The sequence below is a fragment of the Crocuta crocuta genome, unplaced genomic scaffold (genome assembly GCF_008692635.1).
Source record: "Crocuta crocuta isolate KB4526 unplaced genomic scaffold, BGI_CrCroc_1.0 scaffold348, whole genome shotgun sequence".
NCBI classification, from domain to species: domain Eukaryota; kingdom Metazoa; phylum Chordata; class Mammalia; order Carnivora; family Hyaenidae; genus Crocuta; species Crocuta crocuta.
Window position 1 is genome coordinate 1,504,581 of NW_027529573.1, and position 72,089 is coordinate 1,576,669.

At 42.4% G+C, this 72,089-nt stretch overlaps 1 protein-coding gene, 1 long non-coding RNA gene and 1 other non-coding gene across 5 annotated transcripts; 2 read left to right on the forward strand and 1 right to left on the reverse strand.

Annotated features, from left to right (window-relative positions):
* Window positions 1-773: 773 nt before the first annotated feature.
* On the forward strand, window positions 774-48,679 carry LOC144229520 (uncharacterized). 3 transcript variants are annotated; one of them, XR_013334514.1, is made up of 5 exons: window positions 774-855; window positions 14,229-14,448; window positions 15,080-15,217; window positions 16,768-16,887; window positions 46,684-48,679. It is a non-coding gene; the product is annotated as an uncharacterized LOC144229520 (long non-coding RNA). The 3 variants fall into 3 exon arrangements; XR_013334515.1 differs by lacking the exon at window positions 16,768-16,887 and adding an exon at window positions 17,706-17,773; XR_013334516.1 differs by lacking the exon at window positions 16,768-16,887.
* TRNAE-UUC (transfer RNA glutamic acid (anticodon UUC)) lies at window positions 43,328-43,412 on the forward strand. Its single transcript has one exon. It is a non-coding gene; the product is annotated as a tRNA-Glu (tRNA).
* Window positions 48,680-56,143: 7,464 nt separating the features above from the next.
* On the reverse strand, window positions 56,144-56,660 carry LOC144229473 (sperm protein associated with the nucleus on the X chromosome N5-like). Its single transcript, XM_077761507.1, has one exon. The coding sequence runs from the start codon at window positions 56,552-56,554 to the stop codon at window positions 56,297-56,299; it is 258 nt and encodes an 85-aa protein (XP_077617633.1). The 5' UTR covers window positions 56,555-56,660; the 3' UTR covers window positions 56,144-56,296.
* Window positions 56,661-72,089: the final 15,429 nt, after the last annotated feature.

A 72,089-nucleotide genomic window follows, 5' to 3' on the forward strand; every position in this document is an offset into this window, starting at 1 on the left:
AAAAGCCAAGGCCTGGGATCAGGAAGATAGAGAGGTGATGAGTCTTAGCCCTGACTCTGCCTCAGGCAAAGTTTTGGTCCTCTCAGAGCCTCAATTACCTTATCTGCACAATGTAGGAATTATGGCCTGAATTTCCTAAACTCTCTCCCCCCAGACTAGACAACATAAAATCCCAAGACTTTCAGGGAGACCCCACCTTGGGGTGTCAGTGACACCCCACTTATCAGGGAGATATGTTCACAGGTAACTGAGGCCAGCCAAGGCCAGAACCTTGGGCCTGTGAGGGAGTCCAGAGGCTGTTGGTCATGGGGAAGGATGGAAGGGTAGGTATGGGACAGAGTTGGGCCTGCTGGTGGGGTCTCACAGCCTAGTCAGAGTAGGGGGAGACACGGTATCTGGACCCTAAAAGTTGTACAGAATTAAGCCCTCACTTGCAGTTTGGCATGCTGAAGAGATGGGGGAAGAGCAATCTGGTGAAGGGAACAGCATGAACAAAGGAAGGGAGGTATGACTGGGAGGACTTTGTTGGGGAAAAGTCAAGCAGGTGAAGTTAGAGCATGAGGTCGTTGAGGATAACTGGTCCTTACTGGGGTTGGCAGATCCAAGGGCTGTGACCTTTCTCCTCATGGGCAGAATTGGAGGCTTCCCCATGGTCATGGCTACCAGCTCCAGGAGTAGGACTAGGGACCTGTTTGGCAAACCAGTTTGGCAAGGCTCTCTCCTCTATGATGTCATCCAGCTGCTGTGTTCTCTGAGCAACAGTGCCAGATAAACTTCCGGCCTTGGAGTAGAAGGGGGCCTGGCCTTAAGTGCTGAAGGATGGGAAAGGAGTGACTCTTCCTTGGAAACTTAGAGGCAAGTGGGCTGTGGGAAGGAAAAGGATGCCTGAGATGCCCATTGTGCAGTGATGAGCCCCAGGAACCCAGCCTCATAGAAAAAGGAGAGGATTCTGGATGGGCTGGCCTGGGCATCTTATGATTTCTGGCAGTTTCCTGATGCCTGACATCCATCTAGATTCATGACAGGGGCTCTGTGTCTTGGAGCCTGGATCTAGATCACCCTTATAATACATGAGAGGCTATTTTGTTATTACCAAGACCCTCACAGGGGCGCCCGGGTGGCTTAGTCGGTTAAGCGTCCGACTTTCGCTCAGGTCATGATCTCGCGGTTCGTGGGTTCGAGCCCCGCGTCGGGCTCTGTGCTGACTGCCAGCTCAGAGCCTGGAGCCTGTTTCAGTCTGTGACTCCCTCTCTCTCTGACCCTCCCCTGCTCACGCTGTCTCTCTCTCTCCTAGAAATAAATAAAAAACATTTAAAAAAAAAAAAAAAAAGACCCTCACAGCTTGAGCCCTGTGAGGTAGGACCATCATTATACAGAAGAGGAGACAGGCTCAGTGAGGCCAAGTCCTGCTAGCACCGCATACAGGATTTGAACCCAGACTCTTTATTCTTTTTTTTTTTTAATGTTTTTTATTTATTTCTGAGAGAGAGAGTGAGGCAGTGTGAGCAGGGGAGTGTCAGAGAGAGAGGGAGACAAAGAATCCAAAGCAGGCTCCAGGCTCTGAGCTAGCTGTCAGCACAGAGCCCGACGCAGGGCTCAAACCCACGAACCATGAGATCATGACCTGAGCCGAAGCTGGATGATCAACTGGCTGAGCCACGCAGGTGTCCCTAGACTCTTTATTCTTAACCATAGTTCCCTGTCGTCTGCCATTGGGGATCTGCACCTGCCCACATGGGCCATTGTCCTATTTCTTAACCATTCAGCATAGCAGCTGAATCTTGGCATCAGAGAATCCTAGATGCCCACCTTGTGATCCAAATAGATAATCTGAGTCCCAGAGAGGGCAAGGAACAAGCTTCAGGTCACATAGCAATTTGGATATGGAACCACTCTGCACCCCAGCCTCCCAAATATCTTATTTCCCCCTTGGGCTGGCATTCTCAAGCATGAAATAACAATAACTGACACAGACTGAGTGCCCATTATGTGCTATTCACTCATTTAATCATCATCACCACCCTGTGCAGTAGGTGCTAAGATTATATCCTTTTGATAGATAAAGAAACTGAAGCTCAGAGAGGGAAGGTCACTTATTCAAGTTGACACAGCATGTTGGTGGCAGGGCTGAGATTTGAACCCAGCTGTGTGTCCCTTTCTCCTTGGTGGACCCAATAGGCCTCATTGAAGGCATGAAGACCTTTAGGTTGGAAGATAGATGGCCCCTTTGCAGGCTCCAGATGTGAGCAGTGTCCAGTTCAGAGTTTCCACACAGGCCTGGTCTCTCTGGGGTGGGTAAAGTGCTGAGGCTGTGGAAATGTTCTGAATCTTCCCAGAGGAGGCGGCCACGGTGGGAGGAGTGTTTGGTGCAGACCTCAGAGCCAAGTGTAGACGTGGCGGCTGGACCCGCTGCAGGCAAGGGAGGGCAGGCGGGGTGGGGCCCAAACCCAAACCGGCCTCCGAGCAGCTTTCCCAGCCATCCGCCAGCCGGGCCCAGCCCTGCTCGCCCTTCCAGCTCCCCATCTGGATTTGAGAGGAGAACTCTGGGTGTAATAATAGCTGAGTGGCAGCAAAGGCAATGCCTGGAGCTGCAGCCAGTGGATCACCAGGGTCCCCCATTGTCTTGTGCTGGCCTGGAACGGGTTTCAGGACTTTAAAAATAAAACCAAGTGCTTATGAAGTGCATATATGTGCCAAGCTTTGTGCTAAGGCTTAGCCCACAATAACTCACTTATTCCTCATGGCCACTCCAATAAGATAAGACTATTATTAGTGCTATTTGATGAATAGAGAAACTGAGGCACAAGGAGTTAAGCAACTCTCCTCTGATGATTATGGCAGCCTCCAATTGCTGAGCACATGTATACGTCTGTCCTGGATGCTGCACTGAGCACTTTCTGTGCATTTTCCCATTTGAGGTATTATGGACAGATCATCATTTATTTTGATGAGGAAAAACAGACCCAAAGAGAAAAAAGGGACTTGCCCAAGGTCATGTGGCTGAAGGGGCAGAGTTGAGACTCAAACCCAGGACTCTCAAACTGTAGGGAAGTTAGGATCTTGGCTGCTGGAATCAAATAAACCTGAATATGCTGAGGGCATCACTGCTCCTTAGCTGTGTGGCAGGCTTAGTTCACCTGCCTGAACTTCTGTTTTCTCGTCTGCAAAATGGGGGTTGAGATGATACTAATACCACCTGCCAGATAATAGGCCCACCTTGGGGATAGTTGGTTGTTTACGCTGTGCACTTACATTATACATTCACTCATTCAATTCTTAAAACAACCTCCATGGTGGGGACTCTTCTAGTACCTGTTTTATAGAAGAGAGAGAAATGTGAGACTCAGAAAGGGTAAGGTACTTGTCCAGGACAAACAGCGAGTGAGTCAGGATTGGAGGCCAGTGCTGTGATTCCAGAGGCTGAGCTCTTATCTCTGTATATTTTGCCTCCTGATACTGAGGCACAGAAGGGAATGTGGGCTATGCCTGGGTCACACAGCAAAGTAGGTCTTTAGGGACATCTGATGTATGAAGGCCAAAAGGGGAAGACCTGTCTGCCAGCCCCAATTTACTGCAGTCACAGATGCTTCAGGCTTGGAACTCAAGATGTTCTCTGTAGTCTTGAATTTCTGTAAAGATGCCCAGTTCTTCTAAAAGCCAGAGCAAGTTCCAGATTTGGGGGCCTCTTTCCCCAGGAGGCTAGGGTGCTAGATTCTAGGTTCAGTTAGCAGAAGTGAAAAGGTTCCTTCTGGCCAAAGAGGTCCAGTTCGCAGAGTCACCAGTGAAACTTGGGACATGAAGAGGGCGTCAGGCTTTGCTTAAATCCCAATTTAAGCAAATTTACTATCTACTTCATTTTCCTGGGCCTCAGTTTCTTCATCTTTCAAGTGGGGGCACTAATGTTTCCTGTAGTAGATTGTTTGCAAAAATAACTTCAATGCAGGATGCCTGAGTGGCTCAGTCTGTTAAGTGTCTAACTTTGGCTCAGGTCATGATCTCATAGTTCTTGAGTTCGAGCCCTGCATTGGGGTCTGTGCTGTCAGGGCAGAGCCTGCTTCAGTTCCTCTGTCTCCCTCTCTCTCTGCCTTTCCCGCCCTCTCAAAAATAAACATTAAAAAAAATAACTTCAATGTTTTGCCTCCCTGTAAGCAAGCCCCTTTGCAATGTGACCTTGAAACCCCTCCCATCAGGGGTGCTTGGGTGGCTCAGTCGGTTGAGCATCCGACTTCGGCTCAGGTCGTGATCTCACAGTTCGTGGGTTCGAGCCCCACATCGGGCTCTGTGCTGACAGCCAGCTCAGAGGCTGGAGCCTGCTTCAGATTCTGTGTCTTCCTCTCTCTCTGACCCTCCCCTGCTCACGCTGTCTCTCTCTCTTAAAAATAAATGAAACATTAAAAAAAAAGAAAAGAAACCCCTCCCATCAGGAGATAGAGTCTATGTCTTCACCCCTTGAATCAGGGGTCAGCCATATGACTAATTTTGGCTAATAGAATTCAGGGGAGTTGACACTGCCAGTTCTGAGCCTGGACCTTAAGAGATCCTGTAGCTTATACTTGTTCTTTGGAACCTTCTCAGCTGTCATGTGAACAAACCTGGGCTCTGCTGCATGAGGGAGAAGCCACCGGAACAGGAACAAGTTGTCCTAGCTGAGCTGTGCTAGTCAGTCACCAGCTGATCCAACAGCTGACCACAATGAATGAATAAGCCCAGCTGAGACCAGAAGAACCTTTGGCTGAGCCCAGCCCAAATTGCCAATCCATAAACTCATGAGTTAAAGAAATGGTTATTGTTTTAATGCATGCAGTTTGGAGTGATTTGTTATGCAGCATTGCTATGGCAATTAATAATTGGTATACAGTTTTTATTAAATTTATTTATTTATCTTGAGAGAGAGCACAAGTGAGGGAGGGGCAAAGAGAGAGAAGGAGAGAAAGGGAATCCTAAGCAGGCTCCACACTGCCAGAGCAGAGCCCGACACAGGGCTTGAACCCATGAACTGTGAAATCATGACCTGAGCTGAAGTTGGATGCTTAACCAACTGAGCCACCCAGGGGCCCCGAGTTTTTTTTTTTTTTTAAATGTTTATTTATCTTTGAGAGGTGGGGAGGGGTAGAGAGAGAGGAAGACAGAGGATCTGAAGTGGGCTGTGTGCTGAGAACATTTAGGGCTTGAACTCACTAATTGAAATCATGACCTGAGCTGAAGTCAGACACTCAACCTACTGAGCCACCCCGGTGATCCCCACCCCCAATTTTTTAAAAAGTTATTTATTTAAGTAATGTTTACACCCAACATGGGGCTTGAACTCATGACCTTGAGATCAAGAGTCACGTGCTCTTCCAACTGAGCCAGCCAAGCCCCCCTGGTATACAATTTCATTCAGTGTAATTAGTGCAACAAACCAAAAATCTCAATGGCTTAACCCAATTAGAGTTTATTTCTTACTCACACAAAGTCTGATAAAGAGCAGCCCTCTCCTAACCCATCTCTCTTGGAAGGCACCTCTCTTCCAAGCAATAACTCAGGCCCTCCCTGGAATCCATTTTTGAATCTTCTGCATGTGGAAAGAGAGCCTAAAAATCAAATGAGGCTCAGGGCACCTGGGTGGCTCAGTCAGTTAAGCGTCCAACTTTGGCTCAGGTTATGATCTCACGGTTCATGGGTTCAAGCCCCACACTGGGCTCTGTGCTGACAGCTCAGAGCCTGGAGCCAGATTCAGATTCTGTGTCTCCCTCCCTCTCTGACCCTCCCCTGCTCACGCTCTCTCTCTCTCTCTCATAAATAAATAAAACATTAAAAAAATTTTTTTTAATCAAATGAGGCTCACCCACTCTTAATTGCTTTGCCCAGGGTGATGTATACTTTCATTGGCCAGAATGTAGCCACATGACTCTACTAACTGCAAAGGAAGATGAGGATGTGCCCTTCCTGTGTGCCCAGGAAGAGGGAACATGTTGGAGAACACAAAGCATTGTTCCTGCCACATTCCCTCTCTCACAGGCTGTCATGAAGGGTCAAGCAGAGAACTAACATCTATAAAGAATTAATTCCAGGGGCACCTAGATGGCTAAGTTGGTTGAGTGTTCAACTTCAGCTCAGGTCATGATCTCGCAGTTCATGAGTTTGGGCCCGTGTCAGGCTCTGTGCTGACAGCTCAGAGCCTGGAGCCTGCTTCAGATTCTGTGTCTCCCTCTGTCTCTCTGCCCTTCTCCTGCTCATGCTCTGTCTCTCTCTCTCCCAAAAATAAACATTAAAAAATTAAAAAAAAATTAATTCCAGTACCTAGCATAGGGTGGTTTAAATAAGGGACAACTTATAGGTGAAGAATCTGAGGCTCAGAGAGGTTGAGGAATTTGCCTGAAATCATACAGCGAGCCAGGGGAGTAGCTGTTTAATGGTAGTGAAGCATTCAGGACAGATCTGGAGTTGGACAGGTCTGAGTATAAGTCTCAACTCTGTCACTTCTTCACTGTGTGACATTAGGCAGGTTACTCAGTTTTTCTAAGCTTCAGCTTCCTCATCCACAAAATGGAGAGAGGAAAAGTTCCAACCTCACAGGGTTGGGGTGAACATTCAGGAGCTTATGTGCGTCAAGAGCTTAGCTTAGATCCTGGATTGTGGACACTGCCTAATAAACATGCACCACCTGCACAGATGTGATGTTATTTCTGATCTTACCTTGCCAGGGTCAACACATTTATTATGTTTTGTGCAAATTCTGTCCCTTCCTCCTACCTCTTGGGGTGTGAATGGCTTTATTTACTTGGTGAAGAGAAGAAAAATTTTCCTCAGTTGTATATTAGTCACTCAATAAATCTTTATAAGCACAAAGCCCCCAAGTACCAATGTCTGCTCTGCTGACAGAGGTCTGAAATACCCTTATTATTGCTTCCTTTAGACTAAAGTTTGGCCCTGTAAAATGCATCCTCTTTCTAATCCACTTCTAGGATTGTCCCATCACGGCGAAAGGGGCAGGACAAGAGGGTCTGGAGCTAATGGGCTCCAGCTGGGGAAAGGCCAGAGCCAGAGCATTCCCTGCTGGGTGTGTGGTCTGGGCATTCTGAAAATGTCTGCCCACACAGAAGTCCAAGATGGGAAAGAAGTGGCTTCCCCTCCTTCCCCATTTAACCCATCTCTGAGCCTTCCCTTGCAGCCAGCCAGCCAGAAGTTCATGAGCATATGCTGAGACTTGGCAGGTCTTATGGAGCTCACAGTCCATGACTGGAGTTTGAAGGGTAAGGGAGTGAAGGAGGAGAGTGGGAATTAGAAAGGAGAGGGGAGCAGGAACAAAACCAAAGGGTCCCTATGGACCACCTATGGGTGGCTGGCCATATAGTTTGTGGGGTCTGGTGCAAAATGAAGACATGAAGCCCCTTGTTAAAAAAAACTATTAAGAATTTCAAGATGGTGACAGAGCATTAAACCAAGTACGGGACCCTGTGGAACTGCACAGCTCGTACACCTGTGAAGTTGGTCTTACCCATGGACCACAGTAAGAAGAAAGAACTTCACTGTGAGGGCTATGGGGAGCCACTGAAGGCTTTTGAGCTAGGGATGATAAGATCTGATTTGCATAAGCTTTAGTTGCTGTCTCACACACCACACCTGGATGATATGTGACTCTCTTCTCTGCACTAGCAGCCTGATCCATTTTCTTGAAATACTTTACTCAGAATGTCATTACCCTGCTCAAGAACCTGCAGTGACTTCTACCTCCTAATCAGATCCAGCCCAAACTCCCTACACAGACACTCAAGGTCGTTCATAATCTGTTCTTACACGATTTAGTTAACCTGTTGCCAACATAGGCTGTGTGCTGAATCCCAGAGATGATGAACTAACCTGAGGACACAAAGCTAGAACCCAGGTCTCCGGCCATTTGCCCATGGAATGTGAGACTTCACAGTGTGCTTTGTAACCCCCAGCCTAGCATAGAACCTTGCGTATAGTAGCTGCTCAACATGTGCCTGTGGCAGTGAGTTCCTCCTGGAGCACATCTTTGCCAGTGTAATGGTGTTCCAGAATCCAGGATGTAGTTGTCATCCTTCCTGACTTCTCTCCATCACCCCTACCTCTAGATACTCACCAAGCCTCACTGCACACCCTGGTCCTCACTGGGCCAGGTCCTGCTCATAGACATGTTTGTGGCCGACAGAGCTTTTTTTTTTTTTTTTAATTTTTATTTATTTCTAGGAGAGAGACAGCGTGAGCAGGGGAGGGTCAGAGAGAGAGGGAGATACAGACTCTGAAATAGGCTCCAGGCTCTGAGCTGGCAGTCAGCACAGAGCCCGACGCAGGGCTCGAACCCACAAACTGCGAGATCATGACCTAAGCGAAAGTCGGATGCTCAACCAACTAAGCCACCCAGGCACCCCTCGACGGAGCTTTTAAAAAGCTTTTTGGGGGCACCTGGGCAGCTCAGTCGTTTGAGCATCTGACTCTTGATTTCAGCTCAGGTCATGATTCCAGGGGTGTGGGATTGATTCCACTTGGGCTCCTTTTTGAGAGAGAGAGAGACAGAGTGGGAGCAGAAGAGTGGCAGGGAGAGGGAGACACAGAATCTGAAGCAGGTTCCAGGCTCCGAGCTGTCAGCATAGAGCCCAACGTAGGGCTCAAACTCAAGACTTGTGAGATCATGACCTGAGCTGAAGTCAGACGCTTAACTACCTAAGCCACCCACGTGCCCTTCTTTCTGGAAAAATATTAAGAGAGTACAATAAGGAATCCCCAGGGTAATGTTTGAAAACCCCTTTTATGTTGTTGAAGGAGATTTAAATGTTCAGAAGTCCCCTACAAAGGACTTGGTTCCTTTCAGAAGCAGGTGGGTCTAACCAGGCTGTGGTGGTTTGGGGCTGAAAGATAAGGAGTGGACTAAAGAACAGTAACCCTTTCTTACCTTGGGAGGCAAAATGCTTTTGGGTATTAGGAAAGGTTCTTTGTTTGTAAAAACTAGAAACCTCTCTGGATCATGCTGAGCAAAATGAGACTCTGTTGGAAGGCCATCAGAAGTGGTATCAAGATCATAAAAATTTCTAGGTAGAAACAACAAAGTCGTTGTTTCAGTTCAAATTGTTTTCTGCTTTCCAGACCTCCTTGTGATCAGCCTGTCAGTTAGAAGTACACACTTCTTGCATTCGAAGTGTGGTCTGTGGACGAGCAGCTTTGGCATATGCTGGGCACTATTAGAAACAGTCTTAGGCCTCACCCCAGACATACTGAACCAGAATCTGTATTTCAACAAGATTTTCAGGGAGATTCATGTGCACATTGTAGTTTGGGTTTGTGGCCACAAGAATCAGCTGGGTGATGGGAAGGAGGATGTCTCTTAAACCTGAAGTTTAAGCCTTCAAGAAGAACTATTGCCTTGTTGGTCTACAGGGGATGGTGTTTCCCAGGGTCCACTGGGGAGAGGTCAATTAAACTGGCAAATAGTCTTGAGCTGCTGCTACAAATTCCTACCCGGGTGCTAGTGGGGCAAGAGTCCAACCTACAGCAGCTTGCGCCCCAGATAGGAGATGGGTGGGAGAAACCAGGCCTGTGACTTGTCCAGGAAGACACGGCTCGGGACCCTAGAGGGAATGCCCTATATGCTGCTGGGTCTCAACTTAGGGGGTTCTAATTTGAGGTGCTCATCTACTTGGCTGAAGGAAGGCAGAGGGTGGCTTGTGCTGATGTCAAAGCTGGGGGATTTCAACCTTTCTGCTTTGCTCTGGGCAAGCAGTTCCTAAAAGCTGCCCTTGGGACACAGAATGGAGAAGCAATATTGACTTGGCCCTATAGAAGTTCCAAAGCACCTTCACACTTTATCATATTCGATCTTCATAATGATCTCATACAAAGGACCAGCCGAGCATGGATGGCTCCTGCCTCTAAAAAGGGTTGAATTCAGGGCGCCTGGGTGGCTCTGTTGGTTAAGCATCTGACTTCAGCTCAGGTCATAATCTCGCAGTTCGTGAGTTGAGGCCCCATGCTGGGCTCTGTGCTGACAGCTCAGAGCCTGGAAACTGCTTTGGATTTTGTGTTGCCCTCTCTCTCTGCCCCTCCTCTTCTCTCTCTCTCTCTCTCTCTCTCAAAGAAAAATAAACATTAAAAAAATAAAAAGGGGGCAAATTCAACCCCAGGAGTGACTATAACAGCTAAGTTTAGTGAGATCTGCTACTTAACTTGTATCTCCTTCTTGGTTTGTTAAAGTTTTGTTCTCAAATCAGAAGTTAGGAGGGTTGAATCAGGGGTAAGCTCATTCTTTCACATTATGAAATTGTTAAAGTATGCCTATGTTAGAGGTGCCTGGGTGGCTCAGTCAGTTAAGCATCTGACTCTTGATTTTGGCTCAGGTCATGATCTCTCCATCATGAGATCAAGCCCCATGTCAGGCTCTGCACTGGGCATGGAGCCTGCTTAAGATTTTCCCTCTCCATAAAAAAAAAAATTAAAAAAACAAAAACCAAAAAATGGGGTGCCTGGGTGGCTCAGTTGGTTAGGCATCCAACTTCAGCTTAGGTCTTGATCTCATGGTTCATGAGTTCGAGCCCTGCATCCAGCTCTGTGCTGACAGCTGAGAGCCTGGAGCCTGCTTCATATTCTATGTCTCCCTCTTTCTCTGCCCCTCCCTGCCTTTCTCTCTCTCTTTCTCAAAAATAAACATTTAAAAAATTAAAATAAAGAAGATTCTCTCCCTCTCCTTCTGCTCTCTCTCTCAAATAAATAAATAAATAAATAAATAAATAAATAAATAAAGTATGCCCATGTTAGAGCTCTCTATAAGAGAAAAGTATCCATCCAACCTTGTTCAATACTCTGTTGGGTGTGAGAGTTTCCCTTTCAGGGCCAACATATTATTGGAGGAAAGCAATTTCTACTCCTCCCACTTATTTCTGTCATGGATCTCCCACCTGCCACCCACAGGTCCCAGATGTTTCTCAGCACCTTGAGGCGGCTTCCAAAATTATGGACAGAGGTTCCAGAAGGAAATTTTCAGTCTCTACAGGGCTCACCTTTTATCTCCAAAACTTAATAAATGACATCACAAGTAATGCTTGGCAAATAGGCTGAGGGAATCTGGCCAGTAAGGACAGACAGAAGCCTGCAGGCATGGACGCAGTCAGGATGGAAATAAAGACTGATGATAGGTGGAGGTGACAACAGAACCAAGAATGAACAATCCCAGCTAGCATAACAGAACACTTTCACAAGCATGGTCCTCTTTTATCCTTGGCAGCCCTGAGTGGTAAGACAGAATTATACCCATTTTACAGATAAAGATCCTAAGGTCTAGCAAAGTCACGGAGCTATACATAACCAAGCCATACATCTTACACCAGTGCTTATTGGGTGTACAGATGATGTTTGTGGAATAAAAGTAGAAAGGGTACATTTGGTAGTACTTTTTAAATGATGAGAAATTTATATTTTTGTAATCTTAAGTATCTCCCCCACAAGATGCTTACTAATTACAAAGGGGCCCTTTACAACAGAGAAACATGGCAGATGCCTCCTTAACGAAGTGATTGATGTTAACATCACCAGTAATAAATCATGTTGACAGAATATAGCCCCTGAATGATGCACTAAGAAGGGCACAATATCGCTTCTGTGGTATTCTTGCCAAAAATGCATAATCTTGATCTAATTATGCAAAAACATCAGACATTCAAATTGAGGGTTGTTTTGTAAAATGACTTACCATCACTCTTCAGTCTCAAGGTTAAAAAAGAACAGAGAGATTGGGGAACAGATTGGAGGATCTGCACCTTTATTAGGGTATTTATCGTTTCCACAATGGACACTTTTGGTATTTTCCACCCATCCCTCAGGCCTAACTCTTCTTCCCTCTTCTGACTCCAACCATGAGTTTTTCGTGGAAGCTGCCATGTTTTTACACACCAATCCTAAGCCACAGTTGATTGGTCCAGGGGTGGATATCTGACTCAGTTGGGCCAATCAGATACTTTCCTGGATCTCCTCTCCTACCCCGCCAAAATCTGGAACTGAGAAGTTAATTGGTCTGACTATGGTGGCTGGTGCCATGAGTTATGAAACGTGGAAGCTGTTAGCCATCACTTTCTCTCCTATGTGGGAGAACCCTATCGGCCACTAGAGAGGGAAGACAGGTAACACAGAGAAGCAGAGAGCAAGAGTGAGAGCAAGAGAGACCTAATTCTATTTGTTTCGGAGTTTTCTGTCCTTGCCAGGTATAGGTTGGTCAATTGACCCTACTGTCTACTACATAATCCCTCGAATCCAATCTCCCAATAAAATCTCCTCCCCCAAAATCTGTATTAATGTAGCCAGGTTAGTTTTATGTAGCTCTCAACCCAAAGACACTCAAATAATATAGCTACTCTGAATGATTTCTGTAAATGTTTTATCTCTCCCACTCATCTGGGAATTGCCAAATGCCCACTTAGATACAGTTTTCATTGGCCTGTGGCTAGGGAGAAAACTAGAACAATGTGGTGAGTTATAAACGTAATTTTTTTAATTGCTAGATTCTGAGATTAGTCCTTACTAAATTTTATGGTGAGAGTAGAAAGTAATGCTTTATTTCTCCTTTTTTTGAATGTTCTTTGACAAATAACAAAATGTGGCCGCATTCGGGGAGAAAAACTTTACTGGGATGTAAAATCTCAGAGTCGGGGAAGCACCCAGGTAATGATTCCTCTGGGGCAGAACCCTCGCCTGGCTCTCGGCATAGCACAGCTCCTAACACATGGTAGGGAAGGAGGTACCTTCGAAAGAGTAAGATGAGCTAATGGGTTTAGAGAGCTGTTCTGGTCTCCTGCATGTCACACGGGGATGAGCTGGTTCAGATCTGTTATAGCTTGTTCATTCGCTTCACTCTTATGATTTCCAAATCAGGCCAGATTTCTTTATCTGTCTGCAAAATGCCCTACTATCTGACTGCAAAACGCAGTCAGGATGGAAATAAAGACTGATGATAGGTGGAGGTGACAACAGAACCAATGCTTGCCTTTCAAGTGGACCTCCGATTCATTTTCTCCTTTTTTTTTAATTTTTAAAATTTATTTTATTTTATTTTTACCTTTTTAATGTTTGTTTTTGAGAGAGAGAGAGAGAGAGAGCGTGCATGAGCAAGTGAGGGAGGGGCAGAGAGAGAGAGGGAGACGCAGAATCCGAAGCAGGGCTCCAGGCTCTGAGCTGTCAGCACAGAGCCCATCGCAGGGCTTGAACCCTGAAACCGTGAGATCATGACCTGAGTCAAAGTCAGATGCTTAACTGACTGAGCCACCCGGGGGTCCCTATTTTATTTATTTTAGAGAGAGAGCATAAGTGGGGGAGAAGGGGAGAGGGGGGGAGAGAGACATTGAGAGAGGGAGAGAATCTCAAGCAGGCTCCATGCTCAGCATTGAGCCTGACACGGGCTTGATGCCATAACCCTGGTATCATGACCTGAGCCAGAATCAAGAACCCAATGCCCAGATAGATGACTGAGCCACCCAGGCACCTCCATTTTCTCTTTTCTTCTTACATCCATCTAAAGGTGGCTTGACTGGGAAGAGAGGTGAAAGCTCTCTTCTCAAAACATGGAGGGTCAGTTTATTATGGTGGGGAGAGAGCCCTGGAATGGGAGTCAGATAACATTGCAGCCCAACTCTGGTTGCCCCTCTGGCTGGTTGCTAATTCTCAGGCAATTTGCTTTATTTCTCTGAGCCTCAGTTTTCCCATCTGTAAAATGGGGGTGCTGTCTAGCCTCCCTTTTGCATGGGGCTGTTAGGAGGGCCAGAGTAAGGCTTTGGCAGCAAATTGGAAACTGGAAATGGGGAGAATTGTTTTATAGGGGCAGTTGGAGGTATTTGAGTAGTAAGTGATGATATCATAGAAATGGGAAGGTAGGGAAGTTTCTTAGTACTTCCTAGCTATGTCTCTTACTTACATGTGACCTCGCTTCTCTGTGCCTGAGCTTCCTCGTCTAGGGAGAGCCATGTCCCATAGTCAGGATCCCACTCTGGGCACTGAAGAACACATAGAGCTGATGAGGGAGAGAGAGGCACTTCAGGAGACTGCAGCAAAGGTTTGGGATTAGGAATTACTCCAGCACGAATGAGAAACACTGGTTTTACATGTTGTGTTTCATATGTACAATCAAAATACTTCTCTATTGTGATGAGAATTAAGCAAGATAATGCAGGCATAGCCCTCGGCACAGACTGGCACATAGCAAACTCAGTCATGGTGCGTGTCCTTACTGCTATCATTTTAATTTACAGGTAAAGGAAACAGAGTCTCTGAAGGTGATGTGGCTGGCCTAGTTATACAGTTATGGGAGTCAGGCAGAATTTGAATCCACATCTTCTTGACTCTAGAGGCCAGGATCCGAACAACTGTGTTACAGTTGCCCCTTTGTGGGGCCTCTGCTCCGGACCCCAGCTGCCTGCCTGACTCAGCAACTGTGGGTGGCCTTCCTCCTGTGCGTGGGCAGCAGAGTTGGTAAGAAGCCTCCCGGTTCCTTGAAAACCAAATATGGCCAGACCAGGCCCTCTGAGGCCCGACCCCCAGGCTGGGCTTGCTCCTGCCTGCTTGTCTGGGCGGTTGGGCCTTACTCCCTGTACTAACTCCTGGCTTTGTCCCAAAGGACTCTGGGAGAGCCTCTATTCAGATCCCCTTCCTCATGGGATCTTGTTGAGGAAGTGAAACCAGTGTCTCATCCATGCTGCAATAATTCCTAACTTCAAGGCTTTGCTCATGGAGTGCCTCTCTCTTACCAGCTCTTGTACATTCTTTGGTGCCCAGTGTGAGGTCAGGAATAATTACTTCCAGACTGTGTGACCTGGAGTAAAATACTCATCACATCCATCCATACCTTCGTTCCTTCCTCCCTCCCTCCCCTCTCCTTGCTTCTTTTTCTCTCCCCTTCATACTTTTCCCCCTTCCTTCTTTCCACCCAATGGGCACCTTCCTGTGCCAGACACTTTATATACAGTGTCTCCTTGCAGACTAGAAGCCTCTTGAGGCTTGCAGAGCAGGTGCCAGGGGATAATTATTCAACCAATATCCATGGGCCAAGACTTGTCTTCACTGCAGTCCTGGTGAGACTCTTATTATCACCTCCATTTCACAGTTGGGAAACTGACTGAAGAGAGGGGAAGTCCAAAGGATGCCCAGTGGAGATGGGTGGCACTGAGACTTGAACTCTGATCTGTTGGACTCTAGAGGCAGCACTGCACAACTCCTAATGGATGGACAGACCATGGTGAAGGTCAGGTCCTGGGGGAGGGCTGGAGCCACTTCTCCACTTCTTAGCTTCTGAGTAGTTCCCTTAACCCAGAGCCTTTCTTTTTTCTTTTTTTTTTTAATTTTTTTTTTTTTTTTTTTTTTTTTTTTTTTTATTTTTTTTTTTTTTTTTTTTTTATTTCTAGGAGAGAGAGAGAGAGAGAGAGACAGCGTGAGTAGGGGAGGGTCAGAGAGAGAGGGAATCACAGACTCTGAAACAGGCTCCAGGCTCTGAGCTGGCAGTCAGCACAGAGCCCGATGCGGGGCTCGAACCCACGAACCGCGAGATCATGACCCAAGCAAAAGTCGGACGCTTAACCGACTAAGCCACCCAGGTGCCCCAACCCAGAGCCTTTCTGACACAGCTGTCCCTCCCTCACTTTCCCTACTCCAGCCCCTCCGTGGCTGGAGCTGATCTGATACTTGCCAGGGAGGCTAGAGAGGATTAATTCTTTCCCTTGGTTCCACCTTTCTGAGCCTTTGAGAGTGCCTGTCCTATTTCATAGTTTGCAAAGTCCTTTTCAAGGTCACCAGCATCCTTACCTCAGCCCTGCAGGGGACAGTAGAGTAAGGAGGATCTTCCCCATCGTTCCAATAGGGGAACAGGCCCCTGCACTGGTCATATGTTACATCAGGGGGTGGCTCAGCTGGAATCTCTTACTTCAAAGAGCTGAGCACAGAATTAGCTGCTAGATCTTTCTTGAAGTCATGGTATTAAGTGTTTCGAATCCAGAAGATCCCAGCTCTGCTTCTCACTAGCTGTGCAGCCTTGGGAGAGTCACTTCACTTTTCAGAACCCTATCTTCTTCTCTGACAAATGGGGATATTGCTAGTACCCATTTGAGAGATTTTGGGAGGATGAAATAAAATAATGCTTATAAATCACTTAGCACAGTGCCTGGAACATAGTGGGTACTCAGATAATGAGGTTATTATTATGCTTAGTGCCTAATATAGAACATCAGATCAGGAGGACTATCCAGGCCAAGGATAATTTACTAATATTCCTTTATCACTACTATGTGCCAAACACATTCATCAGGACACAATCCCTATAACTCAGTGCCATTTTACAGATGTGGTAACTGAGGCTCAGAGAAGGAAAGTGACTTGCTCTAACTCCCTATCCAATCAGAGGAAGAGTCTAGGCCTGGACTCAAGTCTGTGTCTGTAATGTCAGCTCTGTTCTGCTGGATTCTCCAAACTTATCATGTAAAGGCCCAGACTTCACAGGAAAAGGGAGTTACTTGGGGATCCACAGCAGCTAGGAATAGATCAGAGCACACCAGGGAGGCCTTTTCCATCCTGGCAGCTGTGCACAGGTCTGGATAACTCTCCAGTTCTAGGATTAAAACAGGAGCTGACTGACATAGTCACAGTCCTCAGAAGGGTCCCGGAATCTGGTCCACGGTCTCAGGCAAGCTGGCAGATCTCAGCTTCCCCACATACTCCTCAGCCCCCACCCTACCCTGTGACCACCCCTTCCCCACCTCCAGCTTTCAGCATGCCCCCCACCCTTTTTTTTTTTTCAATCAGCTGAACCTTCTGCCAAAGAAAACTCATTGATGCCCGCAAACCAGCCAGCCAGGAAGAAGGCTGCCCTGGAATGTTGGAGGGGGGTCACCAAGCTGTTTGTGGGCAGGCCAGCAGAGAAATGTGAGCAGCTACCTTTTTTGGGTAAAGTCTGAATTCCCTCTGTGAGAAAGGATCCAGGGAAGATTATCTTAGAGGCTTGGGCCTCAGTTTCCCCGTGATCACCACCATGGTATTTAGAAGGTATGAGTAACTTCAGTTATTGATTTTCAACAGCTATTGGTTGGGTGACTGCTGTGTGCCAGGCACTGAGCTGGGCTGGCCGCTTGGGACACAGCTGACAGAGCTGACGCCTGTGCTTGGGGAGGACTTTTCAGCAGAAAGCAGTGTCTCAGTAATTCTCCCAGTGAACAAAAGGCATGTGCCCCAGGCCCACAACCCTGATCAACACTCTTGGGACTGGTCAAGTTGCAGATCTCAAAATTTTGGGGGTTTTAAAAGGTGGTCTGGGGGCGCCTGGTTGGCTCAGTCAGTTAAGCATCTGACTCTGGCTCAGGTCATGATCTTGCAGTTTGTGAGTTCGAGCCTCGTGTTGGGCTTTGTGCTGACAGCTCAGAGCCTGGAGCCTGCTTCAGATTCTGTCTTTCTCTCTCTCTTTGCCTTTCCCCTGCTTGCACTGTTTCCCTCTCTTGAAAATAAATAAGCGTTAAAAAAAATGTTGAAGTTTATCTGGTGGGGACTGGGTCCACCCATCTCCAATCAAATATATGGATATTGTTGTAGTGAGAAGTTTAAGTATTGAGTCTAAGTGGGACCCCATGTTTGGCCTCCACATGATTTTTTTTCAAATATATGGAAAAGCCCTTGGATGTCTGGGCTTTGTGGACTATAGAATTGAAGACAAGGGATTGAAGCCCTGATTCATCTCCCCATTTTCTCAGATGAGAAAACTGAGGCTCAGAGGAGAGGAGTCACATACCCCAGGCCCTAGAGCAAGCGGATGGTGCAGGTGGGTGAATGCAGGTCTTGGTGACTCCACATTCAGAGCTTGTCACCAGCAGGGACCCTGGCTGTGAGAGAAGCAAGGGCTGAGTAGAGAAGGTTCTCTAGCCAAACCTCAGTGGCCCACCAGTGAGTTCTGCCAGGAAGGAGTTAAGAGTAATCTGGGCCGCTGCCAGGCCTCTGCACAACGGCTCCTTGCAGGGCCTGCCTGTCTGGGGCCTGTTTACCAGGCCGCACTTGCATCACTGGCTTCGACGTGCAGTGCAAACACACTCACATTCTTGGGTCATGAGAAATGCACAATTGTGATGACATCATGCCCAGAGAGAAGATTTTCGCCAGCCTCCCTCCTGCCCACAGTCAAAGCTGTTTAATTAGCAGTCTTAACTGGAACTCTTGTCTTCTTGTAAAAACCAACTGGAGGAACTTATGGGTGGGGGTTATGGGGGTTGGAGTGAGTGAGGGTGTGTGTGTGTGCGTGTGCGCGCACGTGTGTGTATGTGTGTGTGTGTTTTAAGGGATAAAAATAGCCCATCTGGGACTCCTTTTGGGGTATTTGTGAGTATCAGTGCACCACTGTTTATATTAAATCTATGTCACACTGGACATTTACGTCTGAATTTGGCTTGGAGACAGGAAGAGAGAAGCCACCCATGTCTTTTTGTTCCCTTTTAGGAGGGAGACATGTAGGCCAAGTAAAAGGGCCCTTGGAGACTATTTAGACCAACCCTCATTATAAAGCCAAGGAAAGGGAAGCCCAGAGAGGGGAGGGCCTTGCCTGAGGTCACACAGTGAGGCTCCAAGTTCCCACACCACTATAAGCACTTTGCAGCACTGCCCCCAGCCTCCTACTTCGGCTTTGTGAGTTGGTTTTTCAGGGTGTTGGAAAAAGAGATGCTTCTAGCTAGAGCTTTCCGGATATCTTTTGAGATCAAAGTGAAGGTAATGGTGGTGGTGGTGGTGGACACGGAGGTGGCCTGGGAGCAGAGGGGAGAGAGATTGAGACCAAAGAAAACCTCACCCTCATCCGCCTGCTCTCTCCTGCCCCTAAAGGAACATACCCTAGGCTTTGAGACATCTGTTCCTCTTCCAGGCACCCCCAGGCTTTCTTTAGCTCCACCTTCCTAAGAAGTGCCACCTCCTCACTGGCTTCCTTCCATGACCATTGAAGACTTATTTCCCACCACAGGGGCTAGATTTTTAGCAAATGAAAATAGAAGACACGAGTTAAATTTGATTTTCAGAAGGGCACCTGGGTGGCTTGAGTGGCTGAGCATCTGACTCTTGATTTTGGCTCAGGTCATGATCCCAGGGTTGTGGGATGGAGCCCCGCATCTGGTTCCACACCATTGAGCATAGAGCTTGCTTGAGATTCTCTCTCTCTTTAAAAAAAAAATTGATTTTTGGGCGCCTGGGTTGCTTAACTGACTAGTTAAGCATCCGACTTCAGCTCAGGTCATGATCTCGTGGTTTGAGTTCGAGCCCCGTGTCAGGTTCTGTGCTGATAGCTCAGAGCCTGGAGACTGCTTCAAATTCTGTAACTTCCTCTCTCTCTATACCTCCTCTACTTGTGTGTATTCTCTCTCAAAAATAAATAAACATTAAAAAAAATTGACTTTAAGATACACAAATAATGTTTTAGTAGGAATATGTCTCATGCAATATTGAGATACCTGGAAACCTTAATCCCCTTCATCTTTATCATCACCATTGTGGCAGATATAATATTTCCCCATTAGCCTTCCCTCTCTTTCATCATTAACTGAGCCCTGATTTTGTCTGGAGTAGCATTGTGTCCCAGGCTATGAGTCAATCATTAGTCTAAGCTAGTGACAACAACACTGTTCTCCTTTGTCTTTCCAGACTCCCTTGCAGTCAGGATTGATCTGATGGCCTTAAAATGTGTTTGTAAAATTTTTTGACACCGTCCTTTTGAAAAAGTGGAGATTCATCCCCACAACCTTGAATGTAGGCTAGACTCAGTGACTCATTTCAAAGAGTGACTTCTGAGGGTAGGTCATAAAAACCATTGTTGTTGTTACCTTGCTCTCTTAGATTACTTGCTCTGGGTGAAATTAGCCACCATATTGTGAGGACACTCAACAGCCCTGTGGAGAGGCCCACATGGGAGGAACTAAGTCCTTCCACTGTAGCCAGCATCAACATACCAGGCATGTGAGTGAGAGACCTTGAAAGTGGCTACAGCCCCAGTCAAGCCTTTGAGTAATTGTAGTGTGGGCCAACATTTTGACTGCAGCATCAGCCAGAGATATCTTTGTATTAATCATATATATTTTTTAAGATTTTACTTATTTTTTTAATGTTTCTTTATTTTTGAGAGAGAATGAGCATGAGCAGGGGAAGGGTGGAGAGAGAGGGAGACAGAGGTTCCAAAGCAGGCTCTGTGCTGACAGCAGAGATCCTGATGTGGGTCTTGAACCCACAAACCATGAAATCATAACCTGAGCCAAAGTCAGAGGCTTAACTGACTGAGCCACCAGGTGCCCTAAGATTTTTTAAGTAATATCTACACTCATTCTTGGAGGTTGAACTTACAACCCAGAAATCAAGAGTCATATGCTCTACCAATTAAGCCAGCCAGGCACCCCTGTATTAATCATACTTAAAATTTTCTATATTTTATGATATGTAAACATCTTTGGGGGGTCCTTGCTGGCTGGGAAAAGACTGTCCTACCCAGAGCTAGCTAATTCCTAGAGACAGTAAACAACCTGTTGGTGAGCCCACCTTTTATGTACAAACCAACCAATCCTGAGTCCATACACCTCCCCCCGCCAGACACCACCCATCTAACTTCCATACCAAGCTAATATTTCCTTGACCTAGATCAACCCGAGGCCAGGTACTAGACAACTAGGGACAGCCCCTGTGCCCTGGAGCCCACTGGACTTATCCAAACTATCCAAACATTACCCTGCCTTGCCTTGCCTATCCCACAGAAACCCCAATGAAGGTTGTGGCCCTGGCTTTCTCTTGCTTCTTTCTGCCTCCTGACCAACACTGGTGCTTCCCCCTATGGCCCCATGTGGCATGCTGTGCCTCTTGTTTCTAGGAGAACTGTGAGTAATGTCAAACTTTTCTTTCAGTGGTATTGAACTCTCCATGTCATCTTGTAGTCATCTTTATAAATGAAGACACAGGCACAAATCACCCCTCAGAGATCCTGAGTCAGAACCACCAAACTACACCATCCCTAACCAACCTACAGAAACTGAGAGATAGGAAAATGTTTATGGCAGTGTTAAGAAACTAGGCTTTGGGTAATTTGTTCCCCAGCAATGGATAACTAATATGAACGGTCATGTAACCTAGTTCTGACTAGTAAGACATAAGGGAAGGTATGATGGGATGCTTCTAGAAAGCTTTCCTCATAAAAGGATCAACAGGGAGAAGAGAGCTCAGGGGTATGACCCTCCTTGAAGAAGGATGATACTTATAGAAATTCTATGACAGCCATCTTGGGACCATGAGGCACTGAAGATAAGGACAGAGGAGTGAAAAAGTAGAAAGGATCTGTGTTGGGCTCCTGGGTGGCTCAGTTGGTTAAGTGTTTGACTTTGGCTCAGGTCATGATCTCGTGGTTTGTAAGTTCGAGTCCTGCATTGGACTCTGTGCTGACAGCTCAGAGCCTGGAGCCTGCTTCAGATTCTGTGTCTCCTCCTCTCTCTGCCCCTTCCCTGCTCATTCTCTCTCTCTCTTTCTCTCTCTCAAAAATAAGTATTAAAAAAATTTTTAAAGCAAGGACCTGTATCTTTTATAACATCATTAAGCAGGTAAACTAACTCTGTAACCACCTGCATCCAGATTTGCAGACAAGCAAGCAATCAATGTGGTTATGGTTTAAGCTACTGTATCCTGCAACTTGCAACTTAATGCATTACTAACCACTACAGTCAGCAAACACAGTAATAGCTCACTTAATTGAGTAACTTGTATAATGACTTCATTTATCTACAATCTGAAATGAAGCTAAAGGGCCAACCAAGCACCAAAACCAACACCCCAATGTCCATACTAAGCACCTTACTCTCAGGTAAGCTTTCCCTCACCTTTGCTCATAGGCTTTAACTTTTACTTTAGACACAATTCTAACAAGCATTCCTAAGGTGTCTTCTTAGGCCCTAGTAGCTTGGAAATCAAATTCAATTCGATAATCAATCATTTGCTATTGTGCAAAGCACTGTGGGAGGTTTTGCTTGATACTGGTAGCCATGAATGAGTTTCATGAGAGTGAGCAACATGATCTCATTGGTCAAAGTAACTTGGACTGTAGAGACCAGAGTGAGCCTGGAAAAAGGAAAAGAGAAAAGTTGCTAGTGAATGCCAATCTATTAAGAAAATGTATGTTTAAAAGTATTTTTCCATGGAAAATTGCATTAACAGGACAAATCACTCTAACTCTTTGTAATTGTTGCTAATACTGGTTTCCAAAACACCCCACATACTTGTATGCTTTAACTTCCTGAATCCCTTAAAAGTTTTCACAAGTGAAATAGTGTTCCAGGCCCAGATCTGAGTTCAGAGGAAATGCAGAATGTAGCAAATGTTAAGATATCCCAGTGCACAATTATTCCACCTGTATAGATGGGAATCTGAGGCCCAGGGGGAGGGAACAACCCGGAGTGACACAGTAAACTAGTGGCAGACTGAGGAATAGAACTCAGAATTTTGAACTTTCCCTTTCTCCAGTCAGTGAGGAAGGTAACAACCATTCCCTCAAACCACCCAAACATTTTCTCTCGTAATGAGGAGGGTCTTCACCCTACGCTATAAACTTCCCCCACTCCCACTCCCCCATCCCAAGTCAGGAAGCTCTGCCTGCCCAGGATTTCCTGTGTGTGGGAAAGAAACAGAATGAGCAGATAAATCCTCCGAGGCTTGTTTTCAAGTACATGAGGCCCTCTCCCTGGCCTTGATGCCCTGGCCAAGATGACCAATCCACTGACATGTGTTTTTGTGTGTTTCTAAAAGTAATTCAAAAAAGATGGCTGTGCATCCCTGAAGCACAAGGCTGAACATGGTAGGGGAGGAGAGTATAGGTCATTGTTCCTGTACAAGGGGAGCTGCCTTGGTTTGGGTCCTCCCAGAAATAGACCCTAAACAAATATTTCAGTGTCAGGAATCTATCTAGGAAGTGATCCCAGGGAATCCCTGTCAGGGGTTGGGGAAGCAAGACGGAATGGAAGTGAGCCAGTAAGGGAAGCATTATCAGGGCAGTTACTATGGTGATCAACCAGTGCTCCTCCCAGAGATGGTGTAGAGCATAACTTGGTCATCCCAACCAAAGGGTTAGAGGGCTGGGCTCTCTTCCCACCAATTTTCTATTCTTCGATGTCCAAGGGCTGCTTCTGGGGGTGCCAATTCTTGGCACTTCCAGTGTGTTCCTGAGGCCAGAACAACACCATCAGGCAGAATTACAGGCATTCAGTGAGCAGCCTTTGGTGGGTAGAGGTGATTGTCAGTGGAATAGAGGCCATGTCTGCTCCAGGAGTTGACCATTAATTAGTTTTACATTCACAGGAAAACGTGGACACAGGCCCAAGAGACATGTCTCCCTCTCCTGGGGGAAGGATGTGAAGGGTGTGTACTGCAATAGCAGGGGCTTTTTCCTGTCCAGGTCTCCATCACCCCTTTCTTCTCATGTCGGGGAGCCACATTTCTGTGATAGTCAGCTAGTATGCATGAGTATCCATCTCTTCCTCTTTGATGCCCAGCTAGAATACACTTCCCAGCCTCTCTTGTAGCCAAGAGGGGCCATGTGACTGATCCCAGTCAATGAAATGTGAGCAGAAGGGATGTGTGCCTCTTCCAGACTTGGCCCAAAAAACCCTTCCACATACTGTTCTTTGTCTTTTTTTCCCTTTCTTTGGCCGATTTAGAGGCCAATGGTAGAAAGTCTTAAATTGGGCTTTGGAGGAAGATGGTGTCATGCAAATTACTGCACAACTCACTATTGCTAGTTGGGGTTAGCTCTCAGAAGGAAAAGGAAGCTTTAGGAAGCACTTTACCTCTTGATCCAGGCAGAGGGAACAGCATGGGCAAAGGCAGGAAAGAGAAACGCAAAGCAAGTCAGTGTAATGAGCACTGGGAGAGCAATGACCAAGGGAGAGTGGCATGAGAAGGTGCATGATCCTGCTACAAGATTCATGGGTTTGTGGAAGGTTATTTGATGGGTTTGGGCCAAACACAGCGTTGGCACTCTCCCCCATCAACCGGGGGCAGAACATCAGTTTAAGAAACCAGATTGTAACTAGGAGGGGTTGGACCTAGTAACTCAAAATTTGTCTGTGGCTTAGATAGTTGTGGAGTTGAGTGGGCTCCATGCCTGGAGTCCCCTGTCCCAGAATCAGGGCCCCCTTCCCCTCCCAGTGGGGGAAAGGCTTTTCTGTGTTCTAGTAACAGGCTAGCTTCACCTTAAAGGATCATTCCCAGGTCACCTGGCCTGAATTTGGTAAGTCTTGAAATCAGGTGGCCCGGAACCTCTCTTGGGATGAGTTCCTTTCATCCTATGCAAGTGACTCTCCAATATCAGACCTACAGGCTCTTCTTCTGGGCTAGCTTGGGAACCTCACCACATTGTTTTGTTAAACCTCAAGTAACTGACTTACTAATGAAGTGTTGGGCTGCTTGCCTGACCTCTGGGGCTGCTTTTCTCCTGCCCCACCCCCTCCCCTAGAGCAATGTCCTCTCGGGAAATGCAGCTGACCCAGCTGCATCCGTGGGAAGGCCTGGCCCCCACACCTCACCCTCCTAGCCCTGCTGAGGCCTCAGGAAATGACCCTCTTAGCAGCCACAAGCGATCCAGAGGACAATGACAGAGGGACGGAAGCCTGTTTGTCTCAGCTAACTTGTCCCCTTGGGTGGATGCCAGCTGCTGGAAACACAAAACTGAAGATTCAGTGGGAAAATATATTTTTTGAAAAAACAAACAACCCTATGGGCTTTAGCCAACTTCTGAGACTCTGAGGGGTTTTGTTTTCTTTAATTTTGTTTTCTTTATTTGTGTGTGTGTGAGAGTTTAAAACATAGATAAGGCTCAGAGCATCAAAGACTAAAGTTTGGAAGATCAACTGTCCCACCCAAGCTGCAAGACCCGCTGTGGCATCTATCTTCATGTGGCTGGGCCCCACCTTTCCACACCATTGTTAGTCACATCACTTGGCTCTGGCCACTGTCCCCACCCCACCTCCACTCACCACCTAGAAGCCCAAGAGCCCTTCTCAAACTCAAATCAAGTCACCCCTTCTAAGGCTCTGCAGGCCAGCTCTGTGTCAGCTCCAAGGGGCTTCCTGACCACTCTCTTTGAAACAGCACCTCTCAATTGTTCTCTCTCATTTTCCCACTTAACCCCTTCTGGAGTGATCTGGTTTGTTTATATATGCCTGGTGCATAGTACATATTCAGTAAATGTTTGCTGACCAACTGAATGTTTTTCAGTGGTAGTTGCATTCAGATCAGAGTTGGCTCAGAGAATCCAGTGTTCATTGTGTTACAACATACATTATTACTGGCTACAAACTGTGCCAGGGCCGGGAGGCAAATCAATCAGGAATTCTACTTATTTATACACTCATTCATTTCAAGGGTAGAGCCCTGTGTAGGTAGTGATTCCATATGGGGGTGCAGAGAACAGCCAGAAAGCTTCATGGAAGAGGGTATATAGATTTTCCATCAAAAGAGAAGCCAAATGGGATGGTGGACTGTCCAATTTGAAGGAACTGTCTTGTTTGGAAAGTGTGAACATGAAAGTGATTTTTTTTTTGTTTGTTTTTTGTTTTTAAACCTACTGGTTTATTTTTTTTTAATGTTTTATTTATTTCTAGGAGAGAGAGAGAGAGAGACAGCGTGAGCAGGGGAGGGTCAGAGAGAGAGGGAGACACAGACTCTGAAACAGGCTCCAGGCTCTGAGCTGGCAGTCAGCACAGAGCCCGACACGGGGCTTGAACCCACGAACCGCGAGATCATGATCTAAGCAAAAGTCAGACGCTTAACTGACTAAGCCACCCAGGCGCCCCAACATGAAAGTGTTTTGAAAAGGAAGAGAGCCATGGAGTGTGGAATTTGATTCATTCCCACTTTGGACTGCCAGGGAAGGCAGAGACCTGGTTTTATGTAGGGCTGTAGAGGAGACACTCATCCTTATTTGCTGAACCAATGGAGGGTTGAATGTAAAGGGCTGAGGTGGGGAGGCGGTGAAGCTGTTCTGTTGCCGTGGAGGCCTTGAATGGCATGCTAAGCAGCCTGGGTTTTCCTCTATGAGTAACAGAGTCTAATAAAAATAATGATTTTGAGAAGCCTGTTTTAAGATCCTGGATGTCATTGACTCCTGAGTTCTCTAGTGATGCAGACTACCACTCGATGCTTCTGGAAAATACAGTTGCCTGGGACCCATCCTGGGAGAATCTGATTCTCTGTAAGTTGGAGTTGGAGCCTAGTCATCTGCATTTTTACAAACTTTCCACACATTCTCATCATTTACCAGGTTTGGTGACCACCGAGGCTCAAAGACGTAAAGGCATGTGTCCCAGATCACCCAGCTACACAGTGGCAGAGGGGGCCTTTGAGCCAGGTCCATGTGGCTCTCCGTGTTTACCTGCTTCATCTGAAGCCTGCCTCTGAACTAGTTCCTTTCTCCAGTTTTCTTTTCCCCTGGATGCAAGAATCTGGGCCAGGGCTGAGGCTTCTGGCCCTGTTCTCCCTTCCCCTCCCCAGCCCCAGCCTCAAAGGTCAGGTACCTCCCAGCCTCCTGCGGGCATGTCCATTTATGGCTCTGTTGTTCCAAAATGTGGCCAAATTTATAAACTCCCCCTTCCCGGAGACACGAAACAATTTGCGCAGAGTATAATGCGGGGGCAGAGCTGGGAGCTTCATCCGGGGCTTGGACTGCCGCCCGGGCCCAAGCCCAACAAGCTTTGGTGTTGGCCGAGCCCCAGTCCCTCCCTGGGCCTCAGTTTCTCCACCTACAGAGCAAAGGAACTGGACTAGATCATTCCTGAAGTCCTTTCTAAGTTTAGACACATCCAATTTACTGCTTACAAAATGACAATTTCCTAAATCCACGGGCCCAATAATTGTAAAAGATGGGTTGGAGGATGGACTGCAGCCTCTAGGCTCTTTTGCATTGCTTCTTTTCTTGCTTGCTTGCTTGATTGTTTTAATTAAAACAATTATCCAAGGAAGGGCGTCTAGGTAGCTCAGTCAGTTGAGCGTTTGACTTTGGCTCAGGTCATGATCTCACAGCTCACGAGCTCAAGCCCTGCCTCATGTTCTGTGCTGCCTGCTTCGGATTCGGCGTCTCTTTCTCTTTTGCTGTCTCTACCCCGCTCACAGTCTGTCTCTCTCTCAAAAAGAAATAAACATTAAAAAGTTTTTTAATAAACAAAAAATTATTCAAAGAATCCATTTTCATGGTAAAATAAGTAACCCTCTCCTGCTCTGCATTTCTATTCTCCTCCCCAGAAATATAGATTGTGTCAAAAGTATGGGGTGGTGCTTTCAAGACAGGATTCTCTGCATTTATTTATACATGTATTCATGTTACATGGGAGGGGTTCAATGTCATTTATTTTTTATATACGTGAGAATTGTATAGTTTGGCATCTCACTCTTTTTCCTTATATCCCTCTTGCTATATCGACATCTTTTTGTTTTTTTAAGTTTATTCATTTTGAGAGAGAGAGAGAGCCTGAGTGAGGGAGCGGCAGAGAGGAAGAGAGAGAATCCCAAGCGGGCTCTGTACTGACAGCATGGAGCCCAATATGGGGCTCCGTCTCACAAACAGTGACCTGAGCCGAAATCAAGAATCAGACTGAACCACCTAGGCACTCCAACATCTTTTTTTTTTTTTTTAAAGAATAGTTTGATTGAGGTGTGATTTACGTACTTAAAATTCACCTGTTGTGAGGGTATAGCTCAATGACTTTTGCAAATGTATAGAGCCAAGCAACACAATCCAGTTTTAGAACATTTCTGCATCCCACCCTGCCTCCCAACAAGTGCCCTTGGGACCATTTGCCAGTCCATCCCTCAGCCACAGGCAACGATTGATCTTTCTGTCTCCATAGATTTGCTTCTTCTGGACATTTCAAATGGAATCATACAATATGCTCTTTTGCATCTGACTTACTTTCTTAGCATAACTATTTGGAGTTTCATCCATGCAGACACAGAATATCTGCCTTTTTTTGTTGTTGTTGTTGCTAATATTCCATTGTACAGATATGCTACATTTTGTTTGTTCAGTTGCCAGTTGGTGGACTCTTGGTGTGTATCCAGTTTGGGGCTACTAGGAATAATATTGCTATGAATGTTTGCAAAGAAGTCTTTATGTGGGTATGTGTTCTCATTTCTCTTAGGCTCATACTTCAGTCCCAACCTTTTAAACAGCTCTGGCATCTTCCAGTGGAAGGACACACTCTGGTGTTGTAACCAGTCCTCCAATAATGGACATTTAGATTATTTGCAAGGTTTTCTTCTCACAAACTCTGCTGCTCTGAGCTCCTTTGCCCATCCATCTTTGGGTGTGTGTGCAAGAAAAGAGATGGCTGCATCATAGAGTATGTACATTTTACATTTGTGGAATTGTTCCTAAATCATCTTCCATGACGCTTTAGCCTTCTCTTCAAAGGAACAAAGAATGGTATGTGAGACAGAGAATTGACTATAAAGATATCACCATGACCCCCACCCTTTCCATTGAGCCAGAGGCACTGGACAAGGAGGAGAAAGGCCACTTCTGGATAAAAGTCCCCAGACGTGGCAGTCACAAGATAACTGAAGTCAAGCAGGAGAAAGCAGAGGCTGTTATAGGGACTAGAACTCTTCCTCCCAAGTTCTCCTTTGCAAGCCTATAGGTAAAGAGCTATCTGTCACTGGAAGTATACAAGTGGAGCTTGGCCAGCCATTTGACAGAGGCTATAAAGGAGCTCTCAAAATCTGATGGGAAACAGGGCTGTGTGTCTTCCAAGCAGCAGTTTGGCTAAGGGGTTAGGAACATGGGCTTACATGGTAGTGGCCCCTGGTTCAAGCGTCAGCTCTGCCATTTCCTAGCTCTCTTCCTTCCAGCCTCCAGGTAACCACGATTCTGACTCCTATCATCACAGATTTATCTTACTCATTCTAGAAATTCATACAAATGTCATCACACTGGACATTCTCTTGTATCTGGCTTATTTCATTCAACATTAATTTCATGAATTCCCGAGGTTTTTTCCAAATCTCCCTCCATCCAGTAGGAGACATTCATCAACATTCGGTCTTCATTCATTTCTTCCATCTTCCATTCAACAAATATTTCTTGAGCCCTTGCTGTGTGGGGAGGGCTGGTCTAACACAGTAACCCATGGCAAAGACTGATGAACTCTGGGTTTCCCAGGATGTGCTTGGATTCAAAACTATTTTGGAGTCCCTAGTAGAGGCTGCACAGCTCAACCTCTGACATCCATACATGGGCACTTAGTAGGTACTTCACAGAAAGTGGCTACAACTATTCTCTTGGCACAGAAGTACTCTAAGGAGCAAAGCCTTCCTCTTTTCTTTTTTTTAAAGTTTATTTATTTTGAGAGAGAGAGAGAGAGAAAGAGTATGTGTGCACATGCGAGTATGAGTGGGGGGCAGAGAGAAGGGCAGAGAAAGCAAGAGAGAGAACCCCAAGCAGGCTCGTGTTGTCAACACAGAGCCTGACATGGGGCTCAATCCCACAAACAGTAAGATCATGACCTGAGCCAAAATCAAGAGTCAAGAGTCAGAAGCTTAAGGGACTGAACCACCCAGGTGCCCCGCCCTCCTCTTTCCTAATCCTTCACTGGCCCTGTATTAGGTACCATTACAATCTACATTTGCCAATGAGGAAAGAATGCTCAGAGAGGTGAGGTAACTCTCCTGAGGTTGCACAGCCGATGTGTGGCTGAGCCTGGGATTCAAACCCAGACGTGCTGAGAATCAAGTTTGAGCTTTCACCTCTGCTATGGGGAATCAGCTGATGCCTCCTCACCCTTCCTTTAAGCCAGAATCGCTCTGGACAAAGGTTATGAACTTTGCTTTGTCATTTCTTGTTGTCTTTTTTCCACTTTGGGGGTCAACCCAGGATGTTTTCCTGGCCTTGGATTTTGTCTGTTTCAGCTTAAAATCGTATTGGAGGGGGTGGGGAGAAGCAGAACTCACCAGCAGCAACTCCTGCCCTGCCCAGCACCTGCGCCTGGGGTCTAGATAGTCGTAATGCAATTTGTCCCCCTCTATCCTGCTTCCTGCAGACTGTCTACCTTGGGACCCCCCTGGATCCTCACTCTAAGGTTCTATCAAGTGATCCCTAACAGCAGCATTTTCCTAAGTGATAGGCATGAGATTATACATCTGAGCTAGTTGTTACCAAGGCCCTGACTCACCCAGCTCATTCCTGTGAGTGAATGAGCCTTTCATTTTAACTGCTGGCTTTTAAAGGGCCACACATCCACTTTTCCAACCATGTAAAATCTATTAGAGAAGGAAAAATGTGGTTCAAAGAAGTAGTTAAGTTTTCTCCATGGGAGTGAATTTTCCAGGGAGAAAATATGTCAATCTTATGATATTATTGAGTGACCTTCAAAAAATATTTTTTTAGCACATGAAACTGGAGCTTCTGTGATAGAAGGAGGAAGGTTTTGGTTGCTGAGTGACACAGGTTCCCCCTCACTCCCTAGCCACCTATTTCTCAGTGAAACTTAGTGTTTCCACTGGGTGTGGAACCCAGTTTGAGAACTTCTGAGAACACTCTGGCCCAGGAGTCAAACCCTGGGTCTGAGCCTCAGGGTCATGCTTGCTAGAATGTGACCTAATAAAAAGGAGCGGGCTTCTCTGGACTCAGTTTTCCCATCTGGGAAATAGCACAATTGTACTAAATATAAACTTCTTTCTAGTTTCAAGTTTCTGTGTTACTGGGGAAAATTTAGTACGAAGCAGTAAACTGTTGGAAATACAGACTTCTGGAAAAAAGAAACAAAGTTCTCTTGTTTGAGGATATCCAGTGACAAACCAATAGCTATAAAAGTGCTGTCTAGAGGTGCCTGGGTGGCTCATTCAGTTAAGCATCTGACTCTCTTTATTTTATTTTATTTTTTTATTTTAATTAAAAAATTTTTTAAGTGTTTATTTTTGAGAGAGAGAGAGACAGAGGACGAATGGAGGAGTAGAAGAGAGAGGGAGACACAGAATCCAAAGCAGGCTCCAGGCTCCAAGCTGTCAGCACAGAGAGCAATGCGGGGCTTGAACCCATGACCTGTGAGATCATGACCTGAGCCGAAGTCAGCCGCTTAACCGACTGAGCCACCCAGGCGCCCCTGGCTCAATCTCTCTCTCTCTCTCTTTTTTAATGTTTATTTTTTTATTAAAATTTTTTTTAATGTTTTATTTATTTCTGAGAGAGAGAGAGAGAGCGTGAGCAGGGGAGGGTCAGAGAGAGAGGAGACACAGAATCTGAAACAGGCTCCAGGCTCTGAGCTAGCTGTCAGCACAGAGCCGGATGCGGGGCTCAAACTCACCATCTGTGAGATCATGACCTGAGCTGAAGTCCGACGCTTCGCCGACTGAGTCACCCAGGCGCCCCTAATGTTTATTTAGAGGGGGGGAGGGGCAGAGAGAGAGAGATAGAGAATCTGAAGCGCTCTCCACACTATCAGTGCAAAGTCCAATGTGAGGCTTGAACCCATGAACCGTGAGATCATGACCTGAGCGAAGTTGGATGCTCAACTGACTGAGCCACCCAGGCACCGCAAATGCCTGTCTCTTGATTTTGGCTCAAGTCATGATCACGTGGTTTGTGGGTTGGAGCCTCGCCTTGGGCTCTGTGCTGACAGCAAGAAGGCTGCTTGGGATTCTCTCTCTTTGCTCTTCTCCAGTTCACGTGAGTGCTCTCTCTCAAAATAAGGAAATAAACATTAAAAAAAAATTTTAATGTTTTATTTATTTTTACAATGTTTTATTTATTTCTAGGAGAGAGAGAGACAGCATGAGCAGGGGAGGGTCAGAGAGAGAGGGAGTCACAGACTGAAACAGGCTCCAGGCTCTGATCTGGCAGTCAGCACAGAGCCCGACGCGGGGCTCGAACCCACGAACCACGAGATCATGACCCAAGTGAAAGTCGGACGCTTAACCGACTAAGCCACCCAGGCGCCCCTTATTTATTTTTGAGAGAGAAAGACAAGAGTGTGAACAAGGGGAGGGGCAGTGAGAGAGAGGGAGACACAGAATCCAAACAAGGCTCCAGGCTTTGAGCTGTCAGCACAGCATGGAGACCAATGTGGAGCTTGAACTCACAAACTGTGAGATCAGAACCTGAGCCAAAGTCAGACACTTAACCAACTGAGCCACCCAGGCACCGCTCCCCCACACCCCAAAGTGCTTTTTAAGTAGAGGTGCTGTGGGTCTCCTTGCATGAATTGATAGAAAAAGATCAACAGGTTCATTTACTTCATTATTAGAAAGTAGGTTAAGGGGCACCTGAGTGGCTCAGTCGGTTAAGCGTCTTGACTCTTGATTTTGGCTCAGGTCATGATCTCAAGGTTTGCAGGTTCGAGCAGTGTGTCAGGCTCCGTGCTAACATTGCAGAGCCTGCTTAGGATTCTCTCTCTCCCTCTCTTTCTGCCTCTTCCCCATTCATGCTCTTTCTCTCTCAAAATAGATAAACTTAAAAAAATTTTTTTAAAGTAGGTTAAGCCAAATCATTATGCTACACTTATGCTGTACATAAGCTTAAACTTGTATAGTGCTGTGTACCAATTACATCTCAATAAAACTGAAAAAATGGGGATAATATTAAAGTGTCAAGAAAAATACTACCCAGAAAATCCTCTCTCATAAATCAATGCAAAAAGTCACTAATGTCATTACCATCTGTGACAAAGGGAACACTCTAGGGGGGAAAAAAAAGAAGAAAGTAGGATAAAGTTGTTCCCTGCTACCCCATCTGTGTAATTGATTTGTCAGTAACCCTCTTCTCATGCTTATTATATGAAATGTACTAAGTAATAAAAAGTCAAATAACATTAATATAGACAGATACTGAACATCAGTTTAAAAAAATGAAATATGCACACGTGGCCTGGATAACCAACTATTCTACTTTGCTAGACTGGTTTCTTGGGACATAGGGCTTCTAGTACTAAAACCAGGAAAATCCCAGGCAGATTGGGATGAGCTGGTCACCCACCTGACACATAGCAGTTACTATGTGCTAGACACTGTTCTGAACATTTTTCACATATTAACCTCTTAAAGCTGCACCAGAACCCTATAAGGGAGGTACTATTATTATCTCTAGTTTGTAGATCATCAGGGGGAAACTGAAGCTCAAAGAGGTAAGTGGCTTTTCCAAGGTCACACAATTGGTTGGAGGAATAGCCAAGATGAAAACCCACCCCACATGTCTCTGATGCCTGTAACTCCTAGTATCAAATCCATTTGCTTCTAAATTGCGTCTTTGGCGAATCACAGAGCTATGGCCAGTCTGTGACCAAGGCCAGCCAGGTACTCGGGAGACCCAGGACTGGCTCTCTGTGTAATATTGAGGGACTATCAGCTTCTTTGTATCCTGGCTTCCAGCTTAGTGAAATAAGGGGGCTGGTCTGGAACAATTTTTTTAAGCAGGAGAACTTGTCAGACAATCGGGACCTCAATATATAAAACAGACCGTAGTCACAAAATTTACGTTGTCAGCATTTAGCTGGAAATTCTTCATGGTGTACAGAATTCCTGAAACTCTCTCTGCTCCATAGCCTGAGGCTTCCAGAAACAGAGTGTGAAAACGTGTGGTTTAATTTCTCTCTAAGGACCTTTGGGGCTTTAAAATTAAAATTTAATTGAAACATTTCATTTGTTCATGCCACAAGAATGTTATGACTGCGTAAGATCTGCCAGGTGCTGGTCCAGGCACTGGGGCATCAGAGATGAGCTGGACCAGGATCTCTCCACTCTGGCACTACTGTTATTTGGGGCTAGATAATTCTTTGTCCTGTCTTGTACCTTGCAGAATGTTTAGCTGCGTTCCTGGTATCTACTCACTAGATGCCAGTAGCTCCTGCCCAGTGTGACAGCTCAGAATGTCTCCAGACATTGCCAAATGACCCGGGGGAAGGGGCTGTGGGTAAAAATCAACCCTGGTTAAAAATTACTGAGCTAAACTTATAAAGATCTCTCATCTCATGAGCTTATGTTCCCTGGGGAGAGACAAACAACAAACATTAAAAAAGAAATGTGTGATAAAGGTGATGAGGCATATGTTACTGGGGAACTTCTTCAGTTGGGTGGGCAGAGAAGGTATCTCTGAGAAGATGGTATTTGATCTAGAACTGGAATGACCAGTGGGAAGGAGCCAGTCATGCAAAGATCTGAAGAAAGAATGCTTCAGTCAGAGGAAGGACTGAGAGCAAAGGCTGAGAGACTGGACAAAACTTGGCTTGATTAAGGTACAGAATGAAGGGCAGTCTGCTAAGAACATCAAGGATCAGGGCAGAGGCAGGAGAAATGAGCTGAGGGGGTATGGAAGGCAGGTAGAAATGGGAAAGATCAGATTATTGAGGGCCTCACAAGCCAAGGGAGGGGGTTATTTTTAATTATCAGCATCTGCTATCTGATCGTGGTATAGGTGCTGGGGACACAAATGTGAATAAGATAGCCCACAGAGGATGATACAATTAATTCTATCTGGGGTGAGTCTAGTCAGGCTTCATAGTGGAGGTGACATTGGAATTCACTTGAAGGATGAACAAAAATCCCTTATGTGGAGAAAAGGGAGCAGTGTAAATTGTTTCCCATACACTATGCATGTGATTCTCTCTATGCAAGTTGTTAAATTGCTGACTCCTGGGTCCTATCCCCAGAGGTGCTAGGGTCCCAGAATCTGTATATTACACAGCACTGTAATGATTCTGATACAGGTAGAGGGGACCTCACTTTGAGAATATTGCTCTATCGCTTTCCTATCACTTGTCTGGTGCTCAATGGAGTATGAATGTCTGGACAAGTCTATTCTAGTTGGAAAGCATTTACTGGTCTATTGTGTACTAGGACCCAGGGATAGAAGAGAAAGGCGGAAGGACCTAGTCTGCCTCTCCATGTTCACAGTTATCCCTTCTCTTGTATGAGGAAACAGAGACTCAAAGGGGATAAATGACTCACCCAAGGTCACACAGCTTAGAAGAGGCCCATCTGGACACCAAATTCAGCCTAAAGGACTCTCTAGTCCAGTTTTCTTTCCCTTCCACTGGCCATACTCAGGGTGTTCTTTCCTGGAGATTCGTCCATACACCATCCATGAAGCCAGTGTCTACTGGTTTGAAAATCAACTCTGACTCACACCAGAGGGAGCCACATGAAACCGAGCAGGCCAGTTGCCAAAAGACTGGGGAGGAGAATGTACACAGGGTACCTCACACAAAGCTGTGAATGTGCAAGTGTCCCAAATGCTGGTGGTTTTTCTTCCAACTTGACACACATGGAGATGAAGGAAAAAAATCCCACCAAAAATGTTCAGACCACAGGAAGTGTGTTGGCAACTGTCAGAGGTGTGGACATGGGCTCTTGCAAGAACAGGCTGGTATGAGGCAGGCGCCAGAGATGAGAGTGGGCCTGACTGCTGGGAGTGTGACTAAGAGCCATCCTTCCTTGAAATCCAACCTCCTTTCCTTGTTAAACCGGGTGTCTTTGCAGCTGAGACCACACCAGGTCTGGAGCTGGAGCTGTGTAAGTAGGTGATAAGTATGTAACTGTGTAAGAGTGAGATCAAATAAGTGTGTAACTGTGTAAGCAACTAAACAGGTAAAAGGGTAACCCTGGAGGAGGGCAGGCAGTCAGCAATTAAGTGTGTAATTGTGTTAACACAGGAGTGTGCAAGCATGTAAGAGGTACATGTGCAAGGAGATACATGTATGGCATATAAAGAGGTAAACACATAAGCTTGTAAGTGTGTGAGGGTGTAATTGCGCAATGAGGTCAGGGAGGAATCACGTAACTGTGTGGGCAGAAAGTTTGTAAATAAGTAAACATGTAAGCAGGCAATTGTATAAGTGGATTAGCATGTAAGTGGGTAAATGTGGAAGCATATGAACATTTGGCTGCTGCTAGACCTGAGACATGCAGCTTGCACACACTGTACTGATGTATACCAAGCTGCTTTCAGAATTTCAACCAGATTGTGGTTTTGGCCTGTAATACGGTGAGGTGACAACATCTAAGACCCATCTGAGAGTTGCTCTCTGCACAAAATAGCCTTAGGTCATTTGGGACATTATTTCTACTCACCACACTGTCAGGCAGGGCATACAAGGCTTCAGTGTGTCAGTGTGCTGTAGGGCTCGTTCCCCAAAATGGCCTTAGGTGTCCATGAAGTGATTTCAGGTGGTACAAGGATAAACACCTTTTTGCCTATCAATCATTACATGCATTGTAGAGGAAAACTTAAAACATATTAGCATGGCCATTGTTTCTTAGGATGAGTTAAAAATGGTAATACATGTCATTGAGTTTTGAAATATGAATTGACTTATTTCACAACTGTGGCCCATATGGATAGCTTTGTTTGCTGGCAGTAGGGCAGGAGCAAAGTCTGGGCCATAATAACTTCCATTGCACAACCAGGGCACTGGTGGGCTGTCCCATCTATCCACAGTGGCAGAAGCAAGCAGCAGCAGCAAACTCCTGTGTTTCCGTGCTTTCTGTCTAGTGGCTTAGTGAATCCTAGGCCCAGCAGCATCTGCTCAACCCCACCGCTGCCAGAAGGTCCTCAGTGACAGCAAGTGACCCCGAATAGCACTTGTCCCCCACATATGGTACTGTCAGGGATTGTGCAGGAAACTTAGCATCACCAGAGGAGTGAAGCAGATTATAATAGCTGTGCAAGGGCTCAGAAAATTAGGCTGTCAATGGAACTCAAGCTCACAGAAATAGGCCAGAACCTACACCTGAACAGGGTGATTACCAAAATAGATTTCAGTAGGATCAAGAGCCTTCTAATACAATTACCAAAATGTTCAGGATGCAATAAAAAAATATCTGTTAGGGTTGTCTGGCTGGCTCAGTCGGAGGAGTGTATGACTCTTCATCTTGGGGTCATGAGTTCAAGCCCACATTAGGTATAGAGATTACTTAAATAAATAAAACTTTAAAAATCATCTATTATACCAAGAACTAGGAAAATTATAATTTGGATGAGAAAAGAATCTTAACAGGTGCTAATTACAAAATGAAATAGACGTTTGAATTATCTGACAAGGATTTTAAACCAACCATAATAAGAATGCTCCAACAATAATTACAAATTCTCTTGAAACAAATGTAAAGATAGAAAATCTCAACAAAGAAATAGAAGTTATAAAAAGAACCAAGTGGTATTTATAGAATGAAAAAATACAATAACCAAAATAAAAACTAATTAGTGGAGTGGACATGACAAAGAATAGAATTGTGACTTGAATACAGGGCTATAGAACCTACTCAATCTGCACAACAGAGAGAAAACGGACTGAAAAAAATATGTAAAAGACACATCTGATAAAGAACTCATCCAAAATATGCAAAAACACTTAAAACTCAACAATAAGACAATACAAAAATGAAAAATTTTTGACTAAAACTTTGATTTAAAAAATGGGCCAAAAGTGTAATAGATACCTCACTGAAGAAGATATAAAGATGACAAATAAGCATATGAAAAGATCATGCAAAATGGTAACCACTTTGGAAGACACCTTAGCAGATTTTTTACAAAACTAAACATACTCTTACCATACAATCCAGCAGTTGTGCTCCTTGTTATTTACTTAAAGAAGTTGAAAAGTATGTTCAAAACCCTATACATAAATTTTTATAACAGTTTTATTTATAATTGCCAAAAATTGGAAAGAACCAAGATATCCTTTTGTGAGGAATGGATAAATAAACTGTGGTACATCCAGACAATGAAATACCATTCACCACTAAAAAGAAATGAGCTATTAAGACATGAAAAGACATGGAAAAACCTTAAATGCATAGTATTAGGTGAAAGTGGTCAATCTGAAAAATTTACATACTGTATGATTCCAACTATATGATATTCTGGAAAAGGCAAAACTTAAATGTGGACAGTAAAAAGATAAGTGGTTACCAGAGGTTGGAGGTAGGAAGGGATGAATATGCAGAGCACAGAGGATACATGTTGCTATACATTTGTACAAACTGATAGAATATATAAAACCAAAAATGAACCCTAAGATAACTATGGATTTGGGCTGATAATGGTGTGTTACTATAGGTCCATCAGTTATAACAAATGTACCCAACTGATGAGGAATATTGATAATGGGAGAGGCCATGCGTGTATGGGGGCATGGCATAAAAGGAAAATCTATCTACCTTCATCTCAGTTTTGCTTTGAACCTAAAACTACTCTAAAGAAAAAATTTTTAATACTGAAAAAAATTGAACATAGCCTCATGGGTCTGTGGGACAATAACAAAGGATCTAACTTTCATATCATGTTCCAGAAGTGGAGAAAGAGTGTGGGACTAAAAAGGTGTTCAAAGGAACAATATTTGAAAACTTCTCAAATTTGGTGAAAGACATAAAAATATAGATACATGAAGCCTAATAAATCCCAAATAGGATGAACTCAAAGAGATCCACATCAAGGTACATCATAATTAAACTTCTAAAAACCAAAGACAAAGAAAAAATATAAGCAGCCAGAGAGAAATGGTACATTACCAATAAAAGAATATCACCTTCAATGGCAGCAGTTTTCTCATCTGAAACCATAAAATCAGGATGTAAATAGCACAACATTTTTCAACTGCTGAATAAAATAAAGAACTGTCAACCCCAAATCTTACACCCAATGAAACTATCCTTGAGGAATGAAGGCGGAAATAAAACCATTCTAAGATAAATGACTGCCAAGAGAATTTGCTGCTAGCAGACTTGCCACTAAAAAATGGCTACAGTTTGTTCTCTCATTGGAAAGAAAATGACAGAAGGTTTAGAAATTAAAGAGCAATGGAATGGGTAGAAATAAAAGTAAAGAGTCCTTTATCTCATGATTTTTAATCATATTTTATGATTGAAGAAAAATTTATAATACCATTTGATGTGGCACACAATGTATATAGAGGAAATATATAAGACAATTGTATCAAAAAAGTGGAAAGGTAAAGGGATCTAAATGGGAAGTATCGTTTCTACTCTTCATTCAGTGCAGTAAATATAAACACCAGTGAGCTGTGATTAATTACATAATTATATGGTAATACATGGAATAGTTACTAGAAACCCTACAAATATATACATTTGTATGTTACATATTCTGTATAATATATTGTACACTTCATATGTATATTGTATATGTATTCAAAGCAATATACTCAAAAAACATCATAAAGCAAACTGGAACTCTAAAAATGTTATCTTTACCTAAATGTTTAATCTATATGAAGGTAGTAAAAAGCAACAGGCTGAGAAACAAAAGGAAAAACTGAAAACGCATAATAAAATGGCAGACTAGGGGCGCCTGGGTGGCTTAGTCGGTTAAGCGTCCGACTGTCGCTTAGGTCATGATCTCGCGGTTCGTGGGTTCGAGCCCGGCATCGGGCTCTGTGCTGACTGCCAGCTCAGAGCCTGGAGCCTGTTTCAGTCTGTGTCTCCCTCTCTCTCTCTTAGAAATAAATAAAACATTAAAAAAAAATAAAAAAAAATAAAATGGCAGACGAAAGCCTTAACACATCAGTAATTACTTCAAAATTATGATCCAACTATATGCTGTCTACAAGCAATTCATTTCAAGCATAGTGTATAGGAAGGTGGAAAGTAAAATGATAAAAAAAAAGTTATATCATGCAAACATTCATTTTAAAAAGAAGGAATGACTATAGTAATAGTAAAAAAACATTAGAATTTAGAGCAAGAAAATCACTAGAAACAAGGACAATACATAATGATAAAATGATCATTTCACCAAAAACATATAGCAATCCTAAATGTATATGCAACAAACATCAGACCTTCAAATTATATAAGCAAAAGTGATACAATCAGAAGGAGAAATAGATAAATACATAATTATAATTGGGAATTTTAACATGTAATTCCCAGCAATTGATAGAACTACTAAACAAATCAGAAGAGATTTGGATAATTGAACAACACCATCAACCAAAAGGACATTTATAGAGCTGTCCACCTAACAAAGACAAAATATATATATACCTTCCAAGTGACCAAGAAACATTCACCAAGGTGACCCATATCCTGGATGATAAAACAACCTTAAATTTGGGGCGCCTGGGTGGCTTAGTCGGTTGAGCGTCCGACTTTCGCTTAGGTCATGATCTCGCGGTTCGTGGGTTCAAGCCCCGCGTCGGGCTCTGTGCTGACTGCCAGGTCAGAGCCTGGAGCCTGTTTCAGTCTGTGACTCCCTCTGTCTCTGACCCTCCCCTGCTCATGCTGTCTCTTCTCTCTCCTAGAAATAAATAAAACATTAAAAAAAAAAAAAACAACCTTAAATTCTTAAAAATTGAACTCATACAGTGTATGTGCTCTTACCATAATGGAATCAAACTAGAAATCATTAACAGAAAGACAACAGGAAAATCTCCAAACTCCTGGAAATTAAATGAAACACTTTAATATAATGCATAGGTTAAAGAAGAAATATCAAAGGAAATTTTTAAAAATATTTTAATGTTTATTTTTGAGAGAGAGAAAGAGACAGAGAAACAGAGCACAAGCAGGGGGAAGACAGAGAGAGAGGGAAATACACAATCTGAAGCAGGCTTCACAAACAGTGAGATTGTGACCTTGAGCCAAAGTCAGACGCTTAACCAACTGAGCCACCCAGATGACCCTTTCAAAGGAAATTTTTAAAAAATATAAAACTGGGGGTGCCTGGGTGGCTCAGTCGGTTGAGCTTCTGACTTCAGCTCAGGTCATGATTTCATGGTTCATGGGTTCAAGTCCCATGTCGGGCTCTGTGCAGATAGCTCAGAGCCTGGGCCTTCTTCAGATTCTGTGTCTCCCTCTCTCCTCTCTGCCCTCCCCTGCTTGCACTCTTTCTCTTTCTCAAAAAGAAACATTTAAACAAATAAATGAATAATATAAAACTGAATGAAAATGAAAATATATCAACATTTGTGGAATGCAGCTAAAGCAGTGTTGAGAGGAAAATTGATAGCACTAAAAATTTTTACATTAGAAAATAGTAAAGACATTAAATTAATAATCTAAGTTCCCACCTCAAGAAACTAGAAAAAGAAAAGTAAACCAAAGCCAAGAGAAGAAAATAAAAAGATAAAAGCAGAGAGAAAAGAAATTGAAAACAGAAAAATAATGGAGAAAATTAATAAAATAAAAAGCTATTTCTTTGGGAAAAAATTTAAGAATTGACAAACCTATGACAATAAGGACAAAAAAGAGAAATCAATATCAGGAGGGAATGGGAGATATCACAACAAATCATGCAGTTATTAAAAAGATAATAAAAGACTACTATAAATAACTTCACATTATTGGACTTGGAAGAGATGAACCAATTCTTCAAAACCCATAATCTACCAAAGCTCAGTCAAGGTGAAATAGATAACCTTAATAATGTTTTAATTACTAAAAAATTAAAATTTTAATTTAAATGCTGAAAAAAAAAAAACCCTCCAGGCCCTGATGGTTTACTGGAGAATGTTATCTAACAGTCAAAGAACTAACATCAATTATACACACTCTCTTCAAGAATATGAAAGAGAAATTTTCATTTCCTAACTCATTTTATGAGGCTAGTACTCTCTCCATACCAAACACAAAGATAGCTCAAAAAGAAAAAACTACAGATCAATATTTCTCATACATTCAGACACAAAAATTCTCAAAGAATTTTTAGGAAATAAAATCCAACAATGTGTAAAAAGAATAATATACCACAACCAACTAGAACTTATTCAAGATATGCAAATCTGTTTCATTATTTGAAAATTAATTAATGTAACCCATCATTACATTTAAAATAGTATATTCAGGCATAAGTCCAACAAAATATGGACAGAATATATCTGATGAAAATTACAAAATTCTGAAGAAAGAAATCATAGAAGCCCTAAATACTTGGATAAACATACCATGTTCATGAATTGGAAGACTCATCACTACAAAGATGTCAATTCTGCTTACACTTATCCATGGATTTAACAAAATTTCTATTAAAAGCTCAGCAAAAAAAATTCTTTTAGACAGTGACAATCTTATTCTAAAATTTATATGGAAAAGAAAGAGCTCTAGAATAACCAAAACAATTTTATTTTGTTTTATTTTAAAGTTTATTTTGAGAGAAAGAGAGTGCCTGTGTGTGGGTGAGGGAGGGGCAGAGAGAAAGGGAGAGAGAGAAAATCCCAAGCAGGCTTCATGCTCAAATTGGAGCCCAACATGGGGCTTGATCCCACAACAGCAAGATACAACTTGAGCCAACATCAATAGTCGGATACTCAACTGACTGAGCCAGCCAGGCAGCCAACCAAAACAATTAAAAAAATAAAAATAAAATACGATGTTAAGGCATACTATATAGTTACAGGAACAGATGGAGAGACAGACACATAGATCAATGGAATAGGATTGAGAATCCAGAAGTAGATCCATATAAGTATGCCTGATTAATTTTTGACAAAGAGCAAAAGCAATTCAATAGAGGAAGGATAACTTTTTCAATAAATGGTGCCAAAATGGCAAAAAGAAAAAAAGAAAAAAGAAAACCTCACACCTTATAAAAAGTAACTCAAAATGAATTATGAACTAAAGGGTAAAACATAAAGTTATAAAAGATCCAGGAGGGGCGCCTGGGTGGCTCAGTTGGTTGAGCATCTGACTTAGGCTCAAGTCATGATCTCATGGTTCGTGGGCCCCAAGTTGGGCTCTGTGCTGATGGCTAGCTCGGAACCTGGAGCCTGTTTCGAATTCTGTGTCTCCCTCTGTCTCTGACCCTCCCCTGCTCACGCTGTCTCTCTCTCTCTCAGAAATGAATGGAACATTAAAGAGGAAAATTTTTTAAAAATAATAAAACATTCAGGAAAAAGAAAACGTAGGAGAAAATCTTTGGAATCCAGGACTAGGCAAAAAGTTTTTAGATTTGATACCAAAAGCAGTGTGTTACAGTATGTTAAGTGAAATAAGCTATTCATAGAACGAAAAAAAACCCCTGCATGATCTCACTTACCTGTGGAATCTTAAAAAGTCAAATTCATAGAACCAGAGGGTATGACAGTGGTTGTCAGGGGTTTGGGTGGTGGGGTGGAGGGCATGGGGAGATATTGGTCAAAGGGTACCAAGTTGCTATTATGTAAGGTGGGTAAGCCTAGAGATTTAATGTACAGCATGATGACTATAGTTTATAATAATACTGGAAATTTGTTAACAAAGTAGATTTTGCATGTTCTCATCATCAAGAAAATAGTAACTATGTGAGGAGATATGTTAATAGCTTCACTACAGTTACTGTTTCACTCTATACGTATAACAAAGCATCGTGTTGTACACTTTAAATACATACAATTTTTGGGGCGCCTGGGTGGCTTAGTCGGTTGAGCGTCCGACTTTCGCTCGGGTCGTGATCTCGCGGTTCGTGGGTTCGAGCCCCGCGTCGGGCTCTGTGCTGACTGCCAGCTCAGAGCCTGGAGCCTGTTTCAAAGCCTGTGTCTCCCTCTCTCTCTGACCCTCCCCTGCTCACGCTGTCTCTCTCTCCTAGAAATAAATAAAAATATTTTAAAAAAATACATACAATTTTTATTTTATTTTTTAAAACATTTATTTATTTTTGAGACAGAATGAAAGTGGGGGAAGAGCAGAAAGAGGTGGACAGAGGATCCAAAGCAGGCTCTGCAATGACAGCAGTTTTAGTGCAGCTAGCCTGATGTGGGGCTCAAACCCACAAAATGCCATATCATGACTGAGCTGAGGTTGGACGCTCAACCGACCACCCAGGTACCCACATGTTTTTTATTATTTTAAAAAGCATGGTCCATAATGGAAAACTGATAAATGGAAGCTTGCCAGAGTTAAAAACTTTTGATCTACAGAAGACCAGTAAGAGGATCAAAAGATAAATGACAGATTGGGAGAAAATATTTATAAACCATATATCAGACAAAGAGTAGTATCTTAAATATATAAAGAACTCTCAATAACTGAACATTAAGAAAGCCAAACATTCTGATTAGAAAATGGGGAAAAGGGGCGCCTGGGTGGCTTAGTCGGTTAAGCGTCCGACTTTCGCTTAGGTCATGATCTCGGCGGTTTGTGGGTTCGAGCCCCGCGTCGGGCTCTGTGCTGACTGCCAGCTCAGAGCCTGGAGCCTGTTTCAGTCTGTGACTCCCTGTCTCTCTGACCCTCCCCTGCTCACGCTGTCTCTCTCTCTCTCTCCTAGCAATAAATAAAACAAAAAACAAAAAAGCAAAAAAAAAAAAAAAGAAAATGGGGAAAAGACACGTCCACACATTGCATTGAAAAGGATATATACAGATGGCAAAAAAAGCATGTATGAAAAGATGTTCAACGTCATTAGACATTAGTGAAATGCAAGTAAATTAACCACACACCCATTAGAATAAAATAATAAAGAGTTACAAAACTAAATGCTGGTGAGGATGTGGAAAAACAGGATCACTCATTGCTAGTAGGAATATAAAATGTATCTTTGGAAAACGGTTTTTTTCAAATCTAAAAATGGACTTGTGGTACATACGACCTATCAATGAAAACTTACTTTCTTACAGAAACACGTATACAAATATTCATAGCAGCTTTATTCATAACCCCAAACTGAAAACTACCCAAATGTCCTCTAGTGGGTGAATGGCTAAAAATACCATGCTACATTCATACCATGGAATACTTACTCAGCAATATTAAAAAAAAAAAAAAAAACTCAACCCACAAAACTATTCATACAGGTAATCATTTAGTTGAACATCAAGGAAAGTATGCTGAGTGAAAAAAGCTAGTCTCAAAAGGATGTGTACTGCACAACTCTATTTATGTGACATTCATTAAATACCAGTTATAGAGATGGAGACTAGATCAGTGTTTGCCAAGGGTGAAGGATGCGAGGGGAGTGGAGTGGGTGTGGCTACAAAGGAAGCAGGAGAGAATCTTGTGATGGTTCAGTTACACATACAATAAAATTGCATAGAGCTACACACACACGCGTGCGCGCACATGCACGCACACACACAGACACAAGTGCATATCTGAATGTGTTCTGTGAATTGTACCAAGATTCATATCTTGGTTTTGATATCAAAAGCATGGTCCATATGGGGTGCCTGAGTGACTCAGTCACTTGGGTGTCTGACTTCAGCTCAGGTTACGACCTCAAGGTTCATGGGTTTGAGCCCCACATTGGACTCTGTGCTGACAGCTCAGAGCCTGGAGCCTGCTTCAGATTCTGTGTCTCCCTCTCTCTAACCCTTCCCCACTTGCACTCTGTCTTTTATTTTTCTCTCTCTTTCTCAAAAATAAAGGAACATTTAAAAAATGTTTTTCTTTTAAAATTCATGGTCCATAAATTGTTAACTTATACAAGATGTTGCCACTGAGGGAGGCTGGTTTTAATGCAAGGAACCTCTCTGTACATTTCTTGTTCCTTCCAGTGAATCTATAATTATTTCAAAATAAAACCTTTCTTTCTCTCTTTCTTTTTCCCTTCCTTCCTTCCTTCCTTTACTTGAGAGAGAGAGAGCGCACATGCACAAGTATGGGGAGGAAGGAGGCAGAAGGAGAGGGAGAGAGAGAATCCCAAGCAGGCTCCAAGCTCAGTGGGGAGCCCAACACAGGGCTCAATCCTACCACCTTGAGATTATGACCTGAGCTAAAATCAAGAGTTGACACTTAACTGAATGAGCCACCCAGGCACCCCTAAAACAACTTTTTAAGTGAGTTGGTTTAAAGAAAATTATTTTTAAAATTTGTTTGTTTACTTATTTATTTAAATGGTCTCTATATCCAATGTGTGGCTCAAACCTGACTCCAAGATCGAGAGTCACATGTTCTTTTGGCTAAGCCAGCCAAGCACCCTGATTTAAAGAAAATTATTAAGGGGAACCTGGGTGGCTTAGTCGATTAAGTGTCCTACTCTTGATTTCACCTCAGGTCATCATCTCACAATTCGTGAGATGAAGCCCACACTGAGCTGTGCACTGAGCATGAAACCTGCTTGGGATTCTCTCTCTCTCTGCACCTCCCCTGCTCACCCATTCTCTCTCAAATAAATAAACATTTTTCAAAAATCCTTTAAAAAAATAAAGGACATTATTAAGTAAACAATAAGGGACAGATATGGCAAAAATCATGAAGGTGGTAATCCAAATGTTGTTTGGAACACATTGTGCTGTTGGAAAGGGCACCGGGATTTGGGATCCTGGGTTCAAATCTTTGTCTTTGTCACTTATAAGTTGTGTGATTTTGGGGTCAGTCTTTGCTTTGGTTTTTGTGTCTGTAAAGTGGGGTCAGTGAAGCCCATTTGAGGGGACTGGATGAGGCTCAGAGGTGAGTGGGTGACCTGAATAGGCAAGTGGGTTCTGATATAGGTTTACAGGGTGAAGAAGCAAGAACCAAACCATCCATCTTGGGTGAATTCTCTGCCTCACCCATATGTGGGACAAGCCCATAGATTTGTTCAATTCCACTGAGGGAGCTGGCTCCGAGCGATGGATCGGCAGGTATAGGCAGGTATAATTGGAGGCTAGGGTTAGGCATGGGGCAGCCTGAGAAGGAGCAGCGTCTGTCCTGTCTTTGGGGCTGGTATCTCCTCAGACCAGTATGAGGTAACTGAGACTCAGTATGCCTGAGAAGGCCGGGGAAGGTGAAGGAATAAGCTCCCCCAACCCAGCTAATAACCAATGACACTTTCCTACCTTTTAGGAAACTGGTGAGCCCACAGGCTGGTCTTCCCTTCTACCCTCATATTTCCAACAAGCCACAGAAGAGAGCAGGGTGGTCTGGACAGCAGACTTTTCTTGCTCAGTGGAGAGTGACTCTGAAATCCAAGAAGGTTACAGATCTCCTGCTTGACAGCCAGGACAAGAGCACTTCATCCAGAACATGCTCAACACTGAGGTACAGGCTCTAGGCCTCAGAGGAAAAGTCTACCAGCAAAAGCAGCAGCCTTCTGACTCCACAATGAATTTATTAAATTTGGGAGATAACACTGTGAAGTGACATTGGCATCCTAGGACTAGTAAAGAATGGTCACCTTCCTTTCTTAAGTGAACACAAGGCTGATTCTTGACGTAGGTGATGCAAATACCTACAGGTGCCAAGATGCAAACATAAATGAAAGAAGCCCATTGGGCATAAAAAATAAAATAAAAGCCAGTGAAAATAAAGAACAAAACCCATACAGTCATCTCAATAGGTACAGAAAAATTTTCTGGCAAAATCCAATACCTAGTAATGATAAAAATTCTCAATAAACTTAGAATAGAAGGTTACTACTTTCTTACACCATACTCAGAAATAAATTCAAAATGGTTGAAAGACCTAAATGTGATACAAGAATTCATCAAAATCCTAGGGGAAAACACAGGCAGAAACCTCTTTGTCCTTGGCTATAGCAACTTCTTACTAGACAGATCTCCAGAGGCAAGGAAAACAAAAGTGAAAATGAACTATTGGGACTTCATCAAGATAAAAAACTTCTGCACAACAAAGGAAACAACAAAACTAAAATCCAACCTACAGAATAGAAGAAGATATTTGCAAATGACATATCTGATAAAAGGCTAGTATCCAAAATCTATAAAGAACGTGTCAAACTCAAAGCCCAAAAAATAAATAATCCCATTAAGAAATGGGCAGAAGACATGAACAGACATTTCTCTAAAGGAGACATCCAGATGACTAACAGACACATGAAAAAATGCTCAACATCACTCACCATCAGAGAAATACAAATCAAAACCACAATGAGTTACGACCTCGCATCTATCAGAATGGCTAAAATTAAACCCAAGAAACAACAGATGTTGGTGAGAATGAGGAGAAAGGCAAACCCTCTTACACTGTTGGTAGGAATACAAACTAGTGCAGACACTCTGGAAAACAGCTATGGAAGTTCCTCAAAAGGTTAAAAATAGAACTACCCTATGACTCAGCAATTGCACTACTAGGTATTTATCCAAAGGATACAAAAGTACTGACTTGAAGGAGCACCTGCATCCCTATGCTGATAGCAGCACTATCAACAATAGCCAAATTCTGGAAAGAGCCCTAATGTCCATCAACAGATGAATGGATACAGAAGATGTGGTATATATGTATACATACATACATACACAATGGAATATTACTCATCAAAAAGAATGAAATCTTGACATTTGCAATGACATGGATGGAACTAGAGTGGATTATGCTAGGCAAAATAAGTCAGTCAGAGAAAGACAAATACCATATGATTTCATTCATATGTGAAATTTAAGAAATGAAACAGATGAACATAGGGAAAGGGAAGTAAAAATAAAATAAGATAAAAGCAGAGAGGAAGGATAAGAGACTCTTAACTATAGAGATCAAGCTGAGGGTTGCTGGAGGGGAGGTGGGTAGGGGGATGGTCTAAATGGGTGATGGGCGTTAAGGAGGGCACTTGTGATGAGCACTAGGTGTATGTAAGTGATGAAGCACTAAATTCTACTCCTGATGCCAACACTACACTATATGTTAACCAACTTGAATTTGAATAAAATCTTGAAAGAAAAAAGAAGAATTTGATGGAAAAACCCTACAGCTACCGTCATTATAGTAAAAGATTGAAATGCCTTTTCTGCTAAGATTAGAAAGAAGGCAAGGGTGTCCACTTTTGCCACTTGTATGCAACATTATACTGGAGGTTCTAGATAGCATCAAGGCCAAGAAAGTGAAATTAAAGGCACCTATTTGGGCATAAAAAAGTAAGCCTGTGGTTATTCAGGGATAACGTGGTCATCATATAGAAAATCCTAAAGGGAGGCACTTGGTTGGCTCAGTCTGAGGAACATGAAGCTCTTGTGAGTTTAAGCCTCACATTGGATGTAGAAATTACTTAAAATAAATTTACATTTAAAAAAATATTAAGGAATTTCCTCCCATTACACACACAAGCTGTTAAAACTAATGAATGGGTTTGGTAAAGTTACAGGATACAAAGTTAATATAAAGAAATAAATAGTGGGGGTGCCTGGCTGGCTCAGTCAGTAGAGCATGGAACTCTTGATCTCAGAGTTTTAAGTTTAAGGACCATATAGGGTGTAGAGATTACTTAAAAAATTAAATCTTAAAAAAAATGTTTAAATTTTTATTTGTTTTTGAGAGACAGAGAGAGAGAGAGAGAGAGAGAATGAGCAAGGAAGGGGCAGAGAGAGAGAGAGGGAGACTCAGAATCCAAAGCAGGCTCTGAGCAGTCAGCACAGAGCCTGATGTGGGCCTCAAACCCACAAGCCATGAGATCCTGACCTGAGTCGAAGTCAGATGCTTAACCAACTGAGCCACCCAGGTGCCCCAAAAGGAAAATCTTTTTTAAAAAAATGTTTATTTATTTTTGAGAGAGACAAAGAGAGCACAAGGTGGGGAGGGGCAGAAAGAGAGGGGAACAGAGGATCAAAACTGGGCTCTGTGCTGACAGCAGAGAGCCTATGTAGGGATTAAATTCATGAACCATGAGATCATGACCTGACCTGGAGTCAGATGCTTAATTGACTGAGCCACCCAGACACCCCTAAAAAGTAAAATCTTAAAAAAAAGAAAGAATTGTATTTCTCTATACTAGCAATAAATAATTTAAAAATGGAGTGAGAAAAATTATTCTATTCACATTAGCATAAAAAAGAATAAAATGCTTAGGAAGAGATTTATTAAAAGGAATGCAAGATTATAGAACAAAAATTACAAAACATTGCTGAGAGAAATTTAAGAATATCTAAATATATGGAGAGATATTCATGATCACAGACTTGTTATTGTTTTTTTGTTTTTGTTTTTGTTTTGACTTGTTATTGTTAAGATGGCAATTTTCCCAAAATTGATTTACACTTTCAGTACAATCCCAGTAAAATCCTGGCAGGATTTTTGTAGAAATTGTCATACCTATCCTAAAATTCATATGCAAATGGAAGTTTCTAAAATAGATAAAAGAATTTGGAAAATAAAGAAGAGTTGGAGGACTTACACTACCTCAATACAAACTCAACTGGCAAATCGCTAGATATATTATCAATAAAACAGAATCAAGAGCCCATAAATAAACCCTTATGCTTATTGTCAATTGATTTGCAACAAACTGTCAAGACAATTTGATAAAGGAAAGGTAGTATTTTTCAGCAAATGGTTTTGGTACAATGGATATCAAAATGCAAAATGATGAATTTATACCCTTACCTCACACCATACTGAAAACTCAATTGAAAATAGGACACAGACATAAATTTAAGAACTACAGCTATAAACCTTTTAGAAGAAAATTCAGGAGAAAACCTTTGTGTTCTCAGATATGAACTAAAATGATGATCCACAAAAGAAAAAAAGATAAATTGAGTTTTAATAAAATGAAAAACTTTTGTTCTGTGAAACACACATTTATAAAAAGATAAAAAGACAAATTACAGATTGGGAAACATATTTTTGAACCATATTATTTGATAAAGAAGTTGTATCCATAACATATAAACAACTCTTACTCTCAATAACACAGTAAATTTTTAAAAAATGGACTAGCACCCAACAACATATAATAAGAACTATACACCTTGACTAAGTGGGATTTATCCCAGGAACAAAAGGTTGGTTTAGCATCCAAAAGTGAATTAATGTAATATGTAATATCAATAGAAAAAATAACAAAAAACTACATGATTATCTCAGTAGATGCAGAAAAAGCATTTGACACAATCCAACACTGTTTCATGGTAAAAACATTCAATAAAATAGGAATAGAATGGAACTTCAACATGATAAAAGATAACTATGAAAAGCTTACAGCTATCATCATGCTTAACACTAAAATTGTGGGTGCTTTCCCCTTAGGATCAGAAATAAGACAAGATGGGTGCCTGGGTGGCTTAGTTAGTTAACTGTCTGACTGTGGTTCAAGTCATGAACTCAACGATTCATGAGTTCAAGCCCCACATCTGAGCTGTCAGCACAGAGCCTAGAGCCTGCTTCAGATTCTCTCTCTCAAAAATAAAACAGTAAAAAATTTTAGAAAAAAAAAAGAAATAAGACAAGATGTCCACTCTTGGGACTTCTCTTCACCATTAGTTAGAGGTTCTAACCAGAAAAATTAAGCAAAAAAAATAATTGAACTGGAAAGGGAAAAGTAAATCTGTATTTGCCAATGACATGATTTGTATATAGAAAATCCAAAGAAATAGGGGCGCCTGGATGGCTCAGTCGGTTAAGTGTCAGACTCTTTGATTTCAGCTCAGGTCATGATCTTGCGGTTCATGAGATGGAGCCCTGCATCTGGCTCTGTGCTGACAGTTCAGAGCCTGCTTGAGATTCTCTCTCTCCCCTCTCTCTCTGCTCCTCCCTGCTCATGTTCTCACTCTCAAAATAAATAAACATTTAAAAAAAAAAGAAGAAAATCCAAAGGAGTGCATTAAAAAAGCTTATAGTAGTAGTAAATAAGTTCAGCAAAGTTGCAGGATACAAGATCAATATGCAAAATTATCAATTGTATTTCTATATAGTTGCAATAAACAATCTTAAAATGAAATTAAGAGAATAATTGTATTTACAATAGCATCAAAAAGAAAAAAATACTTAGGAACCATTTAACAAAAGATGCAGAAAACATACTCTGAAAAAAAAGTTGTTGAAAGAAATGGAGGAAAGTCTAAATATACGGGAAAAGATGTATGTTCATGAATTGGAAAGTCTATATTGTTAAATGGTAATACTCTCCAAAATGATCTACAGATTTAACACAATATCAGAATCCTGGCTGGCTTCTTTGTAGAGATTGACAAGCTGATTCTAGATTTCACATAGAATTGCAAAGAATAGCCAAAAAATCTTGAAAAAAAAAGAGCAAAGTTAGAGGACTCACACTTCCTAATTTCAAAACTTACTACAAAGAAGTAATAATCAAGGCAGCGTGTTACTAGCATAAGGAAGAGCATATAGATGAATGAAATATAATTGAGAGTCCAGAAGTAAACCCATGTGTCTATGGTTAATTGATTTTTGACAAGGATGTCACCAACGTCATTTAATGGGAAAAGAATAGCCTTCAATAAATAGTGTTGGGACAACTGAAGAACCATATGCAAAATAATTAAGTTTGATTCTTATCTCACACCATGTGTAAAAATTAATGAAAAATAGATCAAGGACCTAAGTATAAGAGCTAAAAGTATAAAACTCTTAGAAGAAAATATAGGGTTATTGTTCATGGTCTCTGATTTAACAATGGATTCTTAGATATGCCATCAAAAACATGAGGAACAAAAGAAAAAGAGATAAAGAAACTTGACTTCACCCAAATTAAAAACTTTTATGCTTCAAAGTGGAACAGTTTAAAAGCATAAAGATGAACAAAAATCAAATTGGCTGCCCTAATGCTTCAGTGAGACTCGATTTTATTTTATTTTTTTAAATGTTTATTTACTTATTTTGAGAGAGAGAGAGAGAGAGAGAACATGAGAGCGGGGAAGGGACAGAGAGAGAGGGAGAGAGAATCCCAAGCAGGCTCTAGCTGTCAGCACAGAGCCTGATACAGGGCTTGAACCATGAGATCATGACCTGAGCCATGCTTAACCAACTGAACCACTCACATGCCCCACGAGGCTCTATTTTAAAGTACCATTTTTCCTCTCTTCTGCAAACCTGGGGTAAGAATGGGGTCCTCCATTCTTAGCCTTTTGTTTGAGGAACCCAGTACCACCCTAAAGACCTGACAGGCTGGCAGCAAGAACACTATTCCTGTCAAAAACAGCTAGATCCTGTATTTCCCCATAACCTCCCTCCCCCACCCCCAACCCATCTCTCTAGGCAGGTTTGCAGTGTTTTGAAGGCCATATCCTGCTGTAGCCTCCTTTGCCTGGCAAAGCAATAAAGCTATTGTTCCCCTTTATCCCAAACTGTGTCTTCGTGTTATATTTTAGCCCCAAAGCATGGAAGTCAGTTTTGGACAACAAATTGACACTGCAAGAAAGTGAAATGAGAATCCAAAGAATGGGAGAAAATATTTACAAATCATATATCTGATAAGGGACTGGTATCTAGACTATATAAACAATTTTTTATAGCTCAATAATAAAAAAGCCCAATAACCCAATTTAAAAAGGAGCAAAAGGGGCACCTGGGTGGCTCAGTTGGTTAAGCTTCCAACTCTGAATTTCAGCTCAGGTCATGATCTCACGGTTTGTGAGTTTAAGCCCAAAGTCTAGCTCTGTGTTAACAGTGCAGAGCCTGCTTGGGATTCTCTCTCTCTGCCCCTCCCCTGCTCATACTTGCTCTCTCTCTCTCTCTTTCAAAATAAATAAATAAACTTTTAAAAAATGAGGAAAAACTTCAGTAAGCATTTCTCCAAGGAAGATATACAAATACACACATGCAAAGATCCTCAAGTTCATTAGTCATCAGATAAATGTAAATCAAAACCATGAGCTAGCACTTCACAACCACTGGAATGGTCATAATCAAAACATTCATAACAAGTATTGGTAAGGATGTGAAGAAATCAGAATCCTTATACACTGTTGATAGGAATGTAAAATAGTATGCTGCTTTGGAAAAAAGTAGGCACTAAACAGAATTACCGCCTGACTCAGCAATTATACTTCTAGGTATCAGCCCAACAAAACTGAAAACATGTCTACAGAAAAATTTGTACATGAATGTTCATGGCAGCATCACACATAATAGCCCCAAACTGGAAACAATCCAAATGTCCACCAATTGGTGAATGGATAAACAAAATATGGTAACAGTGGAAAATTATTCAGCATAGAATATTATTCAGCAATAAAAAGTAATGAGATACTGATACAAGTTAAAATATAAATGAACCTCTAAAACCTTATGCTAAATGAAAACAGCCAGACACACATGGTTGCATGTTATATGATTCCACTTAAATGAAATGCCCAGAGGGGACATATTTGTAGACACAGAAAACTGGTCAATGTTTGTCCAGGACTGAGCTTGAAGTGGAGGTGAGTATTTGCACTCACAGGGGATGGTGTTAGGGTGCTGGCAATATTCTAAAATAATTGTGGTGTTGGTTGTATAATTGTATAAAGTTACTAAAAATGATTTAATTGTATGCTTATCTTTGGTGAATTTTATTGTATAAATACCTCCATAAGGCTGGGAAAAAAACAGTAATGGGCCAAAGGTAGGGGATGGGAGGTATAGATGAGGCTGTTTTGGCAATATATAGATAGTTTTTGAAGCTGGGTGATGGATAATGGGGAGCTGAAGTGGTTTGAATTGTGTCTCCTAAAAAGATATGTTAAAGCCCTAACCTCCAGTATTGTTGATTGTGACCTTACTTGGATATAGGGTCTTTGCAGGTATAATCAAGTTAAAATGCACTCATACTGTATTAGAAGGGAACCTCAATCCAAAGAGGATACCGTGAGGGAGATTTGGAGACACAGAGACACACAGGGAGAACTCGTCATGTGAAGACAGAGGCAGAGATGTTTTCCAATAAGCTGAGGAGCACCAAGGATTACTGGGGATCACCAGAAGCTAGGAAGAAGCCAAGAAAGTTTTTTCCCTAGAACCTTCAGAGGGAGCATGGCCCTGCTCATGTCTTGACTTTGAACTTCTAGCCTCCAGAACTGTGAAAAAATTAATTTCTGAAAAAAAAAGAAAAAAATAAATGTCTGTTGTTTTAAGCTATCCAATTGATGGTAATTTCTTACAGTAGCCCTAAGAAATGAATACAGAGTTCATTGTACTACTATTTCTGCTTTTTTGTATGTCTGATATAATAAGATGTTAAAAAAGAACATTGTGATCCATCTCAGAGGACTCCATGTTAGGAACATTGTGGGTAGTAGTGGCTGTGGCACATGCCTGCAGAGGGTGCACTCTGTCTAAAGGGGACCTCTCAGCTCCGGTGACTGCAGCCAGGGCCTCCAATTTGTCTAAAGAAACTGGGAATCCGTATTTTTATGTGTGATCTCCTAAATTTGAAATGTTTGTGACTAACTCAAAATCTTAAAAACTTGGCTTTCCATAGCGAGATATGACAACAGTGTGTGTGTGGTATGTTTTAATCTTTCAAATTCCCTCCTAAAAATAAGAGTAGGATAGGGATGCCTAGGTGGCTCAGTCACTTGAGCATCTGGCTCTTGATCTCTTGATTTTGGCTCAGGTCATGATCTCACGGTTTGTGAGACTGAGCCCTTCATCCAGCTCTATGACAACAACATGGAGCCTGCTTAGGATTCTCTCTCTCTCTCTCTCTCTCTCAAAGTAAATAAATAAGCATTAAAAAAAATAAGAGTAGGATAACAAAAGAGCCCGCCCTATCTGCTACCCCTTCCCCCACACATGCACAATCCTTGTTTGGTCCAACTAAGATTTTTGCTGGTTGGATTTGATACTCAGTTAACACTGGAGATACGGGTTTCTTAAGTGCCTATTATGTATCAAACACTATGAAGGCATTTTATAGGCTGTATTTCTTTTAATCATCATGAGGTACGCATTACTCATGAGGAATTGTTTTTTTAAAGTAAGCTCTACTCCCAGTGTGGGGTTTGAACTCACAACCCTGAAATCAAGAGTTGCATGCTCTACCAACTGAGCCAGCCAGGAACCCTTAATGAAGAGTAAACTGAGGCAAAGACTTGGCCTGTGCTCTCTCTATTCCACTATAACCCATGAAAATTTTATTTTGATATAGAGACAGCATGAGCGGGGGAGGGGCAGAGAGAGCAAAGGAGACAACAGAATTTGAAGCAGGCTCCAGGCTCTGAGCTGTCAGCACAGAGCCCAACAAGGGACTCAAAATCACAAACTGAGATCATGACCTGAGCCCAACTTGGAGGCTTAACCAACTGAGCCATCCAGGCACCCCACCCATAGATGGTTTTGAAATGTCTGTATCAACTGGTCTCAAAAGAATGGTCCCTGTAAACAGACAGATCTGGATTTAAGACACAGCTCTCAGGGTGCCTGGGTATCTCAGTCAGTTAGGCATCTGACTCTTAATTTTGGCCCAGGTCATGATCTCATGGTTCATGGGATTGAGCCCCGCATGGAGCCCCGTATCAGGCTCTGGGCTGTCATCATGCAGGCTGCTTGGGAGTCTCTCCCTCTGCCCCTCCCCCACTAGTAGTGCTCTCTCTTTCTCAAAATAAATGAACTTAAAAAAAAACCCTCAGCTCTCAAGTTGTTGTTTTTTTCCTTGTTGATAACTTGATTTTATTGTCATCATCACCACTGGCATAACCTCTATTTCTCAGATTTGGTCTTTCTGTAGTTGACAATTCACTGCATCCTCAGAAGACACAGGAGCTAGGTCCGGATCTCTGGTCCCTGCCACTCACAGGGCATTACTTGGATCATCAGAGCTCTCTGGGGCCTCTTGTTTATATGCCAGCTGATTTTGATTTATTTTCTTGTTCATCCTGTAGTAACAGACTATTATTGTTGGCTTTTTTGCTTTCTTCATTTTTTTGAATTGTTGAAGGCCTGATGTTGCCCTTGTGATTGCCTTTTGCACCTTGTCATTTTTCTCGTTGGATTGACAGAAAATGTTCTGCTCCTTCCTTCCTTTGGTGCGTGGGGTTGGCTGTTTCATTCTTATGTTTGGTTGTTCTACCTTTATGCTAGGCTCTTCCGTGTGTACATCTCATCACCATATTTAAGCCTTCCAGTGATCTATCCCAGGGCTCCTGACCTCTGTGTGTATATACACACCTCTTCCATTAGCCAATGAGGAGCCACACCCTTTGGCTTTGGTCATGGAGGCACTATTCCAGCCAATGGTAGCCCTGCAGTGGCTTTAACATCACAAAGCACTACTTCTGACATCTCTGTGGGTGGGGGGATATAGGGTTGATGTTGTGGTTATTTCTTTAACATCCCTAAAGACAGGTCCCAAAATGATCTGCCATGCTTCTTTATCTCCCATAAACAATTCTGATGGCAAATACAACGTAGATAGGGAGTTTCTTCCATCTATGCTCCATGGACACCCCTATTCTGTGGTTCATTTTGCTCTTGCTCATCATAACAAATGTATTCCCCAATCCACCTCATTCACTTCACCCATCCCTCTACCCACCTCCCCTCTGGCAACCATCAGTTTGTTCTCTATAGTTAAGAGTTTCATCATCAGGAAAATAAAAATCAATACCACAATGAGATACCACCTCACACTCATCGCAATAAAATTCACAACTCAGGAAACAACAGATGTTGGTGAGGATGAGGAGAAAGGGGAACACTTTTGCACTATGGATGGGAAAGCAACTGGTGTAGATACTCTGGAAAACAATTTCCTCAAAAAACAAAAAATAGAACTACCCTATGACTCAGCAATTGCACTAGTAGGTATTTATCTAAAGGAACAAAAATACTGATTTGAAGGGACACATACACCCCAATGTTTATGGCAGCACTATCAACAATAGCTAAATTATGGAAAGAGCCCAAATGTCCATTGACTGATGAATGAATAAAGAAGATGTGGTATATATATAAGATATATATATATACCACATCTTATATACGTGTATATATATATATTTATATATATAGTGTATATTCCAATGTGTATATTGTGTATATTCCATTGGAATACTATTCAGTGGAATACTATTCAGTGATGAAAAAGAATGAAATCTTGTCATTGCAACAACATGGAGTGTGTTATGCTAAGCGAAATAAATCAGAGAAAGACAAATACCATATGATGTCACTCATATGTGGAATTTAAGAAATAAAACAGATGAACATAGGGGAAGGGAGGGAAAAATAAGATAAAAACAGAGAGGAAGGCAAACCATAAGAGACTCTTTTTAAAAAAAATTTTAATGTTTATTTATTTTTGAGAGAGAGACAAACTGCAAGTGGGGAAGGGGCAGAGAGAGAGGGAGACACTGAATCCAGAAGCAGGCTCCAGGCTCTGAGCTGTCAGCACAAAGCCCAATGTGGGGATCGAACCCACAAGCTGTGAGATTACGACCTGAGCCAAAGTTATCAACTGATTGAGCCACCCAGGTGCTCCAAGAGATTCTTAAACACAGAGAACAAGCTGAGGGTTGCTGGAGGGGAGGTGGGTGGGGGAAAGGGCTACATGGGCAAAGGGAATTAAAGAGGGCATTTTTTGGGATGAGCACTGGGTGTGTTACATGCTCATCATGAATTACTAAATACTACTCCTGAAACCAATATTACACTATATGTTAACTAACTTGAATGTAAATCAATTAAAAAAAAAAGATTCTGTTTTTGGTTTGTCTCTCTCCCTTCCTCCTTCTGCAGTCTATGAGGAGATCTGAATCATCCCATTTCCCTACTATAAATCCCTCTTATGCACCTTGAAGACCAGTTACTTCTTGACTATCACCAGGCAACTTTTCCATCCACCTCCTTTTCCCCAGCGTCTGAAATCACTGCCTTCAGTCAAGACTTCAGTGATTAACCTTCTCCACTGTGTATCCCCCTCTTGTTTTAAACAAGTCCAGCATTCACCAGCTTTGTCATGGTCATCACTGCCATCATTCTCTTACTGCACTCTCCTTCCAATGCAGCAGCTGTTGAACTTGGAGACTGTTCATCAGGTTTGGTGCCATGCTCTTCAGCAGGCTGGTGGTATCAAAGACACGGAGGCCTCCTATGTGACTCATTCTCTCTAAGCTTTGGTTCTGCCATCTTGTAATTCAGCTAATAGGTCTTGTGGGGATCCAGCTCCAAAGCCCACCCATCGCAGGCCATGTCTCAGCTGTGCCTGTTTGACCTGGGGAGCACTAGTCCCACTCTGCCATGGGCTTTGCTGTAGGATGGGCCTATGCAGTTGGGCAGCTCACAGTCCTGCCCTGCCCCTGTGAAGCTCCTGAGTTTTCTGGAGGCTTCTGCTCTGTTACAGAAACAGATGGCATTGACCAGGTTCAGCTCAATGGATTCTCCTTAAAAGTGCCCAGCAGCCTCAATGTTTTTACTTTTCCTTCTGTTTGGGGCACTGTGCCTTCTCAGCTCTTAAGTTAAACACTATATGATTGGGAGTAAGATACTAAGCATTGTAGTAAGTAAGATTCCAAGCATTGATTTCCTTGTGTGTAAAATGGGAATGATATCAGTGCTTAATTCCTGAGGCTAATGAAGAATGAAAGAGACAGTATGTGCCAAATGCTTAGTCTGGTTCCTATAAGGGCAATTTGGAATTAGTTGGTGTAAGCTATCATTATTGTTATTTTAAAATATTATTGTTAGGTGTAAGGATTTGTTTAACTCTAACTTCCCAGCACATCCAAAATTACTGATTACAAAAAAAAAAAATCTGACTAACTAAATTTTCTAGAAAATCCTCCTGTGAAGAAATCTTTTGGTTTTTTCTTTTCTTTCTCTTTTCTTTTCTTCCTTTCAAATGTTTTTTAATGTTTTATTTATTTGAGAGAGTGAGAGAGAGAGAGAGAGACAAAGCTGAGTGGGGGATGGGCAGAGAGGGAGACACAGAATCTGAAACAGATTCCAGGCTCTTAACTGTCAGCACAGAGCCTGATGTGGGGCTGGAACCCACAAACCATGAGTTGACCTGAGCCAAAGTTGGATGCTTAACCAACTGAGCCACCCAGGTTTTCTTGGCTTTCTTTTAAAGCAAATGGATTATAATAGTTGTTTTCTATGTGTACAAATAGCACACATTCTGTAAAATGCCATGTTGCTTTCCTTGATGGGTAACACCTGTTGCCAGAGACAGGCTTCTTCCTTTTCACCATGTACTAGAGCAGGAATTGTCTGTGTAAGATTCCTGGCCTCTTGACTGTTTCTCCCTGTCTGTCCAGCAGATGGCCACTGGAGTTTTTGTTTTCCTTCCAGTGCTGCAGGCAGGAGTGACTTTTGAGGGAATAAGCAAGTTCCAGGGCAGAATCTCATTTGCTTAGCTGGAATTTGATGTCCACCCCTGGGCCAATCAGCTGTGGTGTGGGAGGATCATCTGGAGCACTGAATCTCTGAGAACAAGGGGCTTGGGTCACCAGGGCTGACAGGACCATCCAGCACATTCAATCATTCAAGAGTTGCTGGGATGTACAAGTTGATGCCAGAGATGACAACCATGACCCCCTGGGGCACATCTCTGGGAGATGCTGTTAATAATTTTCTTTTTTGGATATGTACCAAGTTTATTAGTTAATTAATCTAATTCTCTGAGGATTAAGACTTCACAACAGAAGAGAAAGATCTTCACTTTCTACATCTTTGTGTTTAGGTTTTTTTTTTCTTTTTAATACACTTTATTTTAGAACCTTTTAGATTCATAGAAAAATTGTCAAGATAGTATGGAGTACCCTGTATCCAATTTCCCTATTATTAACATCTTCCATTAGTATGATACATTTGCTTACTATTAGTGAATCATATTGATACATTACAATTAACTAAAGTCCATACTTTATCCAGATTTTCTTAGTTTTCACCTAATGTCCTTCTTATGTTCCAGGATTCCTCCAGGATATCACATTACACTTAGTTGTCATCTCTCCTTAGGCTCCTCTTGGCTGTGACTGTTTATCATTTTACCTGGTTGGTGGTGACCTTGACAGTTTTGAGAACTACTGGTCAAGTATTTTCTAGGCTGTTCCACTGTTGAGTTTGTCTCGTGTTTTTCTCTTAAGATTGGGCTATTTTCTCTTAAGATTGGGAGGGAAACCACAGAGGTCTCCATTTTCATTACCTCATAGTAAGAATACATACTATTAACATGATTTATGACTGTTGATATTGGCCTTGATCACATGGCTGATGTAGTGTTTGTCAGGCTTCTCCACCGTCAAGTTACTCTTTGTTCCCCTTTTTATATTGTACACTTTGCAAAGAAGTCACTATGCACACACTATGCCTAATGGGTGAAGACTGATGCTCCCCCTCCTTGAGAGGAGAATATCTACATAAATTATTTAGAAATCTTTTGTGTATTAGTTTCCTAGAAGTGCCAATAACAAATTACCACTGACTAGTGGCTTAAAGCAACAGAAATGTATTCTTTCAGAGTTTTGGAGTCTAGAAGTCTCAAGTCAAAGTGTCAGCAGGGCCATGTTTCCTCTGAAGGATCTGGGAAAGAATCCTTCCATGCCTCTTGCAGCTTCTGGTGGCCCCAGGCATTCCTTGGTTTGTGACAGCATGACTCCAATATATGCCTCAACTTTCACATGGCCTTCTTTGTGTATTTCTGTGTTCTCTTCTCTTCTTATAAGGACACCAATCATTGGATTAAGGGCTCACTGTAAATCCAGTGGGATAGCTGAATATCCTTAGCTAATTCCTTTTGCAAATACTCTATTTCCAAATAAAGTCACATTCTGAGGTTCCAAGGAACATGAGTTTTTGAGGGACACTTTTCAGCTCATCCCATTCTGCATGGGAGATTTGTCCACTTCTCTCCCTTTTCTTAATTTATTCAGTCGTTTATATGATTATGGACTAATAGATATTTATTTTTTACTTTGTGTCATAATCCAATACTACTTCTTTTTATTGCTCAAATTGTTTTAGCTTTGGCCATCAGGAGCTCTTTCCTTTGGTTTCTGTGACATAGTGTCATTAAAAATTTTTTTGAGTATTTACTCTTTGGTACTACACGATACTCCAGGATCATCTTGTGTATTTTCTGCACCTGTCCTAGAAACAACTATTTCTTCAAGGAGTTCTGGTTCCTTTTACTGGAGATCAGCATTAGAAACTAAGATCTGGACATTAGGCATTCTTGTGACTACTGGAGTATCATTTCTTTCAGGCCCTCTCAGCTGACAGAGCCAAAAAAATTTGTGTTTTACTAACTAACTATATACTCACATGCACACACACACATCTATGCCTATATATATACATATATATATATATATATGAGTTGAACATGAGCTTATGTTGATGGTTCTATTCTAGTATTCTTATATTGAAGGGCCTAAGTAATGCCATTTTGAGATTAAGGCCTCCATTAAGAGCAACCTCAGGCTGCACTGTAGCCCCAGTTCCAGGAAAAACTTTAGCTGAAGCCACCCACGGACCACCCTCAGGTCAGCCAGTCAAAAGAAGCTAAGAAAGATAGGAATAACATTCCAGTGGTCTGAGTCAGGGTCTGGGGACTATAGACAACTACTTTGTACAAACTAGCCAATCACTCACCGCTTGCCTGAACCCCACGTGGGCCCTTTAAACTCACCTCATAATTGGTAATTTTCAAAGGATTCTCAAAGGTCATGATTGGGTCCCACCAAAAGTAATGGAAACCTCACAGATACTGAATGGTCAAAACTGTTGTCATGGGTGCTGTACAATTATGATTGGTACTTACGTGATGATGCTATGCGTACAACGTGTGCACTGTAACAGCCCTGTCCCTTACCCCATAAAAACCCTGCTTGCTATTGTTCGGGGCTTCACTCTGCTGCTGCTGTGCTGGTTGTCGGGTGAGCTCCTGCTCGAGCTTGTAATAAAGACCCTTATGTACTTGCATCGGTGTCGGTTCCTTGGAGGTCTCTGGGGACTCGCAATTCAGGCATAACAATATCAGAATTATCAACCTGTATCCACATAGGAAACAATGATATCAAGTAGAGCACCATGCTTCTGTGCAGTTTCTTTTGCCTTTAGTCTTACAGACCAGACTTATTCCAAAGATTTGTTTAGATCAGTACCTACATCCCCTTCAGTGAAGTTGTTTCATATACTCATACATTCATATAGTCAAATTATTTTACCTGCATTCCTATTTAGCCTGCATTCCTTTCTAGGATCCCCCAACTTCCTAAATGATTTTTTTTAAATTGCCAACATTAAGGTTCACTCTTTGTGTGGTACAGTTCTGAGTTTTGAGAAATGCAATAAGGAATTGTATCCACCATTATAAGATCATAGAATTTCATTGCCTTAAAATCCCCTGTGCTTCATTATTCATCTCTCTCCATGAACCTCTGTGTGTGCTTTTCTAATACCACAAGCAATTAACTCAATTCTGACACTATCTGCCTGGAGAGAGCTTAAGATCCCACAGGTTAAGGGTTCAGTCCTACAAGACACAACCTCCCCACTCCCAACTCTGCAGAAACTAATCACAAGTCTGGGCTGTCATTTGTGCTTCTGACCAATCAGCTATAGATCAGGGATTCCCATGACTCCATCCTTGGGTTTTATTAAGTTGCTAGAGTGGCTCAAAGAACTCAGACAAACATTTTACTTACCAAATTACCAGTTTGTTAGAAAAGGATATAACTCAGGAACAGTCAGATGGGAAAGATGCATAGGGCAAGGTGTGTGGGAAGAGGCCCAGAGCTTCCAGAAGGCATCCCAGAATTATCTTGCATTTCTTTTTTTTTTTTTAATGTTTTATTTATTTCTAGGAGAGAGAGAGACAGCATGAGCAGGGGAGGGTCAGAGAGAGAGGGAGTCACAGACTGAAACAGGCTCCAGGCTCTGAGCTGGCAGTCAGCACAGAGCCCGATGCGGGGCTCGAACTCACGAACCGCGAGATCATGACCCAAGCGAAAGTCGGACGCTTAACCGACTAAGCCACCCAGGCGCCCCTTATCTCGCATTTCTATGTGTTCAGCAACTTGGTGGCTCTCCAAAGCCTGTCCTTTTGGGGTTTTTTGAAGGCTTCATAATATAGGTATGATTAAGCTCCATCTCAAGCCCTTCTCCCCACCCTGGAGGTGGGGGTGGGGGTGGAACTGAAAGTTCTAACCCTTGAATCATGTGGTTGTTTCCCTTGGCAACCAGCCCCCACCCTTAGGTTACCTATGGGTTTTCCAAAAGTCACCTCATTCACATAACAAAGACACATTTTTGTCTCTCAGCAAATCCCAAGAGTTTTAGGAGCTTTGTGTTGGAACTGGGATGAAGACCAAATACTTAATTCTTATTACAAATCACAATATCACAACTGGCATTACTATGTTGTACTGTCCAGTTGGAATCATACAATATATAGCCTTTCATATCAGCTTCTTTCACTTTGCAATATGCATTTAAGGTTCTTCCATGTCTTTTCATGGCTTAATAGCTCATTTCTCTATATTGCTGAATAATAGTCCACTGTATCAACATACCAGAGCTTATTTATCCATTCATCTATTGAAAGTCATCTTGGTTGCTTCCAGTTTGGGGCAGTTATAGCAATAAAGCTGCTATAAACATTTCCATGCAATTTTTTTGTGTGAGATGTTGATGATAATATGGGGGAGCCTTGGGCACCTGGCTTTATCGCCTGATGACCCACGTTCTCAGCTATAGGATGAGAAATATCATTTACAGGTTTGCAGCTTTACAGTGGTAGTTCTAAGGTTCTCAACCTATTCCTTTGGTTTAGAGAATCCTTCTCCATTCAGCGCATGGCTTTGACTACCCACCACATTGACAGCTTGCCTGTTCCTGCTCCAGCCTGTCCTCAGAGGGTTCACAAATGTCTTACTCCTTCCTACTCTTCCATCTCCATTTCCGTGAATTTCAAAATGAACTCATTACTTTCTCCTTCAAATGTGCACTAGGTTCTTTATTCAATCACTTGGTGATGGCACCCATCCCCCTAATCCCAATGACCTCCTCTATTTCTCATATCCAGTCAGTTATCCAGGTGATGGGTTCAACCTGAAGTCTCCTCCTCCTCCGTTTCATCACCATTGATGCCACCTAAGGGAAGATCAGAAAGCTCCTTTGATCTTTCCTTTTGATCTTGGTGCTTTTGAATCCTACCTTTTGAACTTGGTGCTTTAGACAAACCATGTCATTTGTGCCTCTGTGTCTTTGCATAAGCCCTTCCCTTTGCCAAGGTGCTGAGATTTGGGGGTGATGGTGGGGTTGGTAGAATCTGGAGTGGATGGCCAAGAAATAATTCTTGAAGATGTCTTTGGTGCAAAAAGGTGATTTTATTAAAGCCTAGGGACAGGACCCATGGGCAGGAAGAGCTACACTGTAAGTGTGGGGGTGACCATTTAATGGAGTTGGTGGTAGTGGGGTTCCTAAAGGGATTTTCATATGCTAAAGACTCTCGGATTACTGGAGGCCTACCTAGCTATTGTCACGCTAATGTTGTTTTGCCATCTAGCAAAGCATTAACATTAAGACAGTAGGGAGTTCCTGGACTTTAGGTTGTTGATGGGATTGTCTTTTTCTTGTAAACTGCTGGAGACTCTTATCAGTTTAACAATCTGCCCCCCTCTTCCTTTGTTTTTGGGCAGCCAGGACTGCCTGAGGAATATCACATACCCCACCTGGGGGGGGTGTCTGTGCACGCGCGCACGTGCACTAGCTTGTATTTTGCCCTCCACTTGCCTTATGGTCCCTCATCAAGGTAAATTTTCCCTCCTTAACTCACTGGGCAATTTATATTCATCTTTCAAAATTCAGTTCAGGCATCTTGGAAAGCTCTGTTTATCTTCTATTCATACACTTCCTACTGAAAGTGTCATCTGCATTGACCACGCTTTTGGCATCACCTGGGAACTGGTAGAAATGCAAAATCTCAGTCTCTACTCCAGGAGACTTACTGAATCAGGGTCTGCCTTTTAAATGATCCCTAGGTGATCCATGTGTATGTTAAAGTTTGAGAAGTCAAAAGAAGTCCACTTTTGACACTGCGCTTTCATTTTAACATTAACTGCATTGCTTTGTAACTATTCTGTCAGGTTTTCCCTCAAGACTGTGAGTTCCCTGGGGCACCTGGGTGGTTCAGTCAGTTATGCCTCTGCCTTTTGATTTAGGCTCAGGTAATGATCTCGAGGTTTGTGTGATGGAGATCCACCCTCCTCCCATCAGGATCCGTTCTTATAGTACGGAGCATGCTTGGGATTCTCTCTCCCTCTCTCTCTGCCTCTTTGCTGCTCAAGCTCTCTCTCTCTCAATAAATAAATAAACTTAAAAAAAAAAAAGACTGCATTCCCTGAGTTCAGAGTCAGTGTCAGGGTCAGGTTCCTTGTACCATTCAGGGACAAGCTCAGGCTGTGGCAACTGAAATGGGGCCCAGATGTTTGTTTAACTTTCAGGGATTTTCAGATCTGGGTCCAAGCCCAGTGGCAAGGAGAAAAATTATAGAAGTGAGGTTCTTTTCAGTATTATTTTACTTTATCCTCACAAAGGTGCTATTAAACAACGCATATCCTCTTTTTCAGCCCCCCCCGATGAATTCATAAAAGAATAAATGGAAAAATGAACAAGGGTTTATGTAATGAGAATGTCTATCATTATAAAAAACTAGAAGACTTAAATGTCGAACTAAATGCAACCATTAAAAATAGTGTTATATGAATATATATTAATAGAGAAATATAATGTACATTATATAAAGACTTACAAATTTTTGGAAGTGATAAATTTAACAGATCCAAAATATAGAACTCTATCAGGGTAAGTATTAAAAGTAACAGTCTGTCTCTCAGCATTTGTTAACTAAAGGTTAAAATCAGTTATCAGATGTTAATTTCTCTCCCACACATAAGGAGTGAAGTTATGTCCCAACATGGTGTTTAGTGATGGCTTCTAAAGTCAGTTCATAATGTAAAATCTTATTATTGTCAAAATTACCCTTAACATATTTCACAGTTCATAGAATTCAATATTTGTGGTCTTAAGATACACTGTACCTTCTTTGGTTAGTCTACCTAGTTTTCCTAAATCAGATCATTTTTTCCCATTTCAGTGCCAGTTTGCATTTAGGGGTCAAGTTGCATTTCCATACACATAAATATACACATGTACACATATATCTCTATGTCTCTCTTTTTAATCTCCAAGGCCTTACCTGGGTAATTTAAATTGAACTCTTTTTAGCCCATGTTTCGAGCACACTACAAAGACACAAGTTGTGTCTTTTCATAATGTCAGCCTTATTCCATCATAAAGCAAGGTTAACATAATGGTTAACCAGGATTCCAAACTCAATGACATTTCACTGGGCATTTACCTTGGCTTCACACACATTATACACAGCAAAGCACAATACAAACCCGCACAACAAGATACAATAAGGGGTAAGAGGTTAATGAACAAAACACAAAGTCAGTCCATGAGTGTGCAGTTGAAATGACGACTCAATCTGGTCCAGGTCTCTTTTAGGGGATTATTGCTTGTTATGTTGAAGCAGTGGAGGATCTCTATTACATTCAGAGATCCCTCAAGAGGAAGCTTTTTTTTTTTATTAAAAATTTTTTTTAGTTTATTTATTTATTCTGAGAGAGAAAGAGCACGAGCTTGGGAGGGGCAGAGAGAGGGAGGGAGGAAGAGAGAACGAACCCCAAGCAAGCTCTGCACTGTAAGTGAAGAACCCAATGTGGGTCTTGAACTCATAAACTGCGAGATCATGACCTGAGCCAAGAGTTGGCCACTTAATCAACTGAGCTACCCAGGCACCCCAAGAGGAAGTTTGACGAAAGTTGCCTTTCAAATGCAGTCAGGGGCACCTGGGTGGCTCAGTCAGTTAACTTCCAACTTTGGCTCAGGTCATGATCTCATGGTTCGTGGGTTTGAGCCCCACATTGGGCTCTGTGCTGACTGCCAGCTCAGAGCCTGGAGCCTGTTTCAGATTCTGTGTCTCCCTTTCTCTCTAATTCTCCCCTGCTCATACTGTCTCTTTCTTTCTCTCAGAAACAAAAAAAACAAAAACCAAAGACCAAAGCAAAAAACCAAATGCAGTCAGCATCTAGAGAGTCTGATAGTTGTCTACAAAAGTCCTCCCTCCTCCTCCTTTTTTTTTTAACGTTTATTTATTTTTGTTAGAGACACAGAGTGTGAGCAGTGGAGGGGCAGAGAGAGAGGGAGACACAGAATCTGAAGCAGCCTCCAGGCTCTGAGGTGTCAGTCAGCACAGAGCTCCATGCAGGGCTTGAACCCACAAACCATGAGATCATGACCTGAGCCAAGGTCAGACACTTAAGGAACTGAGCCACCCAGGTGCCCCAAAGTCCTCCCTTCTTAAAGGAGTTTAATCAGTTCTGGGTCTTTGCAGGCCACTTCTGGTTTTAGTGGTTATCAGCTCTTATTTTTTCCAGGCTTTCTTGGCTTTGCTGGTTGTCTGAGTGCCACCAGACTGTGCTGGTTTCAGTGATATCTGGTCTTACCTGCAACACCTTTGGGTGCTTATGTCACTGCTTAACATGAATTACTACTTGACATGAGTGACTCCATCTTGCTCTCTATACCCTGCAAACATTAGACTATATTTTTCTGCGATTTGCTTTCTTTAATATTTTTCCAAGTCCCTTCATGTAACTCTACCTTGGTATTCTCAATAGCTATATCACTTATGGGGGCATGATACTTTAACTACTCTCTTCCCTTGTTGGTGGACCTTTCTGTTGCTTGCCATTTTTTTTTTTTTTTTTTTTGTTATTATGAACAATGCTGAGTGGAAATTAATAAAAGGAAACCTCATTTAGAATGAAGTCAGGGGGGTGCCTGGGTGGTTCAGTCAATTAAGCATCTGACTTCGGCTCAGGTCATGACCTCACGGTTCATGGTTCATGAGTTCAGCCCCACAGTGGGCTCTGTGCTGACAGCTCAGATCCTGGATCCTGCTTCGGATTCTGTGTCTCTGTCTCTCTTTACCCCTACCTGGTTCATGCTCTGTTTCTCAAAAATAAAATAATGTTAAAAAAAAAAAGAATGAAGTCAGGAAGCTGGCAGGGGGCATTCTCAAACCCCACCACTTCTTAATTGCAGACCCTACAGGAAGAGACACACCTTGCATGTGGATACTTCTTTACTATCCCAGCAGGAGGAAGGCTTTCCTCCTCCCCCGGCAACAGCTTAGCCAAGGAGAGACTGTCACAGCTCAGCCAATGAAAAGCCACTATACTTCAAGCTCCCAGTTTACTCCAATGAACTTTTTGTTTAAAAAAACCCCTCTAATCTCCCTCTTTCCTCAATAACAAAGCATTCCTCTTCTTTGTTCTGTGGATTTGCCTATATCGGTTTGCCTTAGCTTGTTTGTCCCAGATTGCAATTCTCTGCCTTCCTGAATAAGCCAATTTTTGCTGGTAAAATAACTGGCAGTTTTATTATTAAGGTTAAAGTTGTCATGAACATCCATTAACATATATATTTGACTTTCTTTTATAAAATAACATTTTATGATTTAAAAGTAATGAATATTTGTGATTAAATTTTTATTTATTTATTTTTATTTTATAATTATTAAATTTTTTAAACATTTATTTATTTTTGAGACAAAGAGGGAGAGAGCAAGAGAGGGGCAGAAACTGAGGGGAGAGAGAGTCCTAAGCAGGCTCTGCAATGTAAGAGCAGAACCTGATGCAGGGCTCAAACTCATGGACCATGAGATCATGACCAGAGCTGGAATCAAGAGATGGCTGCTTAACCAACTGAACCACCCACATGCCCCTATAATTATTCTTTTAAAACATAACTTAGTTTTTGAGTGGAGTGAATTTTTTGTTTTTAGTAGGCTGTATGCCCCAAGTGGTGCTCAAACGTAGAAACCCTATATCAAGAGTCACATGTTCTACCAACTTAGCCAGTCAGGTTCCTCTGTGGTTAAATATTTTAAAAATTTTTTTTAAATGTTTATTTACTTTTGAAAGAGACGGAGTATGAGTGGGGAAGGGGCAGAGAGAGAGAGAGACACAGAATCTGAAGTAGGCTCCAGGCTCTGAGCTGTTAGCATAGCTCTAACCCATGAACCATGAGATCATGACATGAGCTGAAGTCAGGATCTTAACCAGCTGAGCCGCCTAGGTGCCCCTATGGTTAAATGTTTAAAGAAAATTACAGAAATATAACAATACAGATGAAAATAAAAATCATCCTTAATTTCATTGCCATGGCAGATGGAGTCTCAGTTTTTGAAAATAAAATATTTAATTTATCTTACTAGAATTTAATAGAAGAAAAAGAACTAAACTGTAACCAAAGTCTCCTTTCACCTCCCCCAAATTCTCCTTTCTTTCTTTCCTCCTTACTTTTTTATTCTTTCTTTCAGTAGACTTCATGCCCAGTGCAGAGCCCAATGTGGGGCTTGAACTCACAACCCTGAGATCAAGACCTGAGCTGACTGAGATCAAGAGTTAGACACTTAACTGACTGAGCCACTCTGGTACCTCTCTTCTATGGCTAAAAAAAGACTGTGAAGTAGTTGAGGATGGGAACCTTGTGTTTTAGATTAAACTTTGTTTACTTAATAGGTATAACTTTAAATTTCCATGTAATAAAAACTCGTCACCTGCCAAATGAAAATCAGAAGAAAACTGTTACAGCTAAGTAGACAGTAAACACACACATAAACATTAAAAAAGATTTATTAAACAGGAAAAGGATTAAAACCTGAACCCATTAGAAGAAAACAATTGAGAAAGGCTGATCCAGGAAAAGATCCAATAAAAGTGACAGATTGCTTGTCGGGATTAAAAAAAAAAATAAAGACCTTCTGCGGAAATACTTATTCTTGCTACTTAATTTTTTAATTTTTAATTTTTTTATGTTTTATTTATTTTTGAGAAAGAGACACACAGGGCACACAGGGGAGGGAGACACACACACACACACACACACACACACACACAGAATTTGAAGCAGACTCCAGGCTATGAGCTGTCAGCACAAAGCCCTATGCAGGGCTTGAACAAATTGTGAGATCATGACCAGAACTGAAGTTCGACACTTAACTGACTGAGTCACCCAGGTACCCCTTATTCCTGCTGTTTTAAACCCAACAAAGTAAATCATGAATTCAAAATATTAATCTTACCTCTCTCTCAATTTTTTTGTCCAATAGGGGATGGGTAGTTTCATACTTGTTTAGAAACAAACAAACAACACTTTGCTGTGCTTCGAACATGTACATTCAAACACCTTGCTGAATGACTTGAGACCGGGGGAACTTTGTAATGTTTTCGACTTGCTTGAAACCAGATTCCTACTATTTGTGATATAGAATTTAAAGGTGATCATGTGCAAACATGGTTTGACAATCTGCTTTGTGAGCCAGCTAGACCATAAATCAGAATCTTTCCTTATTTGATGCATTCTTTTTTTCCTTCCCTTTTATTTACTTTAGTTTTCAGTCAGAGAGATCTGTGGAACTTGATTTGAGTGGCCTGGCTCTCTTTTGCCAGGAGGGCAATAAAGTCAGCTTTGTTTTAGATTATTTGGTGATTTTTTAAAAAATATTTTTATTTATTTCTAGGAGAGAGAGAGACAGCGTGAGCAGGGGAGGGTCAGAGAGAGAGGGAGACACAGACTCCGAAATAGGCTCCAAGCTCTGAGCTGGCAGTCAGCACAGAGCCCGACGCGGGGCTCGAACCCATGAACCACGAGATCATGACCTAAGCGAAAGTCGGACGCTCAACCGACTAAGCCACCCAGGCGCCCCGGTGATTTTTGTTTCTTACTGTTTTAATCACAATCAGTTGTCCAAAATCATGTGCATTTTAGCCTGACCATCCAGCATAGCTTGTATCCCACCTCTCACCCCACCTCCCTCCACTGATTTTCTTTTTTTTTTTTTTTAACGTTTATTTATTTTTGAGAGAGAGACAGACAGAGCATGAGCAGGAGGGGGGTAGAGAGAGGGGGGGACACAGAATCCTAAGCAAGCTCCAGGCTCTGAGCTGTCAGCACAGAGCCCTACATGGGGCTTGAACTCGCAAACCAAGAGATCATGACCTGAGCCAAAGTTGGACGCTTAACTGACTAAACCATCCAGGTGCCCCTTAACTTCTACTGATTTTTGTAACTGCACTCTCCTTTTCTGGCAGTCGGAGAGTCTTATATCTTCACTTCACTTAAAAAAATTTTTTTAATGTTTATTTATTTTTGAGAGAAAGAGACACAGAGTGTGAGCAGGGAAAGGTCAGAGAGATTAGAAGTACAGAATCTGAAGCAGCCTCCAGACTCTGAGCTGTCAGCACAGAGCCCTACACAAGGCTCTAACTCACAAACTGAGAGAGCATAACCTGAGCTGAAGTTGGACACTTAACCGACTGAGCCACCCAGGAGCCCCTATCTTCATTTTTAATTATTTTCAGATTTTTACTTATTTAATTTGCACAATGACATCTATTTCATTTTTATAGTTTTTTCCCCCAAAGACATCTAATATCCAATTCTGGTTTTGACAGATTGTATTGTAGGTCTGCTGAATAGCTGTCAGGTTGCAATTTTTTCAA

What these genes read in the sequence shown, in the direction of transcription:
- LOC144229473 (XM_077761507.1), bottom strand. Translation starts at nt 56,554, where the DNA reads ATGAAACAGCCAACCCCACGCACCAAAGGAAGGAAGGAGCAGAACATT.